This window comes from Triticum urartu, chromosome 1A (genome assembly GCF_056163025.1).
Source record: "Triticum urartu cultivar PI428250 chromosome 1A, HENAU_Tu73, whole genome shotgun sequence".
NCBI classification, from domain to species: Eukaryota; Viridiplantae; Streptophyta; class Magnoliopsida; order Poales; family Poaceae; genus Triticum; species Triticum urartu.
In genome coordinates this window covers 59,405,039-59,476,065 of record NC_141873.1, presented here as the reverse complement: position 1 = coordinate 59,476,065, position 71,027 = coordinate 59,405,039, and the positions used below count along the sequence as shown (strand labels likewise).

The window sequence follows — 71,027 nt, the reverse complement described above, 5'->3', positions numbered from 1 at the left end:
AAATGCTAAGTCCCTGAAATCAGCATTAACGAATGCCCCACTTTGCAAGCTTGTGCTAGTCACCACACACATCACAAAAATACATGGGTTGCACCTCTGCATAGATGAAAAACATATAACAAAACTCATGAAGAGCTCAGGGGCATAACATGCACACAATAATCATGGCAAAAATGACAAATATCTAATTGGAGCAGCAGATCTGACAATTATCTCAAATAGCACTCTTACAACAGCATTTCGGGCATCAATATGAACTCAAATGAAAATGATACAATGAGATGAAATGATGTGCTCTTGGAGACGAACATTTTGATATGCTATATGCCCAAAACGGAGTTACGGATGAGGAGTTATGATGCGATGAACATAGCCAAAAATATTAAGGTTTCGGGCAAAAAGTCAACCCGATCCGGATCTGGATCGAGAGGGCACTGTAGCGGTGGCGCGTATTCCGAGGTTCGCCGGTGAGGCCGGCGCCGATGTCGTTCGTGTCGGCGTCGAGGAGGGAGGAGGAAGGCCGGGGCTCGCCGGGCGTGCGGCGGCGCGGCCGCGGCGTCGGGGGGCGAGGGCGCGGCGGGGGCGGCGACCGGAGCTCGCCGGAGTTGCTGCCGCGGGCTCTGGCGGCGAGGAGGTGCGGCGGCCGGCGAGCGGGAGCGCGGCGGCGCGAGGAGGCGGGTGGCGGCGCGCGGGAGGCGGGGCGCGGCCCGACTGGCCGAGTGGAGAGGGCCCGCCCTGGGCTGGGACGGGCCGCCGCCGGCGGTGGTGGCCGGGGCCACGTGGCGCGCGCCGATTGGCTGCGGGCGGCGGCGGACGTGTCCGGCCGCGCGGAGAGGGTGGATCTAGGGTTTGGACGAAGGGGATCCGCGAATTTCGGGAGGGTGGTGTATATATAGGCATAGAGGGAGCTAGGAGTGTCCAAATGAGGTGCGGTTTTCGGCCACGCGATCGTGATCGAACGCTCTAGAAGATGGAGAGGGTTTTGGTGGGTTTTGAGCCAACTTGGAGGGCTGTTGGGCTGCAACACACACACACACGAGGCCTTTTCGGTCCCTCGGTTAACCGTTGGAGTATCAAACGAAGTCCAAATGGTATGAAACTTGACAGGCGGTCTACCGGTAGTAAACCAAGGCTGCTTGGCAAGTCTCGGTACAATCCGGAAATGTTTAATCCTCACACATGAAACAAAGGTAGAAATGACCACCGGAGGAGAACGGAGCGCCGGAATGCAAAACGGACAACGGGGAAAAAGCTCGAATTCATGAGATGAACACGTATGCAAATGCAATGCACATGATGACATGATATGAGATGCATGACAACGATAACAACACACGGAGACAAAAAACCGAACCCGAGAAAATAAAATAACTTAAGGCCAGAAACGGCAAGAGTTGGAGTACAAATTAGGAAAATCATATCCGGGGTGTTACAACACTCCACCACTACGAAAGGATCTCGTCCCGAGATCTAGGACTGAAAGAACGCCGGGTATTCAGAACGGAGGTGATCCTCGCGTTCCCAGGTAGCCTCACGGTCGGAATGGTGTGACCACTTGACTTTGAGGAATTTGATTGACTTGTTGCGAGTCTTGCGTTCAGTCTCTTCAAGAATAGCAACGGGGTGCTCACGATAAGAGAGATCTTCTTGGAGCTCAATGTCTTCGAAGTTGATGGTGCGGTCCGGAATCTTGAAGCACTTTCGAAGCTGAGAGACATGGAACACGTCATGAACATTTGCAAAGTTTGAAGGAAGCTCGAGTTGATAGGCGAGATCGCCTGTCTTGCTGACGATCTTGAAAGGTCCCACGTATCTGGGGGCAAGCTTCCCTTTGATACCGAAGTGACGAGTACCTTTCATAGGAGAGACGCGGAGGTAAACATGATCTCCGATCTCGAAAGCCAAATCACGGTGCTTACTATCATAGTAGCTCTTCTGGCGGGATTGGGCTGCTTTGAGGTTATCTCGAATGACTTTACACATTTCTTCTGCCTCTGTGATTAAGTCATTTCCGAGAAGCTGACGTTCACCGGTTTCAGACCAGTTGAGAGGGGTACGACACTTCCTGCCATACAGAATTTCAAATGGGGCCTTGCCCGAACTTACTTGAAAACTGTTGTTGTAGGAGAATTCAGCATAAGGAAGACAGTCCTCCCACTTCATGCCGAAGGAGATCACATAAGCCCTGAGCATATCTTCAAGAATCTGGTTGACACGCTCCACTTGACCGCTAGTTTGAGGATGGAAAGTTGTGCTGAAGCGGATGTTGGTGCCCATGGCCTTCTAAAAAGAATCCCAAAACTTGGAGGTAAAGATGCTGCCACGGTCTGAAGAGATCACTTGAGGAATACCGTGCAGAGAGACAATCCGAGAGGTATAGAGTTCCGCCAATTGAGCTGCAGTGATAGACTCTTTGATAGGCAGAAAGTGAGCCACTTTAGTGAGTTTGTCGATGACAACGAATATAGCATCATTGCCACGTTTGGACTTTGGAAACCCAGTCACGAAGTCCATCTCAATGTGGTCAAACTTCCATTCTGGAATGGCAAGAGGTTGGAGGAGACCCGCTGGCCTTTGGTGTTCTGCCTTTACTCTTCTGCAGACATCACATTCATTCACGAATTGAGCAATCTCGCGCTTCATTCGAGTCCACCAATAAGCCTGCTTGAGGTCCTGATACATCTTCGTGCTCCCAGGGTGGATGCAGAGGAGAGAATTGTGAGCCTCATTCATGATCACTTTACGGAGGTCACCTTTGGGCACAACAATATGATCCTTGAAGAAGAGAGTATCCTTGTCGTCAAGGTGGTAGCACTTGTACTTGGGTTGACTCTTGGCAATCCCAATCTTCACCTTCTTCACCATAGCATCAAGAAGTTGGGCTTGGCGAATCTGGTCTTCCAAGGTAGGAGAGACTTGAAGGTTGGCGAGGAAACCTTGAGGAACAACTTGCAGATTAAGTTTACGGAAAGCTTCACAAAGCTCGGGTTGATAAGGCTTGAGAATCAGGCTGTTGCAATAAGCCTTCCTGCTCAAAGCGTCAGCAATCACATTGGCCTTGCCTGGAGTATACTCAATACTCGTATTATACTCTTAAATCATTTTGACCCATCGAGTCTGCCTGAGGTTGAGATTAGGCTGAGTGAAGATGTACTTGAGACTCTTGTGGTCAGTGAAAATGTCCACTTTTCTTCCCAATAAGAGATGTCTCCAAGTCAAAAGAGCATGCACAACTTCCCCAACTCGAGATCATGAGTGGGGTAGTTCTTCTCGTTGGGCTTCAACTGGCGAGAGGTATAAGCCACAACTTTCTTCTCTTGCATCAACACTGCGCCAAGACCTTGGAGAGAGGCATCACAAAAGACCTCGTACGGCTTGGATTCATCAGGAGGAGTCAGAACTGGAGCAGTGACCAATTTCTCTTTCAAAGTGTTGAAAGCAATGTCACACTCCGGAGACCAAACGTACTTGACGTGCTTCTGGAGAAGATTTGAGAGAGGCTTCGTGATCTTAGAAAAGTTCTCCACGAACCTTCGACAATAGCTTGCGAGACCGAGGAAGCTACGGAGTTGCTTCACGTTCTGAGGTGGTTCCCAATTCACAATTGCAGACACCTTCTCAGGATTCACCGCAATGCCCTTGGCAGAGATGATATGACCAAGATAAAGAACCTCATCAAGCCAAAATTTGCACTTGGAGAACTTGGCGTAGAACTTGTGTTCCCTGAGCTTATCGAGTACCAAACGCAAGTGCTTGGCATGATCCTCCTTCTTCTTCGAAAAGACCAGAATGTCGTCGAGATAGACCAAAATGAAGTCATTGGTGTAGGCGTTGAAGATGAAGTTCATCATACGAGAGAAAGTCGGAGGAGAGTTGACGAGGCCAAAAGACATGACAGTGCATTCATATGAACCATAGCTTGTCCTGAAAGCCATCTTGGGAATATCTTGCTCACGGATTCGAATCTGATGATAACCCATACGGAGATCAAGCTTGGAGAATACTTGGGCACCTTTGAGTTGTTCGAACAGCTTGTTGATGTTGGGAAGTGGGTATTTGTTCTTGATGGTCTTCTTGTTCAATGGACGGTAGTCAACACAAAGTCGGTCCGTTCCATCCTTCTTCACAAAAAGAACACCACAACCCCACGGAGAAGAACTAGGCCGGATGAGACCCATTCTCTCTTGAATATCGAGTTGCTTCTTCAGCTCCTTCAACTCTTAAGGTCCGAGCTTGTAAGGACTCTTGCAAACCGGTTCTGTGCCAGGCTCAAGATCGATGACGAATTCAACTGGCCGGTGCGGAGGCATTCCTGGAAGCTCTTCTGGAAAGACGTCTTGATACTCGCAAACGACTGGAATTTGCGAGATGGCATCCAGTTCATCCTTCTCATTGAGAGAAAACAGACGGATAGTATCATCACGAGCGGCAAAGACAATTACATCCTTAGACGAATGAGTCAATTGAATCTGCCTGGCAGCACAATCAAGATGCGCCTTGTGCTTAGAAAGCCAATCCATCCCGAGAATAAGATCAATATCCGAGTTACCAAGAACCACCGGAGAAGAAAGAAACTTGTAGTCGCCCAACGTGATAGTAACATCCGGGGCCATAGCGCTTGCATTCATGAATTTACCTGGAGAAACAACAGATAACTGACTAGGCAAATCTTGTAAAGGCAACTCATGCTTAGAAACAAATGGTGTCGAGATGAAACAATGCGATGCACCAGTGTCAAAAAGAACTTTAGCAGGAATATCGTTAACAGGAAGGTTACCCATGATGACATCTGACGAGTCCTCTGCCTGAGCTGCATTCATCAAGTTGACCTTGGCGGACTTGGTGTTATGCTTGACCATAGCTGTACTTACCGATCTCACAGGAGGAGGAGGAAGACGCCTCTGGTTGAAGCACTTGTTGGCATAGTGACCCTTCTGTTGGCACTTGTTGCACGTGACCTCTGAAAGCGGACGGTGATACGGAGCACTCGATCTTGGAGCTTGAGACGAAGTCTTTTTCCGAAAGCCGGGGTTGGGTGGGTGGGAAGATCCACTGCCACCTTTGCTCTTCTGCTGATACGGCTGACGAAATGGAGGAGGAGGAAGCCAATACTTCTGCTGCTTGGCCACGTGAGTAGAGGAAGAAGGAGTAGCATCTCTGACTCGCTTCTTGGAAGCATCACACCTCAGTTGAGTGGCCTCTTGCTTCAATGCCATGTTGTAGAACTCATCGTATCTCAAGGGCTCAAAGAGAACAAGAGCTAGCTGAATTTCTTCTCTGAGACCACCCCTGAACTGGTATATCATGCTCTTCTCGTCGGGGACGTCCTGCTTAGCAAAGCGGGCGAGCTTCTGAAACAACTTGTTGTAGTCATAGACAGACAAAAAGCCTTCCTTCAGGTTGCGGAATTCCTCACGCTTGCTTTCAACCACACTCTGAGGAATATGATGAGCTCTTAAATCTTGACGGAATTCATCCCAGGTAATCGCACGGCCTCCTCTGGAATCCTTGTACTGCTGGAACCATTTTGCAGCTTGATCTTTGAGTTGGAAGGATGCGAACTTGACAAAGTCCTCAGGCCTGACGTTACTGCACTCGAAATGCTTGCACAGATCCACGAGCCAATCGTCAGCATAAGTTGCCTCAACACAATTGCTGAAAGTCTTTGGCCCGTTAGCAAGGAACTGGTTGAATGTAGCAAAGTGATTCTGATTGTTGCCTTGGTTGCCTTGGTTCGCTTGATTGTGCTCTTGAAGAATTTGCATGATCAACTGTGTGTTTGCATTAGTTGCGGCCATCACAGCTTGCCATGCCTCCGGAGGAGGAGGAGGTGGTGGCGGATCCTGATTCTGATTCTGATTGGTGCTCTTAGCGGGAGCCATCCTGAAGAGGGTGACAAACGTTAGCACATTGATAGACAAGTATTGAAGCTGAATCCAATGGAATGAAAATTGCAACATATGGTCTTCACATCCGAACAAAATGAACGAATGCATTCCACTTGAAATGGTCACATATCCATAAATTGAGAAGCCACTTAGAATTTAGGTAGAGGAATAAATCAACAAGGTACGGATCAAGAACGAATACTCGGTAAGAAATGCCAATCTCAAACCAAATATCCGTGGAAGAAGAGCTAGAGCTACAAGAATTCCCACCTATGAAACTCCCGAACCTTTCCGGTTATGCAATCAGGTGTTGGGGATACAGGGGAAGCATAACATCTCACCCAAATCTAGCAAAAACTACATCCAGCTGTATCCATCCTTCAACACATAACCGAGAAAAACTTCGGAAACCATCTACCTCAACCTTCGAAAAGCATCCGTTATACAAGTTATGGCGATACTCCCGAACTCCCGCCCCAGTACTGGGTGGCGTCGAGGTTATCTCACCAACGAACTGCATAAAAGAGATTTTCGATGTCGGCGTACTAAACTCAGGTATTCCAGAACTGCAACGATAAAATTGTGACGACAACACCTCGGAGCTCAACTCCCCGGGACACTGCCACAACCCCTAAAGACAGGAGGCACCAAGAACAATGTTCTCGTCACAAAACCATCGGAACGATTCCAAGATACCCGCGTGATCCTAAATTTTTTTAGTGAAATTTGAGAAGAGAAGAGTCAAAACTCTACATCAGGATGCCTTACTAGAGCGATGAGGAGACTGGGGAGTAAAAAGAATTCCTAACTCTCCGATATATACTTCCTAAATGACTCAAAACATTTTTTCTAGACTCAACAACGGCCGCTAAAAACGATCAAGCAATGGGGGCTCCTAAGGTCGGGGAAGGCTCTGATTACCAACTTGTAACACCATCGATGCGGCTATAGCTCCCACGTGTCGAGGCACGACTTAGAGACATAACCGCATTGAAAGCAACGTCGCAAGTTAGGCAATCTTCACAACATCCCATGTAATATAGATAATAAAAGGGGAGATACATGGTTGGCTTACACTCGCCACGTCAATCAAAGAACATAAATAGCATTACAACATTCAAACACTCATGGACCGACTACGGCGCCAAAATAAAAGATAAACCCAACAAGCGACACGGTCCCGATCACCCCAACTGGGCACCACTACTGATCATCAGGGAAAGACACATAGTATCAGCGTGAGTCCTCGTCGAACTCCCACTTGAGCTCAAGCGCGTCATCTGGAACGGAGTCATCAGGCCCTGCATCTGGTTTGGAAGTAATCTGTGAGCCACAGGGACTCAGCAATCTCGCACCCTCGCGATCAAGACTATTTAAGCTTAATAGGAAAGGCAAGGTAATATATGTGGAGCTGCAGCAAGCGACTAGCATATATGGTGGCTAACCTGTTCGCAAAAGAGAGCGAGAAGAGAAGGCAAAGCACGAACGAGTAGCTAGAGGACAACCTGCGGCAAGCATTACTCCAACACCGTGTTCACTTCCCGGACTCCGCCGAGAAGAGACCATCACGGTAACTCACACGGTTGATTCATTTTAATTAAGTTAAGGTTCAAGTTATCTACAACCGGACATTAACAAATTCCCATATGCCCATAATCGCGGGCACGGCTTTCGAAAGTTCAAATCCCTGCAGGGGAGTCCCAACTTAGCCCATGACAAACTCTCATGGTCAACGAAGGAATAGACCTTCTCCCGAGACATTCCGATCAGATTCAGTATCCCGGTTCTACAAGACACTTCGACAAGTTAAAACAAATCCAGCAACACCGCACGAATGTGCCGACAAATCCCGATAGGAGCTGCACATATCTCATTCTCAGGGAACACTCAAATGAGCCAGACGTCGGGTAGGCCAGCCCAGAGTTGCCCCTGGTAGCCCCGGACATCGCTCGGTTGGACCAACACTCAGAGGAGCACTGGCCCGGGGGGGGGGGGTTAAATAAGATGACCCTCGGGCTCCGGAAACCCAAGGGGAAAATAGGCTAGGTGGCAAATGGTAAAACCAAGGTTGGGCATTGCTGGAAAAGCTTTAATCAAGGCGAACTATCAAGGGGTTCCCATTATCACCCAACCGCGTAAGGAACGCAAAAATCCGGGAAACATAACACCGACATGACAGAAACTAGGGCGGCAAGAGTGGAACAAAACACTAGGCGAGAGGCTGAGCCTTCCACCCTTTACCAAGTATATAGATGCATTAAGATAACAAGATAATATAATGATATCCCAACAAGTAAATAATGTTCCAACAAGGAACGGTCTCCAATCTTCACCTGCAACTAGCAACGCTATAAGAGGGGCTGAGCAAAGCGGTAACATAGCCAATCAACGGTTTGCTAGGACATGGTGGGTTAGAGGTTGAACATGGCAATTTGGGAGGCATGATAAGCAAGTGGTAGGCATCGTAGCATAGGCAATAGCAAAAGAGCGAGCATCTAGCAAAGCAAAGATAGTAGTGATTTCGATGGTATGATCATCTTGCCTGCAAAGTTGTCAGAGTTGACTGGATCCTCGAAAGCAAACTCAACGGGCTCCTTGTTAGCGAACTCGTCTCCCGGCTCTACCCAAACAAGACAAACAAGCAACAAGGACACAATCAACCACGTGCAAACTCAAACAACATGATGCGAAGATGGTATGCTATGCGGGATGCAATATGTGATGCATATGCAAGATTTGACAAAGAATGCATGAACCTGGCCTCAACTTGGGAATCCAAGTGTGCCACTGGAAAGGTGAGATGAAATCGCTTGAAAATGATATAAAGAACGCCGGAATCGGAGTTACGGTTTGGAAATGGCAAGCGATTCAAATATGACCACGTTCTGCGATTTACAGCAAGAAGCCATCTAAATGCAACAAGATGAACATGCTACAACACACAAACATGGCATAAAAATACATGGCAGGGATTCATTCATGATTCTTAACAAAAGACTAGCACTGAGCTACAGCCAATTCATCCATTAACAGGTTCAAACAAGCATGGCAAAAATGCATTTGGTAAACAGATTTCAGACTTAGTGAAACTAACACTTGTCTGGAATCTCAGATCAGGTAGCACATTTTGAAGCATGAAAACTATATGCTACAGGACCTGAACATGGCAAAGTAAAGCATGGCATGGAGCTACTCAAAGAGCTTAACAAAAGTTCCTTAGTGACCTTGAGCCAAAAGGGATCAGAAAATACATTTGCAAGCATTTGAACATGGCAAAAACATAATCAGTTCTCAGACTTAGTGAAAACTGGAGCATGCTGAAACAGATATCAAGTAGGCATGTTTACGAGCTCGATGCACTCACTACAGAGCAAGGCATGACAATCTAAGCATACACCCATCAAGAATACACATTATACAAGCTAGACATGGCAAGAACAATAACATAGCAAGCACGGATCAACTACAACATCCTCAGCAAAATTGCTAACTAGTAGACAATCTGCCCAGATTCACGAAATAGCAAAAGTAGAGCTCGATTTACTCAAGCTAGGGTGCTCCATAATTGCAAACAAAGACATGTATGGATAGAGCACTACAAGATTAACAAAAGATCCTTACTGATCATCCTCAAAAGAGGCACGGATCACTAGGAATCAACATGAACATATGGCATATTGAGATAAACAGCTCAAGGACTTAGTGGAAATGCTAAGTCCCTGAAATCAGCATTAACGAATGCCCCACTTTGCAAGCTTGTGCTAGTCACCACACACATCACAAAAATACATGGGTTGCACCTCTGGATAGATGGCAAAACATATAACAAAACTCATGAAGAGCTCAGGGGCATAACATGCACACGATAATCATGGTAAAAATGACAAATATCTAATTGGAGCAGCAGATCTGACAATTATCTCAAATAGTACTCTCCCAACAGCATTTCGGGCATCAATATAAACTCAAATGAAAATGATGCAATGATATGAAATGATGTGCTCTCGGAGGCGAACATTTTGATATGCTATATGCCCAAAACGGAGTTACGGATGCGGAGTTACGATGCGATGAACATAGCCAAAAATATTAGGGTTTCGGGCAAAAAGTCAACCCGATCCGGATCTGGATCTGGAGGGCACTGTAGCGGTGGCGCGTATTCCGAGGTTCACCGGGGAGGCCGGCGCCAGAGTCGTTCGTGCCGGCGTCGAGGAGGGAGGAGGAAGGTCGGGGCTCGCCGGGCGTGCGGCGGCGCGGCCGCGGCGTCGGGAGACGAGGGCGCGGCGGGGGCGGCGACCGGAGCTCGCGGGAGTTGCTGCCGCGGGCTCCGATGGCGAGGAGGTGCGGCGGCCTGCGAGCGGGAGCGCGGCGGCGCGAGGAGGCGGGTGGCGGCGCGCGGGAGGCGGGGCGCGACCCGGCTGGCCGAGTGGAGAGGGCCCGCCCTGTGCCGGGACGGGCCGGCGGCGGCGGTTGTGGCCGGGGCCACATGGCGCGCGCCGATTGGCTGCGGGCGGCGGCGGACGTGTCCGGCGGCCGGCGGACGTGTCCGGCCGCGCGGAGTGGGTGGATCTAGGGTTTGGACGAAGGGGATCCGCGAATTTCGGGAGGGTGGTGTATATATAGGCATAGAGGGAGCTAGGAGTGTCCAAATGAGGTGCGGTTTTCGGCCACGCGATCGTGATCGAACGCTCTAGATGATGGAGAGGGTTTTGGTGGGTTTTGAGCCAACTTGGAGGGCTGTTGGGCTGCAACACACATACGAGGCCTTTGCGGTCCCTCGGTTAACCATTGGAGTATCAAACGAAGTCCAAATGGTACGAAACTTGACAGGCGGTCTACCGGTAGTAAACCAAGGCCGCTTGGCAAGTCTCGGTCCAATCCGGAAATGTTTAATCCCCACACACGAAACAAAGCTAGAAATGACCACCGGAGGAGAACGGAGCGCCGGAATGAAAAACGAACAACGGGGAAAAAGCTCGAATGCATGAGATGAACACGTATGCAAATGCAATGCACATGATGACATGATATGAGATGCATGACAACGATAACAACACACGGAGACAAAAACCCGAAACCGAGAAAATAAAATAACTTAAGGCCAGAAACGGCAAGAGTTGGAGTACAAATTAGGAAAATCATATCTGGGGTGTTACAACAGTTTAATTCCAAACCAGATGCAGGGCCTGATGATTCCGTTCCAGATGACGCGCTTGAGCTCAAGTGGGAGTTCGATGAGGACTCACGCCGATACTACGTGTCTTTCCCTGATGATCAGTAGTGGTGCCCAGTTGGGGTGATCGGGACCGTGTTGCATGTTGGTTTTATCTTTCATTTTGGCGCCGTAGTCGGGCCATGAGTGTTTGATTGATGTAATGCTATTTATGTACTTTGATTGATGTGGCGAGTGTAAGCCAACTATGTATCTCCCCTTTTATTATCTATATTACATGGGATGTTGTGATGATTGCCTAACTTGCGACATTGCTTTCAATGCGGTTATGTCTCTAAGTCGTGCCTCGACACGTGGGAGATATAGCCGCATCAAGGGCGTTACAAGTTGGTAATCAGAGCCTTCCCCGACCTTAGGAGCCCCCATTGCTTGATCGTTTTTAGCGGCCGAGTTGAGTCTAGAAAAATGTTTTGAGTCATTTAGGAATTATATATCGGAGAGTTTAGGAATTCTTTTTAATCACCAGTCTCCTCATCGCTCTGGTAAGGCATCCTGACGTAGAGTTTTGACTCTTCTCTTCTCAAACTTCACTAAAAAAATTTAGGATCACGCGGGTATCTTGGAATCGTTCCGATGGTTTTGTGACAAGAACATTGTTCTTGGTGCCTCCTGTCTTTAGGGGTTGTGGCAGTGTCCCGGGGAGTTGAGCTCCGAGGTGTTGTCGTCACAATTTTATCATTGCAGTTCTGGAATACCTGAGTTTAGTACGCCGACATCGAAAATATCTTTTATGCGGTTCGTTGGTGAGATAACCTCGACGCCACCCAGTACTGGGGCGGGAGTTCGGGAGTATCGCCATAACTTGTATAACGAATGCTTTTCGAAGGTTGAGGTAGATGGTTTCCGAAGTTTTTCTCGGTTATGTGTTGAAGGATGGATACAGCTGGATGTAGGATTTGCTAGATTTGGGTGAGATATTATGCTTCCCCTGTATCCCCAACACCTGATTGCATAACCGGAAAGGTTCGGGAGTTTCATAGGTGGGAATTCTTGTAGCTCTAGTTCTTCTTCCACGGATATTTGGTTTGAGATTGGGATTTCTTACCAAGTATTCGTTCTTGATCCGTACCTTGTTGATTTATTCCTCTACCTAAATTCTAAGTGGCTTCTCAATTATGGATATGTGACCATTTCTAGTGGAATGCATTCGTTCATTTGGTTCGGATGTGAAGACTATATGTTGCAATTTTCATCCCGTTTGATTCAGCTTCATTTTATCTGTCAATGTGCTAATGGTTGTCACCCTCTTCAAGATGGCTCCCGCTAAGAGCACCAATCAGAATGAGAATCAAGATCCGCCACCACCTCCTCCTCCTCCGGTGGAATGGCAAGCTGTGATGGCCGCAACCAATGCAAACACACAGTTGATCATGCAAATTCTTCAAGAGCGCAATCAAGCGAACCAAGGCAACCAAGGCAACAATAAGAATCACTTTGCTACACTCAAACAGTTCCTTGCTAACGGGCCAAAGACTTTCAGCAATTGTGTTGAGGCAACTGATGCTGACGATTGGCTCGTGGATCTGTGCAAGCATTTCGAGTGCAGTAACGTCAGGCCTGAGGACTTCGTCAAGTTCGCTTCCTTCCAACTCAAAGACCAAGCTGCAGAATGGTTCCAGCATTACAAGGATTCTAGAGGAGGCCGTGTGATTACCTGGGATGAATTTCGTCAAGACTTCAAAGCTCATCATATTCCTCAGAGCGTGGTTGAAAGCAAGCGTGAGGAATTCCGCAACCTGAAGCAAGGCTCTTTGTCTGTCTATGACTATAACAAGTTGTTCCAGAAGCTCGGCCGCTTTGCTAAGCAGGACATCCCTGACGAGAAGAGCATGATATACCAGTTCAGGGGTGGTCTCAGAGAAGAAATTCAGCTAGCTCTTGTTCTCTTTGAGCCCTTGAGGTACGATGAGTTCTACAACATGGCATTGAAGCAAGAGGCTGCTCAACTAAGGTGTGATGCTTCCAAGAAGCGAGTCAGAGACACTACTCCTTCCTCTACTCAAGTGGCCAAGCAATAGAAGTATTGGCTTCCTCCTCCTCCGTTTCGTCAGCCGTATCAGAAGAGCAAAGGTGGCAGTGGATCTTCCCACCCACCCAACCCTGGCTTTCAGAACAAGACTTCATCTCAAGATCCAAGATCAAGTGCTCCGTATCACCGTCCGCTTTCAGAGGTCACATGCAACAAGTGCCAACAGAAGGGTCACTATGCCAACAAATGCTTCAATCAGAGGCGTCTTCCTCCTCCTCCTCCTGTGAGATCGGCAAGTACAGCTGTGGTCAAGCATAACCCCAAGTACGCCAAGGTCAATATGGTGAATGCAGCTCAGGCAGAGGACTCGTCAGATGTCATCATGGGTAACCTTCCTGTTAACGATATTCCTGCAAGAGTTCTTTTTGACACTGGTGCATCGCATTGTTTCATGTCGAGACCTTTTGCATCTAAGAATGATTTTGTTACTCAAGTGTTGTCGAAACCGTTGGCTATTGTCTCTCCGGCCCGTCAAATGACATCTCGAGTATGTGTTTCGGATGTTACAATCACTTTGGGTGACTATAAGTTCTTGTCTTCTCCAAACGTTCTTGGTGACTCGGACATTGATCTTATTCTCGGAATGGATTGGCTTTCTAAGCACAAGGCTCAGCTTGATTGTGCAGCCAGGCAGATTCAATTGACTCATTCATCTGAGGATGTAATTGTCTTTGCCGCTCAGGATAATACTATCCGTCTGTTTTCTCTCAATGAGAAGGGTGAACTGGATGCTATCTCGCAAATTTCAGTCATTTGTGAATATCAAGACGTCTTTCCAGAAGAGCTTTCAGGAATGCCTCCGCATCGGCAAGTTGAATTCGTCATCGATCTTGAGGCTGGCACGGAACCAGTGTGCAAGCGTCCTTACAAGCTCGGACCTGAAGAGTTGAAGGAGTTGAAGAAGCAACTCGATATTCAAGAGAGAATGGGTCTCATCCGACCTAGTTCTTCTCCGTGGGGTTGTGGTGTTCTTTTTGTGAAGAAAAAGGATGGAACGGACTGACTTTGTGTTGACTATCGTCCATTGAACAAGAAGACTATCAAGAACAAATACCCACTTCCCAACATCAACGAGCTGTTCGAACAACTCAAAGGTGCCCAAGTATTCTCCAAGCTTGATCTCCATATGGGTTATCACCAGATTCGAATCCGTGAGCAAGATATTCCCAAGACGGCTTTCAGGACAAGCTTTGGTTCATATGAATACACTGTCATGTCTTTTGGCCTCGTCAACGCTCCTCCGACTTTCTCTCGTATGATGAACTTCATCTTCAACGCCTACACCAATGACTTCGTTTTGGTCTATCTCGACGACATTCTGGTTTTCTCAAAGAACAAGGAAGATCATGCCAAGCACTTGCGTTTGGTACTCGATAAGCTCAGGGAACACAAGTTCTATGCCAAGTTCTCCAAGTGCGAATTTTGGCTCGATGAGGTTCTTTATCTTGGTCATATCATCTCTGCCAAGGGCATTGCGGTGAATCCTGAGAAGGTGTCGGCAATTGTGAATTGGGAACCACCTCAGAACGTGAAGCAACTCCGTAGCTTCCTCGGTCTCGCAAGCTACTGTCGAAGGTTCGTTGAAAACTTTTCTAAGATCATGAAGCCTCTCTCAAATCTTCTCCAGAAGCACGTCAAGTACGTTTGGTCTCTGGAGTGTGACATTGCTTTCAACACTTTGAAAGAGAAATTGGTCACCGCTCCAGTTCTGACTCCTCCTGATGAATCCAAACCGTACGAGGTCTTTTGCGATGCCTCTCTCCAAGGTCTTGGCGCAGTGTTGATGCAAGAGAAGAAAGTTATGGCTTATACCTCTCGCCAGTTGAAGCCCAACGAGAAGAACTACCCCACTCATGATCTCAAGTTGGCGGCAGTTGTGCATGCTCTTTTGACTTGGAGACATCTCTTATTGGGAAGAAAAGTGGACATTTTCATTGATCACAAGAGTCTTAAGTACATCTTCACTCAGCCTAATCTCAACCTCAGGCAGACTCGATGGGTCGAAATGATTCAAGAGTATAATCCGAGTATCGAGTATAGTCCAGGCAAGGCCAATGTGATTGCTGACACATTGAGCAGGAAGGCTTATTGCAACAGCCTGATTCTCAAGCCTTATCAACCCGAGCTTTGTGAAGCTTTCCGCAAACTTAATCTGCAAGTTGTTCCTCAAGGTTTCCTCGCCAACCTTCAAGTCTCTCCTACCTTGGAAGAACAGATTCGCCAAGCTCAGCTTCTTGATGCTATGGTGAAAAAGGTTAAGATTGGGATTGCCAAGAGTCAACCCAAGTACAAGTGCTACCGCCTTGATGACAAGGACACTCTCTTCTTCGAGGATCATATTATTGTGCCCAAAGGTGACCTTCGTAAAGTGATGATGAACGAGGCTCACAATTCTCTCCCCTCCATCCACCCTGGGAGCACGAAGATGTATCAGGACCTCAAGCAGGCTTATTGGTGGACTCGAATGAAGCGCGAGATTGCTCAGTTCGTGAATGAATGTGATGTCTGCAGAAGAGTGAAGGCAGAACACCAAAGGCCAGCTGGTCTCCTCCAACCTCTTGCCATTCCAGAATGGAAGTTTGACCACATTGAGATGGACTTCGTGACTGGGTTTCCAAAATCCAACCGTGGCAATGATGCCATATTCGTGGTCATCGACAAACTCACTAAAGTGGCTGACTTTCTGCCTATCAAAGAGTCAATCACTGCAGCTCAATTGGCAGAGCTGTATACCTCTCGCGTCTCTCTGCACGGTATTCCTCAAGTGATCTCTTCAGACCGTGGCAGCATCTTTACCTCCAAGTTTTGGGATTCTTTTCAGAGGGCCATGGGCACCAACATCCGCTTCAGTACAGCTTTCCATCCTCAAACTAGCGGTCAAGTCGAGCGTGTCAATCAGATTCTTGAAGATATGCTCAGGGCTTGTGTGATTTCCTTCGGCATGAAGTGGGAGGATTGTCTTCCTTATGCTGAATTCTCCTACAACAACAGTTTTCAAGCAAGTTCGGGCAAGGCCCCATTTGAAATTCTGTATGGCAGGAAGTGTCGTACCCCTCTCAACTGGTCTGAAACCAGTGAACGTCAACTTTTGGGAAATGACTTAATCACAGAGGCAGAGGAAATGTGCAAAGTCATTCGAGATAACCTCAAAGCAGCCCAATCTCGCCAGAAGAGCTACTATGATAGTAAGCACCGTGATTTGGCTTTCGAGATCGGAGATCATGTTTACCTCAGCGTCTCTCCTATGAAAGGTACTCGCCGTTTCGGTATCAAAGGGAAGCTTGCCCCCAGATACGTGGGACCTTTCAAGATCGTCAGCAAGAGAGGCGATCTCGCCTATCAACTCGAGCTTCCTTCAAACTTTGCAAATGTGCATGACGTGTTCCATGTCTCTCAGCTTCGAAAGTGCTTCAAGACTCCCGACTGCACCGTCAACTTCGAGGACATTGAGCTCCAAGAAGATCTCTCTTATCGTGAGCACCCCGTTGCTATTCTTGAAGAGACTGAACGCAAGACTCGCAACAAGTCAATCAAATTCCTCAAAGTCAAGTGGTCACACCATTCCGCCCGTGAAGCTACCTGGGAATGCGAGGATCACCTCCGTTCTGAGTACCCGGTGTTCTTTCAGTCCTAGATCTCGGGACGAGATCCTTTCGTAGTGGTGGAGTGTTGTAACACCCCGGATATGATTTTCCCAATATGTACTCCAACTCTTGCCGTTTCCGGTGTTAAGTTATTTTATTTTCTCGGGTTCGGGTTTCTGTCTCCGCGTGTTATTATCGTTTTCATGCATCTCATATCATGTCATCATGTGCATTGCATTTGCATACATGTTCATCTCATGCATTCGAGCATTTCCCCGTTGTCCGTTTTGCATTCCGGCGCTCCGTTCTCCTCCAGTGGTCATTTCTACCTTTCTTTCATGTGTGGGGATTAAACATTTCCGGATTGGACCGAGACTTGCCAAGCGGCCTTGGTTTACTACCGGTAGACCGCCTGTCAAGTTTCGTACCATTTGGACTTCGTTTGATGCTCCAACGGTTAACCGAGGGACCGAAAAGGCCTCGTGTGTGTTGCAGCCCAACACCCCTCCAAGTTGGCCCAAAACCCACCAAAAACCTCTCCATCATCTAGAGCGTTCGATCACGATCGCGTGGCCGAAAACCGCACCTCATTTGGACACTCCTAGCTCCCGATATGCCTATAAATACACCCCCCCTCCGAAATTCCCGTTTCCCCTTCCCCGAAACCCTAGATCCGCCACCTCGCGCCGCGCCGGACACGTCCGTGCCGGCCGGACATCGTCCGCCGCCCGCCCGGACATATCGCAGGGCGCCACGTGGCCCGTGCGCCCACATCGCCGCCTCCACTCGCTGCCGGCCCGCTCGGCCCGGGGAGGGCCCCCGCGGCCCAGTCACCGACCCCGCCGCTCGGTCTTCGTGTGCCGCCGCCCGGCGCCTCTTCCCCGACCCCAGCCGCCGCCGGCCACCTCCGCCACCGTGCCTCCATTGCCGGGCCGCACCGCGCCCTCCGCCGCCCAAGGCTACCTCCGCCGCACGCCGGCTCCCTTCACTGCTCCGCCCCGCCACCGGTCACGACTCCGACGACCGGAGCCCGGCCGGATCCGGCCGTGCCCAACAGTCCGGCGACGCCCCGCTTCCCTCCGGCGGCTACAGTACACTCTGGTGATCTCCTTGGTTCGCGTGCAACCGGATCTGGATCTGGACGAGACGGTTGACTTTCGTCTCAAACCCTAGATATTTTTCCCCTGTTCATCGCATCGTAACTGTGCATCCATAGCTTCGTTTTGGGCATATAGCATATCAAAATGTTCGTCTCAGAGAGCACATCATTTCATCTCATTGCATCATCTTCATTTGAGTTCATATTGATGCCCAAAATGCTGTTAGAAGAGTGCTATTTGAGATAATTGTCAGATCTGCTGCTCCAATTAGATATTTGTCATTTTTTGCCATGATTATTGTGTGCATGATATGCCCCTGAGCTCTACATGAGTTTTGTTATATGTTTTGCCATCTATCCAGAGGTGCAACCCATGTATTTTTGTGATGTGTGTGGTGACTAGCACAAGCTTGCAAAGTGGATCATTCGTTAATGCTGATTTCAGGGACTTAGCAATTCCACTAAGTCCTTGACCTGTTTATCTCAATATGCCATATGTTCATGTTGTTTCCTAGTGATCTGTGCCTCTTTTGAGGATGATCAGTAAGGATGTTTTGTTAATCTTGTAGTGCTCTATCCATCCATGTCTTTGTTTGCAATTATGGAGCACCCTAGCTTGAGTCAATCGAGCTCTACTTTTGTCATTTCGTGAATCTGGGCAGATTGTCTACTTGTTAGCAATTTTGCCAAGGATGTTGTAGTTGATCTGTGCATGCTATGCTATTGTTCTTGCCATGTCTAGCTTATATTTTGTGTATTCTTGATGGATGTATGCTTAGATTGTCATGACATGCTGTGTAGTGAGTGCATCAAGCTCGTAAACATGCCTACTTGGTATCTGTTTTTTCATGCTCCAGTTTTCACCAAGTCTGATAACTGATTATGTTTTTGCCATGTTTGCAAATGTATTTTCTGATCCCTTTTGGCTCAAGGTCACTAAGGGACTTTTGTTAAGCTCTTTGAGTAGCTCCATGCCATGCTTTACTTTGCCATGTTCAGGTCCTGTAGCATATGGTTTTCATGCCCCAAAGTGTGCTACCTGATCTGAAATTCCAGACAAGTGTTAATTTCACTAAGTCTGAAATCTGTTTACCAAATGCATTTTTGCCATGCTTGTTTGAACCTGTTAATGGATGAATTGGCCGTAGCTCAGTGTTCCTCTTTTGTTAAGCATCATGAATGGATCCATTTCATGTATTTTGATGCCATGTTTGGGTGCTGTAGAATGTTCATCTTGTTGCATCTAGTTGGCTACTTGCTGTAAATCGCAGAACGTGGCCATATTTGAATTGCTTGCCATTCCCAAACCGTAACTCCGATTCCGGCGTTCTTTATATCGTTTTCAAGCAATTTCATCTCATATTTCCAGTGGAACACTTGGTTTTTCAAGTTGAGGCCAGGTTCATGCATTCCTTGCCAAATCTTGCATATGCATCACATATCGCATCCCGCATAGCATACCATGTTTGCATCATATTGCTTGAGCTTTGCACGTGGTTGATTGTGTCCTTGTTGCTTGTTTTTCTTGTTTGGGTAGAGCCGGGAGACGAGTTCGCTAACGAGGAGCCCGTTGAGTTTGCTTTTGAGGATCCAGTCAAATCTGACAACTTTGCAGGCAAGATGATCATACCCTCGAAATCACTACTATCTTTGCTTTGCTAGATGCTCGCTCTTTTGCTATGCCTATGCTACGATGCCTACCACTTGCTTATCATGCCCCCCAAATTGCCATGTCAAACCTCTAACCCACCATGTCCTAGCAAACTGTTGATTGGCTATGTTACCACTTTGCTCAGCCCCTCTTATAGCGTTGCTAGTTGCAGGTGAAGATTGGAGACCGTTCCTTGTTGGAACATTATTTACTTGTTGGGATATCATTATATTATCTTGTAATCTTAATGGATCTATATACTTGGTAAAGGGTGGAAGACTCGGCCTCTCGCCTAGTGTTTTGTTCCACTCTTGCCGCCCTAGTTTCCGTCATATCGGTGTTATGTTCCCGGATTTTGCGTTCCTTACGCGGTTGGGTTATAATGGGAACCCCTTGATAGTTCGCCTTGATTAAAGCTTTTCCAGCAATGCCCAACCTTGGTTTTACCATTTGCCACCTAGCCTCTTTTCCCTTGGGTTTCCGGAGCCCGAGGGTCATCTTATTTAAACCCCCCCGGGCCAGTGCTCCTCTGAGTGTTGGTCCAACCTAGAGCCCCTTGCAGCGCCACCTCGGGGAAACTCGAGGGCTGGTTTTAGTTGTACGGATTGCTTATCCGATTGTGCCCTGAGAACGAGATATGTGCAGCTCCTATCGGGATTTGTCGGCACATTCGGGCGGTGTTGCTGGATTTGTTTTAACTTGTCGAAGTGTCTTGTAGAACCGGGATACCGAGTCTGATCGGAATGTCTCGGGAGGAGGTCTATTCCTTCGTTGACCGTGAGAGCTTGTCATGGGCTAAGTTGGGACTCCCCTGCAGGGATTTGAACTTTCGAAAGCCGTGCCCGCGGTTATGGGCAGATGGGAATTTGTTAATGTCCGGTTGTAGACAACTTGAACCTTAACTTAATTAAAATGAATCAACAGTGTGAGTTACCGTGATGGTCTCTTCTCGGCGGAGTCCGGGAAGTGAACACGGTGTTGGAGTAATGCTTGCCGCAGGATGTTCTCTAGTTACTCGTTCGCGCTTTGCCTCCTCTTCTCGCCCTCTTTTGCGAACAGGATAGCCACCATATATGCTAGTCGCTTGCTGCAGCTCCACATATATTATACCTTGCCTTACCTATAAGCTTAAATAGTCTTGATCGTGAGGGTGCGAGATTGCTGAGTCCCTGTGGCTCACAGTTTACTTCCAAACCAGATGCAGGGCCTGATGATTCCGTTCCAGATGACGCGCTTGAGCTCAAGTGGGAGTTCGACGAGGACTCACACCGATACTACGTGTCTTTCCCTGATGATCAGTAGTGGTGCCCAGTTAGGGTGATCGGGACCGTGTCGCATGTTGGGTTTATCTTTCATTTTGGCGCCTAGTCGGGCCATGAGTGTTTGATTGATGTAATGCTATTTATGTACTTTGATTGACGTGGCGAGTGTAAGCCAACTATGTATCTCCCCTTTTATTATCTATATTACATGGGATGTTGTGATGATTGCCTAACTTGCGACATTGCTTTCAATGCGGTTATGCCTCTAAGTCGTGCCTCGACACATGGGAGATATAGCCGCATCGAGGGCGTTACATGAGCGGCCACATCTGAAGCACAGACCATCATTGGGATCAGGAGCAGAAGCTTGGGATGGTACAACCGGAAGGGGCTGCCTCTGTGGTGGAGGAGGCAGACGAGGTGCGGCATAGGTCTGTCTTGGTGCAGGTGCAGCTGGACGATACATGCTGTGGGGAATCCATATCCGACGCTTCTATGTTGACGGGCCCGAAGATGAGCCAGCGTCACGGCTGCGCCTAAGGGATCCCTGGTGTTCCTGAAGACCAGTCTCAACCTGAATAGCCTTGTTCACCAAGGTGGCAAAGTCGGCAAAGTTATGAGCAAGCAGTGCCAGCTTAATATCAGGGTGAAGTCCATCATGGAACTTTTCTTGCCTACGAGCATCAGTTGCAATGTCTTCTTCAGCATAACGAGACAAGTCTAGAAATTCCCGCTGATAAGCATCTACAGTATTGTTGCCTTGGGTGAGGTTGCGGAAATCTTGCTTCTTCCTGTCCATGATTCCCTGAGGAATGAAGCGGGCACGAAAGGCAGCTTGGAAATCCGGCCATGTGATGACCGTTCCAGCAGGTAGGGTACGCCTGTGGCTGTCCCACCATTGAGCAGCGGGACCCTTGAGGAAGAAGGATGCGAAGGTGACATAGTTGGCAGGGGCAACACTAGCAGATTCCATTTCATATGTGATGTCGCGGAGCCAGTCATCAGCATCAAGGGGTTGAGTTGAGCTACGGTAAATAGTTGGGTTGAGACGCATGAAGTCCTGCATAGTTCCTGGGGTTGGCTGTTGATTCATGTTTGGACGAGGAAACTGAGCCATCATTCCTTCCATGAACTGGCAGTTCAGCTCAAATTGTTGCATCATTCCAGCAAAGAATTCGGGCGGTGGTGGATCGTTGGCACCACGGCCACGACCAGCGGGTCTAACCATCCTGCTAACAAGTAACAGGGGGTAGTTCATCATTGAGCATTTGTAAAAACAAGGATCATTCATGATGAAACATGCATAATGAACGAGGTACGATGGATACCACTTCGTTGTCATCACAACAGTGCGTGTACTATCCAGAATACTATTCTAAGGAAAAACTATGGCTTATCCAGCTTTGGGGTGAATGTGGTCGCGTGATCCTAATGTTAGAGTTAGTAAAACCATTCTAACCCGAATAGAAGAGAGATCAGAGTCCCAGAGTATAGATGAGGAATAAAAGATCCTAATACCACCCATATGGCGACGTGGGGCCGTAAGACACACAACCATGTTAGTAAGAGTTTTTGTAGTGACTAGACTCGACTTCGGCCAAGGAGTTGGAAAGGGGGCTACCTACAGGCAGTCGGCTCTGATACCAACTTGTGATGCCCTCGATTCAATCGTACACTAATCATACACGCAAATGTGTACGATCAAGATCAAGGACTCACGGGAAGATATCACAACACAAGTCTAGACACAAAATAAAATAATACAAGCTTTACATTACAAGCCAGGGGCCTCGAGGGCTCGAATACATAAGCTCGAACACAAGAGTCAGCGGAAGCAACAATATCTGAGTACAGACATGAGTTAAACAAGATTGCCTTAAGAAGGCTAGCACAAAAGCAACAATGATCAAAAAGGCAAGGCCTCATGCCTGGGAGCCTCCTAACTACTCCAAGTCGTCAGCGGTCGTCACGTAGTAGTAGGCACCCTCGGGGTAGCAGTAGTCATCAGTGGTGTCGTCTGGCTCCTGGGATCCGTCATCTGGTCGCAACAATCGGGTATGGGGGAAAAAGAAGTAGCAAAGAAATCGTGAGTACTCATCCAAAGTACTCGCAAGACTTACATCAGATCTAAACTAAGTACGCATCTGTATCAAAGGAATGGGTTGTATCTGTGGACTAAACTACGGAATGCCAGAAGGGAAGGGGAAAGCCTAGCCTATCGAAGACTAGCATCTTCTGGGAACCACCATCTTGCAGCAACAGGAGGGAGTAGAGTAGCATAAAGTAAAGTAGCAGTAGTGTTATCAACCTCAGCCAGAGATCCTTTCTCAACTGCCTGCGAGAAAGCAATCCCAGAGCCATACTATCCAGTTATCATCTCATATCCAAGTCTCATCTCCATGTCTCATCTCAAGTATCCAGTTCTAGTTGTATCGATCGGGATACAACTCCAAGTGTCCGTTACCGTAGGACAGGCTATCGATAGATGTTTTCTTCCCTGCAGGGGTGCACCAACTAACCCACCACGCTCGATTAACTCCGCCCGAACACACTTTCCTGGGTCATGCCCGACCTTGGCCAAACAATACACCGCAACCCGACCTAGGCTTAATAGAGAGGCCAACACGCCGGACTAAACCTATGCCCCCAGGGGTCATGGGCCATCTCCCCAGGAACTCCTGCACGTTGCGAACGCGGCCGGTGAGCAGACCTAGCTACCTCCTTCAACAAGGCAGGAGCTTACGCAGTCCAACCCGGCGCGCGCCGCTCAGTTGCTAACGTCTATTAAGCTTCGGTTGATGTATACGACGCAGAACGCCCATACAATGCCCACGTGATGGTTAGTGCTATCAGGCCAGAGGCCCCTCGGATCAAATATCCAAACCGTAGTGGATTAGGAGCACGCGGTAACAAGCAGAGACTCACGAAAGATGTGACCCCGTTGCCCCGTCTCGAGGACTTGCGGCAAGGGCTAGGAATGCCCAGCCACGGCTCGTAATTATCTCGCGGGCACCTTCTAGGTCCGCCCGACTCCACATCACTCTCAATTAAGCTTGCGCGGGTACCCCTCAGGGTCGACCCGTCTTTCCAAGTAACAGTGGTAAAGTACAAGTATCCGTGTGTCCAAACATCAAGGGGAAACCCGAGGAAGCACCCCCGATGAATTCCACTAGATGTAATCATCAAGGTGAACGTAAGAGGAATCACCCCTGAGGTTCACACTTGAGGTGTTGCACGACAGAGTCGTAACGGAAGTGGTTAAGGAGGAAATCACCCTCGATGACCACGACCGAATGACTACACTACAGGGTTAACATCAGAAGTGCTGAAGAGGTTTCACCCTCGGCACTCGATAGTAACCCAGTAGTGTCGAGCAACTAAGGGGAAAGTGATGTGCGGTGTCGGGGCCTGGTCTTCGATCACGTTGATCGAGTCATCGAACATAAAGCGAGGCAACTGGGACAAGGTGGGAGTCACTGATGGATCACTAACCAACCTATACTAAGCAGTTTAGGATAAGCAGGTAAGGTATGAAAGCAGGTAACAAAACAGGCTATGTATCAGAGTAGGATCATACATAAAGCAGTAGCAGTTCTAATGCAAGCATGAGAGGAAAGAAATGGGCGATATCAGAATGCTCAAGGAGGGTTTGCTTGCCTGGTTGCCCAGACAAGAAGGAGGGGTCGTCGGTGACGTAGTCGATCACAACAACATCATCGGCCTCGGGGTCTACCGGAGAGAAGAGGGGGAAGAAACAGTAAATACAGAGCAAACAATGCATCACAAGGCATAACATGACGAAAGGCAGAGCTAGGGTTGTCCTAACGAAGTACTACACGTTGCAGACTGAGGGGATAAACATCCAAGGATGAATTCCCGGCGTTAGACGAATTCCGGACAGATGAAAGAGAGGGGACGGTTCCATGTTCAGCATGCTGGGGGCATGTGACAAGTGAATGGACCGCGCATTCGGATTCGTGGGATTTTTCTGAGCAACTTTCATATAGAAAACATTTTCATCCGAGCTACGGTTTAATTACTATGAATTTCTAAAGTTTAAAGCATATTCCGAAATTATTTATAAAGACAGAAAAGGAAATTATGACGTCATCACGGCATCATTACTGCATCAGCAGTCAACACACTAGCTGACCAGTCAAGGGGCCCACAGGGGACCCACTGACAGTGACTGCACGATGCCCAGTCAGCCGTTGACTGGGTCAACAAGGCTAGTCGGGCCACTGGGCAGTGACCTAAGGGGGTGGCCTCGGTCGGCCACGTCGGCACCGGCGCCGGTGGAGCCGCGGCGAGCGCTCCTGTGGCGGAGATGCGCTGGATCTCGCCGGAATCCGGCTCCGGGCGGCCGTTCGGGGCGTGGCCGGTTGTTTTCGAACGGCCACTTCGCCGCGGGCCTGATGGTGGCGACAAAACGAGCGGAGGGGGCCGGCAAGGACGCCGGCGATGAGCCATGGCGGCAGCCGCGTTCGGACCAGGCAAAGGCGCGGCTATGAGGTGTTTGTGAGCGCGTTTAGAAGGGGGACGGGCCCTGCAGCGCACCGCGAACACGCAAGGGCGGCTGGGAGGGGCAGCGGCGGCTTGGGAGCGTGGGGCGGGTAGCAACGGCGGCAACCAGAGCGCGGCAAAGGCGGCAGGGGTTCATCCTTCAGACAAAACGAGGCGGGAGCGGGTCAGGGCGCGAGCTAGGGGTGGCGCTCGGCGCTATGGGAGCTCAGGAGCGCGCCCACCGCACGCGTTGGAGCTGGAGAGCTCGAGCGGCTCGCATAGCGCGGCCATATCTATGGCCGGAGCACGAGGGCGGGTCCGGCTAGCTAGATAGCACGCGAGGACACGGGGAGAGAGGGGAGTCTGTGGGGAGCTCACCGGGCCCTGCAGGTGTGCAAACGTGGGCTCGGGGGAGGCTCGGCGGAGCGAATCGACGGCGGTGAGCTCGGGCGTGCGAAGGTCGAAGACGACCTCGAGGCCGGCGGGGCAGGGGCTCCGTGCGCGGGGAGGTTGCCGCAATCGGCGTAGGCGGGGACGAGGAAGCTCCCGGACACGGGCGGATGGAGGACGGCGGCCGGTGGCCACGGGCACGGCGAGGCCGCGGCGATGGCTTCGCTCGGGCGGCGCGGTGCGGTGAATCTTAGGAGGGGATGGGAGAGGGCAAAGTGAGTGGGAGTGGCAGGGGGAGGACTCGAGGAGCCGGAGGGGGAGGCGGCCTTATCCCCTCGCCGAGGCGTCGCCGGCGAGGTGGCTCGGTGGTGACGGGCGCTCTGCCTCGCCCGGTCAGAGGAACAGGAGGGAGGCGCGCTTCGGGGAGCCGGGCCGGCCAGGCTGGGTGAGGTGGGCCGGCCAACTGGGGTGGGCTGAAGCCCAAGGGGAGGCCAGGGGCCCTCTCTCTCCCCTCTGCTTTCCTTTTTCTTTTCCTTTTTTTTGCTTTCTGTTTTAGTTATTTTAGGCCACCTACACATTTTGCAAAAATGTTGGTTCACCACCAATATTACCAGAAGAATACTTTCCACATGATGAACATTTTAGTTTTCATGTTTGAGCATTTTGAATTTCACACAAACTTTGAATTTGAATTCAACTAGAATTCTTTGAGAGAGGAAACAAAGATGATCAAGCACTTGTTTAGCAAAATGATTAGCTTAACCCCAATGGTTACTGTAGCATCATTACACCGGGGTGTTACATGGCCCCCCTAACGTATTTCTTCCGCCTATATATCTCCATATACCCTAAAAACGTCCGGGAGCACAATAGATCGGGAGTTCCGCCGCCAGAAGCCTCCGTAGCCACCGAAAGCCAATCTAGACCCGTTCCGGCACCCTGTCGGAGGGGGTAATCCTTCTCCGGTGGCCATCTTCATCATCCCGGTACTCTCCATGACGAGGAGGGAGTAGTTCTCCCTCGGGGCTGAGGGTATGCACCAGTAGCTATGTGTTTGATCTCTCTCTCGTGTTCTTGATTTGGCACGATCTTGATGTATCGCGAGCTTTGCTATTATAGTTGGATCTTATGTTTCTCCTCCCCCTCTACTCTCTTGTAATGAATTGAGTTTCCCCTTTGAAGTTATCTTATCGGATTGAGTCTTTAAAGATTTGAGAACACTTGATGTATGTCTTGCCGTGCGTATCTGTGGTGATAATGGAATACCACGTGATTCACTTGATGTATGTTTTGATGATCAACTTGCGGATTCCGCCCATGAACCTATGCATAGGGGTTGGCACACGTTTTCGTCGTGATTCTCCGGTAGGAACTTTGGGGCACTCTTTGAGGTCCTTTGTGTTGGTTGAATAGATGAATCTGAGATTGTGTGATGCATATCGTATAATCATACCCACGGATACTTGAGGTGACATTGGAGTATCTAGGTGACATTAGGGTTTTGGTTGATTTGTGTCTTAAGGTGTTATTCTAGTACGAACTCTAGGGCTGTTTGTGACACTTATAGGAATAGCCCAACGGATTGATTGGAAAGAATAACTTTGAGGTGGTTTCGTACCCACCATAATCTCTTCGTTCGTTCTCCGCTATCAGTGAGTTTGGAGTGACTCTTTGTTGCATGTTGAGGGATAGTTATGTGATCCAATTATGATATTATTGTTGAGAGGACTTGCACTAGTGAAAGTATGAACCCTAGGCCTTGTTTCAAGGCATTGCAATACCGTTTACGCTCACTTTTATCTTTAGTTACCTTGCTGTTTTGATATTTTCAGATTACAAAAACATTTATCTACCATTCATATTGCACTTGTATCACCATCTCTTCGCCGAACTAGTGCACCTATACAATTTACCATTGTATTGGGTGTGTTGGGGACACAAGAGACTCTTTGTTATTTGGTTGCAGGGTTGCTTCAGAGAGACGATCTTCATCCTACGCCTCCTACGGATTGATAAACCTTAGGTCATCCACTTGAGGGAAATTTGCTACTGTCCTACAAACCTCTGCACTTGGAGGCCCAACAACATCTACAAAAAGAAGGTTGTGTAGTAGACATCAATGTCACAATTAAACTTGCCAATAGATATACTATTTCACCAATGGGAATTGTTAGAGATGTTGAAGTCTTGTGTGGGAAAACTAAATATCCTGCTGATTTTCTTGTTCTTGGTTCCCCACAAGATAGCTTTTGTCCCATTATATTTGGTAGACCTTTCCTGAACACTGTTAATGCTACCATAGATTGCAAAAGGGATGTTGTTACTATCGGTTTTAGATGATATGACTCATGAATTTAACTTTTCTAAATTTACTAGACAACACCGTGAAGAAGAATTACCTAGTAAGGATGAAATTATTGGTCTTGCCTCTATTGTCGTACCTCCTAGTGATCCTTTAGAACAATATTTGTAGACCATGAAAATGATATGTTTATGAATGAAAGAAGGGAAATAGACGAAGTATTGTTTAAACAGGAACCTATTCTGAAAAACAATTTGCCTGTTGAAATCCTAGGGGATCCTCCTCCACCCAAGGGTGATCCCGTGTTTGAGCTTAAACAGTTACCTGATACTCTTAAATATGCTTATCTTGATGAGAAAAAGATATATCCTGTTATTATTAGTGCTAACCTTTCAGAGCATGAGGAAGAGAGATTATTGAAAACTCTGAAGAAGCACCATGCTGCTATTGGGTATACTCTTGATGATCTTAAGGGCATTAGTCCCACTCTATGTCAACATAAAATTAATTTGGAAGAAGATGCTAAACCAGTTCGTGACCATCAACGACAGCTCAATCCTAAAATGAAAGAAGTGGTAAGAAAGGAAATACTAAAGCTCCTTGAGGCAGGTATAATTTATCCCGTTGCTGATAGTCAGTGGGTAAGTCCTGTCCATTGTGTCCCTAAGAAGGGAGGTATTATTGTTGTTCCTAATGATAAAGATGAATTGATTCCTCAAAGAATTATTACAGGTTATAGGATGGTAATTGATTTCCGCAAATTAAATAAGGCAACTAAAAAGGATTATTACCCCTTAGCTTTTATTGACCAAATGCTAGAAAAATTATCCAAACATACACATTTTTGCTTTCTAGATGGTTATTCTCGTTTCTCTCAAATACCCGTGTCAGCCAAAGATCAATTGAAGACTACTTTTACTTGCCCTTTTGGTAGTTTTGCTTATAGACGTATGCCTTTTGGTTTATGTAATGCACCTGCTACCTTTCAAAGATGCATGATGGCTATATTCTCTGACTTTTGTGAAAAGATTTGTGAGGTTTTCATGGACGATTTCTCTGTCTACGGATCTTTTTTTGATGATTGCTTGAGCAACCTTGATCGAGTTTTGCAGAGATGTGAAGAAACTAATCTTGTCTTGAATTGGGAAAAGTGCCACTTTATGGTTAATGAAGGTATTTTCTTGGGGCATAAAGTTTCTGAAAGAGGTATTAAAGTTGAGAAATCCAAGGTTGATGCTATTGAAAAGATGCCATGTCCCAAGGACATCAAAGGTATAAGAAGTTTCCTTGGTCACGCCGGTTTTTATAGGAGGTTCATTAAGGACTTCTCGAAAATTTCTCGGCCTCTGACTAATTTATTACAAAAAAGATATACCATTTGTTTTTGATGATGATTGTGTAGAAGCATTTGAAATACTTAAGAAAGCATTGATTTATGCACCTATTGTTCAGCCACCTGATTGGAATTTACCCTTTGAAATTATTTGTGATGCTAGTGATTATGCTGTAGGTGCTGTTCTAGGACAAAGAGTTGATAAGAAATTAAATTTTATTCAATATGGTAGTAAAACCCTAGACAATGCTCAAAAAAATTATGCTACTACTGAAAAAGAATTCTTAGTGGTTGTATTTGCTTGTGATAAGTTCAGACCTTATATTGTTGATTCTAAAGTAACTATTCACACTGATCATGCTGCTATTAAATATCTTATGGAAAAGAAAGATGTTAAACCTAGACTTATTAGATGGGTTCTCTTGCTACAAGAATTTGATTTGCATACTGTTGATAGAAAGGGAGCTGAGAACCCCGTTGCAGACAACTTGTCTAGGTTAGAAAATGTGCTTGATGACCCACTTCCTATTGATGATAGCTTTCCTGATGAGCAATTAAATGTTGTAAATGCTTCTCATACTGCTCCATGGTATGTTGATTATGCTAATTACATTGTTGCTAAGTTTATACCACCTAGTTTCACATACTAGCAAAAGAAAAAGTTCTTTTATGATTTGAGGCATTACTTTTGGGATGACCCACATCTTTATAAAGGAGTAGATGGTGTTATTAGACGTTGTGTACCTGAGCATGAACAGGAACATATCCTATGCAAGTGTCACTCCGAAGCTTATGAAGGACACCATGCTGGAGATAGAACTGCACATAAGGTATTGCAATCTGGTTTTTATTGGCCTACTCTCTTTAAGGACGCCCGTAAGTTTGTCCTATCTTGTGATGAATGTCAAAGAATTGGTAATATTAGTAGACATCAAGAAATGCCCATGAACTATTCACTCGTTATTGAACCATTTGATGTTTGGGGCTTTGACTATATGGGACCCTTTCCTTCCTCTAATGGTTATACACATATTCTAGTTGCTGTTGATTACGTTACTAAGTGGGTAGAAGCTATTCCAACTAGTAGTGCTGATCATAACACTTCTATTAAAATGCTTAAAGAAGTTATTTTTTCAAGGTTTGGAATCCCTAGATATTTAATGACTGATGGTGGATCACATTTCATTCATGGTGCTTTCCGTAAAATGCTTGCTAAATATGATGTTAATCATAGAATTGCATCCCCTTATCACCCTCAGTCTAGTGGTCAAGTAGAATTGAGTAATAGAGAACTCAAATTAATTTTGCAAAAAACTGTTAATAGGTCTAGAAAGAATTGGTCCAAGAAACTTAATGATGCATTATGGGCCTATAGAATTGCATATAAAAATCCTATGGGTATGTCTCCGTATCAAATGGTTTATGGAAAAGCATGTCACTTACCTCTCGAACTAGAACACAAGGCATATTGGGCTATTAAAGAGCTTAATTATGGTTTTAAACTTGCCGGCGAGAAGTGGTTATTTGATATTAGCTCACTCGATGAATGGAGAACCCAAGCCTACGAAAATGCCAAGTTGTTTAAAGAAAAAGTTAAAAAATGGCATGATAAAAGGATACAAAAGCGTGAGTTTAATGTAGGTGATTATGTATTTCTATACAACTCTCGTTTAAGATTTTTTGCAGGAAAACTTATCTCTAAATGGGAAGGTCCTTACGTTATCGAGGAGGTCTATCGTTCCGGTGCCATAAAAATCAACAACTTCGAAGGCACAAATCCGAAGGTGGTGAACGGTCAAAGAATCAAACATTCTATCTCATGTAATCTCATAAATGTTGAAACCAATATTATTGAAACTGTAACCCCGAAGGAATACATAAGGGACACTTTTCGGAACGTTTCAGACTCCGAAAAGGAATAGGTATGTGGTACGGTAAGTAAACCGACTCCAAAACAGTTTTTAAGGCAATATTTCTCCGTTTTAGAATATTTAGAAAAATAGAAAAATAAGAAGCAGTCCGGGAAGGACACGAGGACTCCACGAGGGTGGAGGGCGCGCCCTACCCCCCTGGGCGCCCCCCTACCTCGTGGGCACCTCGTGTGCTCTCCGGACTCCGTTTTCGTACACAACATGTATTTTGGTCGGTAACAATTCATTATATAATCTCCCAGGGGTTTTGACCACCGTATCACGCAATTATCCTCTTCTTATGTTTCGAGCTGTTGCTGCTACAGATTAGAGCAGGATGTCTTCGCAAGAGTCAGTCGGGGAGAGCCGGGTGTCTCATCCGGCACCGAGATCAACGACAAACAACCACGTTAACCCCTTTGGGCCAACAACGGAGGACGAGATGGAGGCTGATTTGAAGAGGATAGATGCCATGGAAGAGGATCAAGAGTCACTTTCCGCCTTCAAGCTGGATTCACAACGGGAGAACTGCAGAGCTCGGCTATTCCAAACTCGGTTATCCTTCCAATGTTAGATTTCTTTCTTATGAGAATATGAAAAAGAGTGTCACTGGTTCTCCCGCGGCTATGCAGCACCCTTGGGTGCAGGGAGCTTTGACTATTACAGGAAAACTCCGAAAGGAAATAATGGACCTCAAGCAGCAAGTCAACAAGCTTGAGGAGGAGAATCGTATCTTGAGGGGCATTATCGCCAAGAACATCACATCACCATCCCCGAAAAGAGAGACATAATCGCATGGGTATGGGCACTCCCCTTGGCAACTGCCGAGCTTGGGGGAGTGCACCGGTATCGTATCACCATCATTTTTATCTTTACCGTTTTTCTTAATTCGATCCTTTTGATAATATCTTGATCTAGTAGAATAAAAGCTTTTATGGCATGATCTAGTTTTGAGTTTTGCTTTATGATCCCTCTATGTAATCGAGTCCGTGAGCTATATATAGTAAAGATTAGTATTGAGTTAAGGGCTTGATTATTTTGCCATGATCCTAAGTGAATAAAAGAAAAGAGAAAGAATAAAAAGAAACAAAGAGATCATGTGAATCTTATGGAGAGTAATAAGCTCACATAGAAAAGGTATGATGAATAAAAATTGTTGAGGGTTGACAAACATAGTTTTGGTCATCGTTGCAATTAATAGAAAGTAATAAAGAAAGATAGGTCTTCACATATAAATATACTATCTTGGATATCTTTTATGATTGTGAGCACTCATAAAAATATGACATGCTAAAGAGTTGACATTGGACAAGGAAGACAACGTAATGGGTTATGTTTTCTTACATCCGAGATAAATTATATTGTCTTGGATCCCCCAACATGTTGAGCTTGCCTTTCCCCCTCATACTAGCCAAATTCATTGCACCAAGGAGAAATACTACTTGTGCTTCCAAATACCCTTAAACCAGTTTTGCCATAAGAGTCCACCATACCTACCTATGAATTGAGTAAGATCCTCCAAGTAAGTTGTCATCGGTGCAAGCAATAAAAATTGCTCTCTAAATATGTATAACTTATTAGTGTAGGAGAAAATAAGCTTTATACGACCGTGTTATATGAAAGAAATAAAAGAAACAGATTGCATAATAAAAGTCCATATCACAAGTGGCAATATAAAGTGGCGTTATTTCGCACTAAGATTGTAAAAACTGTAAAAAAATATAATAAATAAATTAGATAACGATAATTTTAACGGCATTGCCAAAACATTAATTAAAATAATAGAAACAACTAGATTTATTATTACAGCAAATAGCATTTAGTCATGCAAAACAAATTCTTCTCCAAACCTTCATATATTTTATAGACCCTTGTCTCATTTATTTCACATAAAGTAAATGCCAACTAATGGCCAGCCAAGCAAATTACAGGTACAGCCCACAAGAGACACAAGTGAAGGCATGCATGCATGCATGCCAGATGTAATGTGTCTTCAAACCGACATAGCTATTCACCCCACTATAAATAGGAGCCATCCCTTTCACTGGACCATTCTACTACCTCACACACACATACGCTGGAGTACCCCACCACTTGCCTTTTCACCTTCTGCCACACTGTTGTCCTTCACTGCGGTGAAGATCTTTGGGTTGCATGCGCCACTAGGTACTAATCAAGTACCTTGTTATGTTAGCCCTTCTTGCTTGATTTCTTATCTATCTCCACCTCGGTTTGAATCAGTCCATGAGCATCTATTCACCTTGATCTCTTTACCTTACTGTAAAAAAACAAAATGTTTGCGTAAACATCCAAGTTAATCAAAACTAATTAGATCAATTGCAAAAGCCTGTAAAAGTGTCTGTGAATGACATCCGTGGCTTGTACTAGATATAACATGCCAAGAATCAAATCCTAGGTACTAGTAACTTGCTAAGACATGTATGTATGTATCCAAAAGATTAACCTTCCTGTGTATACTACCTTGTCCTAATTATTAATCCCTGCCAATCTGTAGCAAACACTGACAGATTGATGTTTATAATCTACTCACAAGTAATTATTTTTGGAGTTTCACTGCCACTGTTTACTTCTATATGGTGTTCAAGGATGAGTAGCACTAGTTAGGAATAGCATTTAGATCTAATTAGTAGCAATACCATGACCACACCATAGATTAAATCTTGATTAATTTCTTGGCCTTGAGATAAACAAAGAGAAAGAAGGCAATATGGCTGAGTGGGGAATAGTAGGGCCTGGGATAAAATGAACAACATATGCACACCCACGTTCTCATATAGCAGGCACTTGTTGTGAAATTTGGAGCACTTCATGGAGAAGGAATCAGGATTAGCACTTACCAGTAGTAGTAGTAGGATGTGGCTAGTCCACACCGTTAGCAGCAGAGCCATGGCGACCGAGCAGCGCCGGTGAAGCCGCACGCGCCCGACGCCCGTGGCTGCACGCCTCGTGCGTGTGGCTGCGCTGGGGGAGGATGTAGGCATGGAGACGTCGTTGCCGCTGCAGCCGGTGGCAAGCCCACCGGACCTGGATCAAGCGGCGCTAGGATTGAGTGGTGGCGGCGATTTTGGCGGCGGCGGATCAAATAAATGGGGGATATGGTAGAGGGAGTCGAGGGGATTTCGTGGGTGTCCGCGGTGTCGCCGGAGATGGCCGGAAGTGGCAGATCGAGCCGGCGGCGGCCTGCTCTGTAGTTAGGGAGAGAGAGATGAGTTGGTTCTGTTCGGCTGAGCATACCAGTGACAGTGAGAGAGAGGAAGAGAGCTGGGGAAGATGACTAGTTGGATAAAAAAATGATATTTCTGCCGGGGTTGGGTTCAACCAGCTAAACACGTTTTTCCTTTTGAGCTTGCTTGCTTGCTCTTTGTGATGTGCACGTGCGTACTACTTCTTGATGTGCTGTATGCATTTTGCTTCTAATTACACACTAGCACGTACCATTACCTCTTTAATTAAAATGGATTGCATCGTATGGAAGTGTTGCTTGATGCTTGGATCTTGATTAGGGAAAATATAAACTTCTTTGCCAAATAATTATCAGGAGTCGATCTCAAACCCATAGGACCCACTACTGGTGGTTCTGAGTTGGTCGGAGCGCTACCCGGCAAGTCGTCATCTCCTTGACCATGTCTTGATAAATGTTTTCCGGGCTATGGGTCATTTCTAAAATTTTGCATACGAATTAAAAATAATTTTTTTTCATAAATGAAATGAGATTTGGATCATGTGGATCCACTAATTTGGCAATTGGACCAGATCAGGTGAAGTATCTGTATTAAGTAGTTGTGACCCGGGCAGGGCTACATTATAAATAAATATTTGGTGGGTAGGGGAGCTTATGTTGGTCAAGGCAATCTGGGTAGGGTTGGCTTGGATGGCGGGCTCCTCTACATAGGGTATCACATTAGGACACAACCAACTGGCGCTTACTTCAAAAGCGGCGCAAATCATACTGACCATAGACCTGGAATGGGACGTGCTGAACCGACTGCCCATGCCAAGTAGCTGCCTCTGCATGGGTGAGAAGGTGGCTGTAGCTGGGTAGGTACAGTCGCCCTAGGGCGGGACCGCCGGTCAAGGGTCTCGACCCGCGGGCCTTTAGTAAGGCAAGGTGGAAAAGCAGAGGTAGTGTACGGGCTGGTTAAAGGTTCTGGTTCCTTGGTCTAGTCGTGTGCATGGGTAGCGCATGGACGACTTGTACCAAGTGATGCTATGGGCAAAGCAGTACACCTCTGATCAGAGTAAATGTGATATCACTCCCAGCTTCCGGGATTGGAAGTGCGTCGTGTGGGTTTTCCTCTAACACAGAATGTAAGATCCCACGTCGCTCTGTCGCCAGTAGTTTTTATGAATTAAAAAAATGGTTTTCAACAAAATGGAGTAAGGGAAAATATTTTTACCTACATAGTATTTTGAGATAATGGCTCGGTGGTGGTAGCCATGGCCGATAAAGTTTTTCCTCTTAAAAAAACTCATGCATCCACTTTTCCCGGCGACTTGCGGAGTACGTATTTTATACGTACTCAGCTGCACTTATGTTGTTTTTTAGAGCAAGTGAGTTATGAGAACTCCGAGGCGATAGAGAATGGTACTTATGATGAGTATGGTCATCTTGACGACTTCGGTTATTCTGAATTGGAGTATGATTATGAGGAAGTCGACAATCAAGGCTATGAAGAGTAGATGCCCTCCATGGTTGGTCTAAAAGGCTCGTACTATAGGCGGGTGACGATCTATCGTCATGGCCGCTTAGGCTTAGTCGACACTTGAGGTGTCTATGTAATAAAAGCTTGCCTACTCATGGCAGCTGCTCCGCCTTGTACATGATACTGTTCTCCTTAACTGATCCTGGCGCAACTCTGAAGTGACGGCTTCCGTTACGCCTGACTCTGTTGGACGTAACGGGGCGTCACAAAGATTTTGTGCATCCAACCATAAAAGCGCATGACGACCTCCGCTTCCCACTACGAAGGGCTTATCTTTTACTTTCACTTCCTACCTTGCATAAGAGTCATGGTGATCTTCACCCTTCCTTTTAACACTTTATCCTTTGGCAAGCACTGTATGTTGGAAAGATCCTGGTATATATGGCTAATTGGATATGAGTTTTCATGAACTATTATTGTTGACATTACCCTAGAGGTAAAATGTTGGGAGGTAAAACTATAAGCCCCTATTTTTCTCTGTGTCCGATTAAAACTCCATACCCATAAGTATTGCGTGAGCGTCAGCAATTGTGAAAGACTATATGATAGTTGAGTATGTGGACTTCCTGAAAAGCTCTTATACATTGACTCTTTTCTATGTTATGATAAATTGCAATTACTCCAATGACTGAGATTATAGTTTGTTAGTTTTCAATGAAGTTTACTATTCATACTTGAAATTGTGATTGAATTATTACTCTAGTATAAAAAATTATATGACAAGAATTATGTAAGTTGTTGTTTTAAGAATGATCATGATGCCCTCATGTCCGTATTTTATTTTTATCGACACCCCTGTCTCCAAACATGTGGACATATTTTTCGATTTCGGCTTTCGTTTGAGGACAAGCGAGGTCTAAGCTTGGGGGAGTTGATACGTCCATTTTGCATCATGCTTTTATATCGATATTTATTGCATTATGGGCTGTTATTACACATTATGTCACAATACTTATGCCTATTCTCTCTTATTTTATAAGGTTTACATGAAGAGGGAGAATGCCGGCAGCTGGAATTTTGGGCTGGAAAAGGAGCAAATATTAGAGACCTATTCTGCACAGCTCCAAAAGTCCTGAAACTCCACGGAAGATGTTTCCAGAATATATAAAAAATACTCAGCGGAAGAGACTCACCAGGGGGGCCACACCCTGCCCACGAGGGTGGGGGGTGCGCCCTACCCTCCTGGGCGCGCCCCCTACCTCATGGGCCCACTGGTGGCCATCTTCTGCTATATGAAGTCTTTCGATGGGACAAAAATAACAAGCCATCTTCTCGGACGAAACTCCGCCGCCACGAGGCGGAACCTTGGCGGAACCAATCTAGGGCTCTGGCGGAGCTGTTCTGCTGGAGAAACTTCCCTTCCGGAAGGGAAAATCATCGCCATCGTCATCACCAACACTCCTCTCATCGGGAGAGGGCAATCTCCATCAACATCTTCATCAGCACCATCCCCTCTCAAAACCCTAGTTCATCTCTTGTATCCAATTCTTATCTTCAAGTCCGGGATTGGTGCTAGTAGGTTGCTAGTAGTGTTAATCACTCCTTGTAGTTGATGCTAGTTGGTTTATTTGGTGGAAGATCATATGTTCAGATCCTATATGCATATTCATACCCCTCTGATTATGAACATGTTTATGCTTTGTGAGTAGTTACGTTTGTTCCTGAGGACATGGGAGAAGTCTTGCTATTAGTAGTCATGTGAATTTGGTATTCGTTCGATATTTTGATGAGATGTATGTTGTCTCTCCTCTAGTGGTGTTATGTGAACGTCGACTACATAAAACTTCACCATTATTTGGGCCTGGAGGAAGGCATTGGGAAGTAATAAGTAGATGATTGGTTGCTAGAGTGGCAGAAGCTTAAACCCTAGTTTATGCGTTGCTTCGTAAGGGGCTGATTTGGATCCATATGTTTCATGCTATGGTTAGGTTTACCTTAATACTTTTGTTGTAGTTGCGGATGCTTGCAACAGAGGTTAATCATAAGTGGGATGCTTGTCCAAGTAAGGGCAGTACCCAAGCACAGGTCCACCCAAATACCAAATTATCAAAGTACCGAACGTGAATCATATGAGCGTGATGAAAATTAGCTTGACGATATTCCCATGTGTCCTCGGGAGCGCTTTTCTCTATATAAGAGTTTGTCCAGGCTTGTCCTTTGCTATAAAAAGGATTGGGCCACCTTGCTGCACTTTATTTACTTTTGTTACTTGTTGCTCGATACACATTATCCTATCACAAAACTATCTGTTACCACTTATTTCAGTACTTGCAGAGAATACCTTGCTGGAAACCGCTTATCATTTCCTTCTGCTCCTCGTTGCGTTCGACACTCTTACTTATCAAAAGGACTACGATAGATCCCCTATACTTGTGGGTCATCACCCCTGAAGCCTCGGCCTCGGGAGCCGCATGCCGCACCTCATCAATGACTGGCGCCTCAGGAGAGGTGTCGCAAGCTCCCGAGGACGACGCCCCTGGATCACTGCTCGGCACGTGCTCCTCAGCACCTGAGCAGCCGGCCCCCGTCGCGGCTCGCTCCCCCGCACCATCACCTGGGGCGAGCTCGTCACCGACGGCGAAGAATGGGACCATGATGACGGGATTCTCGCGTGGTCCCCCCAAGCCAATTGGGCGCAGCCCCCACTCATCAAAGGAAGGCATGGTCGCGACGAAGGTAACCTTGTTCTCATTGCGGTACGGCGTGCAGCTCTTCCTAGGCATCTCATCCGGCAGAGGGACATCGGATAGCACCGTGAGCACAGTTTGCCGAGCAGCAAGAGTAAGCCCCTCCTCCTAAAACCTCATGTTGTCCCGACTGCTGAGCAAGTCCCACATCGGGTGAGAATGACGCCGAAGCGGGGCAACTCGACGCCTGACGAACTCCCTCACCACCATGTGCACAGTCACACCAAGGTCCTTTAACCACCGCAGCCTGGCCCAGACGGGGGCAAGGCAGGGGCTTGTGAGCCTCTGGTGACCCCAGCCGGAGTTTGGAATGGAAGGCCCCACCGGAGCCTGGAGCAGAGGGTTGAGCACGCCGGCATCAACAAACACCCATCGCGTGCGGAATTTGCTCGCGGATGAAGGAAGCTCGAAGTCGATCCCCATGATTGCCGTCGCTGCCACGGCCTGAAAGCCCTGAGCTCTACCGGGCACCAATGAGATGTAGCAAGAAGAAGTGGCGGAGGAGCGCCACGGAGGGGGTAATGCCCACCATGGCCTCACACGCGAAGGCAAATACAGCAAGAAGGGTCACAGATTGAGGGTTGAGATGAAGCATATGGATCTGATAGTGCTCGAGCACCACGTTGAAGAAGGCGGAGAAGGGAGGAAGCAGGCCAGCCCAGAGGGCGTCAATGAAGATCGGGATCTCGGTGACTGCCCGAGCCATGCTGGAGCGAGACGCAGGCCATGCCGGCGTCTCTCCCCACTCATTGAAGCTGGAGGCGAGCATGGGACGCACCTTGCCCATGGCCTCGTCGTTGAGCACCCGAGGCCGGCTGAGCGCCGGCTCGAAGGATGGAGGCGCAGTTGGCGAGGACATAGGTTTCTTCCCCTTGTCGGCTTGTTTCGGCGCCATGGAGGCAAAGCGGGCGGAACACTGGTTGGACTGGGAAGGCGGAACAGGGCGTCGAGGAAGCAGGGAGATTGGAAGATTGGAAAGCCAGGCGCGGAGGGGGAGGAATAACTATGCAAGAAGCGGGGCCGCATAGCCAGGCGGATTCAAAGGCAACGTGGGGAAGCGGAGACGCCCACGTCCAATCAACCGCCACGCGTCAACCGAGGCCACAGGCTTCTGGGGCCCACGGCGCTTCGAGCTTGACCCTTGGCTTCGCCGCGAAGCCAAGCCCGCGCGCACCTTGGGCCCGGGGGCTACTGTCGGCGTTCTGGGAACGGGGGTCCCCAGACTTGCCTACCTGCGGCCCGCGGTGTGGCTGAGCCAGCAGGCCGTACGGCCCATCTTCACCAACAAAGCGCTCCAAGACCCTCGCGAGGGACCAAGCCTCGCGAGACGGACGACGCAAGACCTCCTCTGGAGTGGCTTAGCTAGGCAGGCTCATGAGGAGCGGAGATATCAAGGTGAGGCAAACCTCACGAGGCTCTCGTGACGTGAGCCGTGACGATCGACACCAGGCGGGCGCCAGCGCGCACAACGTCCTTGTTTCCTCTTTGGTGCAAAGGGGGCAAGCGCAGCTGCGGAGTACCGATGCATCAGGCAAAGGTTGCCATTTCGGTGCAACAAGACCAAGACCAAGGACTGCAAGATGGAGGTCATCGTGGAGCCCAGAACAGCGTCACCACCAGAACTTTGTGCAGGCGAAGACTACTTTTGTCAGGATAGCTTGTACTAGCTGTCCCCCATCAAATTAGCCCGCCATTGTTGGCTCCCTTCCCGCTCGATATTTGGGAAGAGGACCAGGGCCTCTATAAATAGGACTAGCCACCATAGTAGAGGGGACGATCTCATCTCATCTTGAGAGAGACCACTCCCCACACACAAGCTCACTGAGCTCAAGAACGCCTCAACCTCAGGAGGCCATTCTTCCCTTGTATTGTTCATCATCAGCCCGAGAGGCAATCCACCACCACCACACTGGAGTAGGGTATTACACCACAACGGTGGCCCGAACCAGTATAAACCTTGTGTCCATCTGTGTTGTGAGTTCGTCGAGTTCGTCCGCTAGATCCTAGCAAGCTAGAGTGTAGATCGATTGAAGGGAAAGACTTCGCGTGCACCCCAGTGTTCGAACCTTAAGGGTTGCCGGGACCCCATACCCCGACACGGTTTGACCGGTAAAGATCTTCATAGAATATGTAGAAACCAATATGAGCATCCAGGTTCCGCTATTGGTTATTGACCAGAGATGAGTCTCGGTCATGTCTACATAGTTCTCGAACCCGTAGGGTCCGCACGCTTAACGTTCGATGATGATTGGTATTATGAGTTTATGTGATTTGATGTACCGAAGGTTGTTTGGAGTCCCAGATGTGATCATGAACATGACGAGGAGTCTCAAAATGGTCGAGACATGAAGATTGATATATTGGAAGGCTATGTTTGGACATTGGAAAGGTTTCGGATTAGTTCGGGCATTTTTCGGAGTACCGGAGGGTTACCAGACCCCCCCGGGGGCTTAATGGGCCTACATGGGCTTTAGTGGAAGAGAAGAGGAGGCGGCCAAGAGGTGGGGCGTGCCCGCCCCAAGCCCAATCCGGATTGGGAGGCCCCCCCTTTCCTTTCTCTTCCTCTTCCCTTCCTTCCCCCTCCTAGTTGGACTAGGAAAGGGGGGAACCTACTCCTAGTAGGAGTAGGATTCACCCCTTGGGGCGCGCCATAGGAGGCCGGCCGGCACCCTCCTCCGCTCCTTTATATACGGGGGAGGGGGGCACCCCATAGACACACAAGTTGATAATTGTTTTAGCCATGTGAGGTGCCCTCTCCACAGAAACACACCTCGATCATATTGTCGTAGTGCTTAGGCGAAGCCCTGCGTCGGTAACTTCATCATCGCCGTTGTGCTGGCGAAACTCTCCCTCGACCTCAGCTAGATCTAGAGTTCGAGGGACGTCACCGAGCTAAACGTGTGCAGATTGCGGACATGTCGTGCGTTCGATACTTGATTGGTTGGATCGCGAAGACGTTCGACTACATCAACCGCGTTACTTAAATGCTTCCGCTTTCGGTCTACGAGGGTACGTAGACACACTCTCCCCTCTTGTTGCTATGCATCTTCTAGATAGATCTTACGTGATCATAGGATTTTTTTGAAATACTACATTTCTCAAATAAAGTTGAGACACTTATTTTGAGACGGAGGGAGGGAGTACTATGCTAGCAGATCACTAAAATATACTTTCGAAAATTATAAGTTTTTACTCCTAAAACACAATCGTTTAGACAAAATTTAGCGAGCAGCATGCCTTCTTAGTAAAAATAAGCGAGCCGTTCGACTCTTACCCGACCGCACCGCAGTCGTTGGAACCCGCACTGCCGGCCATTTGCCACCTAGGTGATCGAGAAAATGAAACCTCCCATCACCCCACACCTCCAGTGACCCTCGCTGACATCGGAATCCTGCGTTTCAGACTAGGCGGAATTTCATCGTGACGGTGCCTATAGTCACATCCTCCTCCTTCACGGTGTTGTTGCTCCTAGCGCGGGCAAGGGCCATGTTCAGGGTCCCAGCTTCCGTCGGCGTCGGTGCCACCGGCCGAGCCACCCTTGTCCTCACCATTGACTTCCCGGGTTGGTCGAGCTCATCCACGATGGCACCGCCAACCGCCTCGCCAAGCGAGCTGGTCAACCTAGTGTGATCAACGAGCGCCAAGATGCAACCCTACTGGAGCTAAAACTGGCGTCAACCGGGAAGAGCACGTGCACGCTGCAGGCGTCGTCTAGGGTGAGCTCCACCTTGCGGGACATGGCTCAATATTTTGACACTTTCACATGAGTATTTATTTGGTTGTTTGAAGGGTTTTTATGGTTCTCACCCTTTTTAATGATAATCTGTGAAGAACAAATAGACCTTATTTTCCTACTTGATGTGTATGACCAAACACTTTTCGAAGGAAGTCAGCCAATACCCTTGTCATTGAAGCAATTTGGAGCAACTTCCCTTTTAAGTAAACTGTCATTTGGCGCACCAGAGAAGAAGACAACATCTTGTATGAGCATGACGTACAAGCGATTGTACAAGCCATCATCGCTCCCCTTATCTATCCAAATAACTTTTGTGAAAAGGAGAGGACGATCAGAGGCCATTTAGTCGGTTATTCAGAGATTGAGATCGATGATCATTCATACTATTGTGATACTTTGCGATATTATCGATATGATTCCTCCCCGTTTAATCTACGTGCATGTTTATTGGTTATTGCCCTATCACGCATAAGTAATTCCACATAGGCGTGAGAGATGTGGGGAATAAGTGAGATTCATTTGTGCCCATTCTTTATGTCCTTATTTGTGAAACTACTCCTATGATTGATTATTTAGTTGTATATATGTAGTGAGCACAATGTGTGTTGTCCAATTTAAGGGCTCAGACAACATGATCCAAAGACCTAAACAAATTTTTTGAGAGGTAAACTAAACTTTGTTACTCAATTGTAAGGTTTATAGAAATCACAAAAGGGCCATGAGGTATGCCCATCCACATGTGGCAACCCGCATCTAAAGAAGACAAAATTTTGGCTAAGTTGTGAGCTTCATAGTTCATGGCTCAACCTTCAAATATAAACTAGCAGCTAGTGAATTCTCTTGCCCGAGTAATGACTTCTCTAATAACCGTGTCATATCTTCCATCGGTTCCATTTGTTATCTCCGAAACAACTAGTTTGCAATCAAATGCATTAAAAACTTGATCCAAAGATAATTCAAGTGCAAGGGCAAGTGCTTCTAGAGTAAAAGGATTTATAATGTCGGAAAAGACCGACACAGGTAACACATATCGTTCAAGCCAGCCTCCCCTCCTCTTTCTACTGGGTCATGGCCATGAGCGCTTGGTATTATATGTCACTTGTGCGTCACTTTGTGGGAGCAACTAATTAAGGGGTGCCACTTCGGGGGAACCCAGCGGACACTTTTGGTGGGCTAGGAGTGCCTTAATTAGTTGCTCCCTCAAAGCGACGCGCAAGTTTCCAGCCGCCGCCATGTGTCGCATGCTGGGTGCACCTCGTAGGAGCATGCCTTTTTCTCTTTTCTGCACACATTTTTTGGGTTTTGACTCCCAGCCCACCAAAAGTGCCTGTTGGGTTCCCCCGAAGCGGTACCCTTAATAGTTGTTTCCTCAAAGTGGACACAAGCTCCCAGCCGCCAGCATGTGTCGTGCGCTGGGCGCATCCTACAGGAGCATGACTTTTTCTCTTTTCTGCACACATTTTGGGGGGTTTTGAATTATGCTTGGTTTTTCTATGTTGTTGTTGGAAAAAAATGGTAAGCTAAAAGGAAAAACACAGTTGTTCTTGCGAGGCACAACTGTGCTTCCTGAGAAGAAAAAAAAGAAGTACGCTTCCTAAAAAATGAGAAAAGCATAACCTATGCTTCCACATTGAGCACAATTGTGCTTCTCGAAAAAGGAAAAATCACAACTTGCGCTTCTATGAGATGCACAGATACACTTCCTGAAAAGCGAAAAGTGCGGTTGTGTTTCCAAAAGATTGAAAAAGCACAACTCTGCTTCTAGGTTTTGTTTTTTTTCCGGTTTTGGTTTCCCCCCTTTTTGTCTTTTTATTTTTTGTTTTTATTTCGGTTTCTGACTTTTTCGATTCCTTTTTTTTTGTAAAAAAAACTTCATCGAAACCTATTACCATGGGATCTAGTTTTAAAGTCTCGATGCGCGAAATTCAACGGCTCGTAATTTGGACACACAGTTCAAGAGATAATTTTTTTGAAAAAATAAATCTATGAAAAAAGGAAAAGCTTCGAGGTTACGACAATTGGCATGCACGCAGTACGTCACTTGTTCCCAGCAGAGAATGTAAGAGGGACTTTTGCAAGGGGTATCCTTAATCAGTGACTTTGGTGCTTTGCTGTCTGGAGCCTGCATATTGTTTAGTTTAGATGTGCCCGTTGCACTGTTCAGCTCGATTGACCTTCTATTTCGAGTTGTTCTATGGCTGGCCCGATTTCTCAACCCTCCGAACCGATGATAATCCATCAAGACTGTGAGGGGCACCTTAAGTGAATAGGTTGTCTTTAAAAGATTGGCACGATGAGAGCGATTGCGGTGTCCCTTTTTCTTTACCTTTTTAAATCTCCGGCGGGTGGCTTACGATCGACAGAAATACGGCCGATATGATTTTTGGCGTATTTTTTTTTTGCTGGTCGTTTTGTGTCATGTTGTCTTTCCGTTGAATACTACGTAGACCCCCTCTGATTACGTCTTTTACTTTTAGACAATCTCCTCCTAATTACGTAATTCCCGAAGGGCGCCTTCAACTATTCTACACCAGCTGGGCTCTCTCAGCGCTGGACAGCGCACGCCGCGCAGCTCGCCTTCTCCCTCCGCTAAAACCCTAGCCCGACGCCACGCAGCAACCTTCTAGAACCTTCTCCACGATGGCGTTCCTCCGAGCCCTCCGGCGAGCCCTCCCGCCGCTCTACTCGCCGGCGGCGCCTCTTTCCCGGCGCGCACCAGGTCCTCCTCCGCTCCCTTCCCGTCCTCTCCGGCTCCTGGATCCGATCGGGTTCCGGCCGTTCTCCGCCGCGGCCGCCACCGCCACCGCCGTCGCGCGGGCGCCGGAAATGGGGGCCAGCCTCTTCAGAGGGCTCACGGAGACCAGGTTCCCCAAGCGGCGCCCGGGGTTCGTGTCCCGGCGTAAGAGGGCCAGCCTACGACCCAAAGGTGCGGTGATCTGTGCCATTGCGCGTTCCTTAGTAGTCTAAAGATGGCGACGATCTGCACAATTCGTTTTGGATTATCACCATTTTAATTGTGCGTCGCTGCTGTGCCGATTTATGTGATTCATTCGAACTGCCTGCGCCGCGCTTGCAGTTTCAGTCTGGTTAACACTGCTGATGCTGCTGTTATTGGTTGGCAGGTCCGCACTACTGGGTGAGGTGCACGCCGGGGGAGCCTATCCCTTCGAGCCAGCCGAATAAGGGCAGCGTCCAAGGGAGGAAGGAGAAGAAGCGGATCAAGCAGCGCAAGGACTTCATCATGGTGTGCATTTGTTCAGTTCCCTGCAATGCTTGTTTTAATTGTGTGATGGGTGTATGCAAGGTTATCAAAATCTGTATGTGTCTCTGGAGTGGAAAAAATAACAGACTGATGAAATACTGAGAACGTAGGTAGTTTTAACAGACTGATGAAATCCTGAGAACATAGGTAGTTTTAACCAGGGGGGGGGGGGGGGGGGTTGAAATCCTGAGAATAGAAGTAATTTTTTCATGCTACTGAGCAGTGCTAAATATCATGTTAGAATTGGAACTAGCTAATCATAGTTTAGATGAGTAGTCGAGTGCGCATTTTAAAAGTATTGTGCTAATACAAACACCTACATTTTTTCTAACCCACTGTTCTTTATTCTTTCTTGCTTTTTTCCTTTTTATGTTCTTCTCATGGGCTTGAAGCTATAAGTTTGAAGTGCGTCAATACTTAATATCATGCAGCTTACTTTCGTGCTTCATATAGATTCAAAAACTTGTCTTGTTATAATGTAGTTCTATACCAAACTTTTGTTATGCTGTTCACTTATGCTCTGTCCATATGTCTAATAATTACCCAGACCTGAATTTTATATCTATAATTATTTCTTACATTCATTCATCTTGGTTCGGCAGGCTGAGAAGAGGAAGCGCAAAGCACAGTATTCTGTTGCTGTGAAGAGGAAGGAGGCAGAACGGACAGAAAGAAAGATGGCTGCAGTGGCAAGAGACCGGGCATGGGTGGAAAGGTTGGCAGAGCTAAAGCAGATAGAGGCAGAAAAGAAAGCTGCAATGGCTTGAGGAGCTCCTCTGGAAATGGCAAGGCGTCTAACTCGTTTCTGCTGCTCCGTTTCGTCCCTATTTTCTTTTCCAGATAGCTTGAATATGTTATGTGCTACAGTTGTCAACAATGGCACAACCCTTCTGGGTGAAACTTTGGCTGTACCCCTCCCCTCAGCAGCCATCCCAAAGTGGCGGATTTTGTTTTGATATGATGTTCTCAAATTTGTCTTCATTGTAATGAGATATCGGTTCTGTGTTGTATTTAGAATAAACCAAATGATCTTAGTTGTGTGCTGGTAATCAGAAATGACAAACGAGTGCAACCTTCTGTCACATTTATGGTAGAGAAGTTCGTATGGAGTCAGTATTGGAACTACTGTGATTGTATTGATCTACTGCTCATGTTCCTTGCCTCCCTTTGCATTCCACCCCCTCAGTTCTGATGTCCTGGAAGAGCAGTTTATGTTGTGTTGCAGAATATTGCATAAATGTCACAGTTTTAGAGAAGCATCTATGAATTAGATGCAGATCGTTCTTCCATAGCTTCCAACCTTCCATTGCTTCCTTGTTTTTTTGTCAGACATTTTCTCCATCCCTGCTATTCCAGGTGGCCCGTTTTCCTGTCCTGGGCACTATGACCCCAATTCTGCAGATTTAGTTGCCTGGCAATTGTGCTTCCAAACATGCAAATTGCAGTGGATGCACAATGATCCCTGTTGTTGCAGGGTACCTCCCCTACTGGAAGAATGCTCCTTGAAGGAATAACTGCTGCTGTTATAATCCCCATATAATGAGAGTCCATGAATCTTCAACAGGGTACTCAGATGACCTGTTCTAGTGGAATTTGATGACACTCAACTAAAATCACCGAATGGCTTCATTGCGGGTTGAGATTAAGAGTTTGGTTAGCGCTGAGTCTCCTCCGGGCTCTTACTTCTCGGAATCATTCCCCACTTGGAGGCTACCTGGGTTGCAAGGAGGTGAGTTCATTCAGCCTGTCTCTTTGCTTGTGTTGTGTTCCAGAATTTGCATTGAATCAGCATCTTGTTAGACAGTCATAGCTGACACGTGACACTAGTTGCTTTGCTTCCTAGAGACAGATTGTCCCAAACCTCAGAACACCTGCAATCCAGTAATCACTTAGCACCTTTTGAGATTCCGTCTAGTATTATTCTTATCGGCGAAGTTGCTGCACCGTCTATCGGGCATCAAGTTTTATGTGAAAAAGGTCGATGAGAATATATTCTATTCTGACCAATGCTAATCATACATGGTCACTGCACATTTCTTGTGAAACAGTTATTTCATTCTTATCAGTTGTTTGTCTTATCGTTACATTATTCTGCCTTGTATTAGAAGCGCCTTCTGAACTACTGCTGAGCTGTAAAGTCTTTCCTTACCAAACAACCACATCAAAAATACCATGGTCCATGGGTGCTGAAGTTGGAGAGCCTGTCTTAGGTTTAGCCTCAGTTTAGGGGTAATCATATCAGAAGGTAGACAGGCCAGAACATGACAACTATAGAAGTCAGACCAACAGTACATGTGCTGATATAGTCATATAGCTGACTCTCTGTGGATTTTACTCCATAGACATGCCATCACTTCTCTTTCAAACTCACCAACTAGATATGTACTAAAAGAAATGTAATACACTTTGGCTACCATAGTGGAGAAAGGTTAATGGGAATATATGCTGTTGTAACCAATACTGATTGTAGGTGATCACTGCACTTTTTTGTGATAAAATTATTTGATTTTTCTCATTTGTTTGTTATCTCATTATTATATTTTTTCCTTGAGTTAGAACTTAGTTCTTTCTAAAATATCGCTGAGCTGTATCCACTATCTTTAAGTGCTTTCAAATCACTTCAAAATACGACGGTCCATGCCATGAGTGCTAAAGATGGAGAGCCTGTCTTAGATTTAGCCGCAGTCTATGGGTCTACTGATATCATATCAGAAGGTAGGCATGACCAAAACATGGGAAATAGAAGTCACACCAACAGTACATGTGCTGATATGGTCATATATATATAGCTGACTGGATTTCCCACCATAGACAAGAAATCTCTTCTCTTCTGAATTCTCTAACTAAATATGCTTCAAATGCAAAGCATTCTACCAATACTGGATAAACTACACATGCCTTCCACTTCACCATCTTGTACTTTCCTCATACTGAATATCTACAGAAGATTAATTATTGGTCACTACCAGAGTGCTACTGAACCAACCCCTTGGCCATTTACCATCAAGAAAATATTATACATGAGTTGAGTTCCGATAGCTAGCCTAGTACATCTGTTCCCTCCTATCGCGGAACCATCGCCACCTGTAGCAAAAACCATAAAGCAGTGTTAGAAAAATCACAGGAAATAGATGGCCACAAACTGAAATTGCGTTATATTGGCAGTGTCATCATTACTTTTTTTATGTGTGCAAAGATTTTTTAATGAAGAGGCAGGTAAGCATGATTATGCAGTTGTGAAAACAGAATAGAAGGAACCCCCCCCCCCCCCCCCCCCCCCCCTTTGCTGAATAAGCACTATTCAGAAATAAACTAATCCATTTTTTTGCTTTAATCATGAGACTGTGGAAATGCATTTTGGGGGCTGAAACCAAACATCTGAAGAGAAAACAAATGCCAGTGAAAAGCAGCAATCAAACAGAAATGGTGTGACAATTTTATTTTGTTTTTTATTTTTGGCTGAAAGTACCAGTAGTAGTCCCAGCGTGGATTGATCTTGGACATGCGGTTTACCCCGTATGGGTACTCGGAGACGGAGCGGCGGGCGTTTCTGAAGGCGCAGCACCCGCAGGCGCAGATGCAGATGAGGAAGACGAGCACGATGACATTTAGCACGGAGATCTTGTGCCAGTCCTGGCGCACCTGCTCCATCACGCCGGCCTTGCACGAGTTACACTGGTAGCACAGGATGTTTGGGGCATTATTCCACTGGTAGCAGTCCTCGTCCTGCGCTCCGACCGGCATCCCCCCGCTGTATGTGCATGATGTTGGTGGCTTGCAGCATCCAGACTGCATGATAGTGCATAGTTCCATTAGTAATTTTAGCAGCAAAGCTATTAGTTAGAACTACAACTTGCACTAAAGTAGCAGAGGTGCAGGAGCACTGAAGATGCTCTGGGCTAGAGATTTAGTAGACCTAGTTTGTTTAGTTTATCTGAAAATGGGTTCAAACTTTGTCCTGGGGTCACACTCTTTACTGGGTTTTGAATCTTGGTAGTCAATAAATTTGATGTTTTTGTCCAAACAGACAATGAACATAAACCTGTGCTTGAGATATTTAAATTTACATAGATGCAACTGCTGAACTGGATCAATAAATTATCTAGCTATTTTTTATGTTACCATTTCTTTGACAATCTGTTATGTTTGTGCCCGCTATAGTTCAGATTATCAATTCTGCTGTACTACAACTACAAGTGCTGAAAGCAGTGGTGACAAATAGCAAGAGGAGCAAACATGGAAGAAAATGGACCGGTGGCTGAACTGCAAACCTGTATTGGCGTGAGATCATGCTGGAGGTAATCCATGGGAGTCCAGTTGGCGATCTTGGGGCAGGCCTTGGACCCGACGACGCAGGCCAGTGCGGGCTTCCAGTACTTGATGTCCTGCATATGCTTCTGGAGCCACGAGGAGTAGTCCGAGATGTGGTACTCCCTGTACGGCCTCCCCTGCACCTGCGTGCCGCCGCCCCCCGCCGTGACGGCGAACCCGAACATGGTGAGCCCGAGCAGCATGCCGATGAGGAGTATCACGGCGAAGAGGTAGAGCCACAGCGCCCATGCGACGTGGAAGCAGGCGCCCACGAAGCCCGCGAGGGAGATGAGGAGCACGATGAAGCCGATGATGAGCAGCGGCGTCTGCAGCATGGACGAGCACGTCGTCGTGGAGCCCTTGGCCAGCCAGAGCCCCGCCCCGATGACCGGGATGGAGGCCAGGAGCGTGGCCAGGTTGAGGTAGCCGATCATCATGTTGCTGAAACGCTGAGGGTAGTACATGCCGTTCATCTTGCTCCTGCTCCTGCTCCTGCTCCTGCTCAGGTTCTTCCTGCTCCTTCTCCTGCTCCTGCTCTGTTCTTATGTGCACTGCTGCTGGGCTTTGGTTTGGTTTATATGATACGGCTGGCTACGGTGTTCTTGGCTCTTGTTGTTGCCCTTAATTTGATTTGGCTTGTCTCACTCACTCTCACTCTCTCTTCTACTGATTGGGATGGTGGTAGTGTGTCCTGGAGCGGCCTGGTGCAAAGCAAGCCTTGCCTTTCTTCTTGCCTTGGAGGAACTACTTTTGCATCCTGGTGACTGTGCGTGTATGTGTGTGTCCCTGCAATGCGGCGTACTTGTGGGTATTCTAATGCTGGCTTTGGCTTTGCCTTTGTGGAGGCCGTTCTTTAATAATGCCGTGGTGGTTTTGGGAAATCTGAGGCGCCTACCCTCGCCTTTATTTACTTTGTTTCGGTTCGAACTTTCGCTTTTTTCGCGCTACGTGTTTGATTTCAACCCGTCGCCGTGTTTTCCGCCTTAGCAGTCTATTTCTGTCTTTCTTGCAAAAATACCATTTTACAGTAAAATAGTAGGAAGCACTGCCATTTTCAGTTTTTTCACATTCATCAAAGCTCAGCCAGTCCACAGGATAAGAATTGAAGAGCATCATGCCTTATAATACCAATAAACAAGGATATATATATATTTGAGAGAAGCATATATCTGTCTGTTTTCTTATTTGCTGGAATAAGAATAAAACCTCCCACAGATTTCCATGTTTGGCATCGATTCTCCATTGCCAAAAAGCATCGGAATTATGGCGCGGCATCGTCCTCGATGCGCGGGTGCCTTAGCCGCTGCCCGGATGCTTAATCATGAAGCAAAAACACATAAACACAGGAGATAGGTCCGGGCATCCGGATTCCGGCTTTCTGGACGACCATGGCCCTTCCTTTCTTTCTCCTTCTCCTTACATCAGAGTGCACGAAGCAGGCCTGCTTTGCTTTATAGCCATATTGTAGTACGACACAACCAGTATCACTTTGCATGCAAGTAGAAAAGATGGAAGGAGGGCCCTAAGCCAGTCGTCTTGCTGCCCGGATCAGTGGCAAATGGAAAGTGCATCGTATGCATAATGCATCCACTTTTCATCCTTTGCTCACCACCTTTCTTTCTCTCTTTCTTTCTCTTTGATGATTTGTGTATTCTCTTTGGGCAGGATAAGCTCATCAGGATGCCGGCGGCCAATCAGCTTAAAGCAGCGGATGCGATGATTTGCTCTAATGACAAATGTGGCGCCGCTAACCACATATACTTTTGAACTTTGAAGAATTTCCCTTTTTCTTTTTCACTGCCCCGAGACCCGAGTGATGGCGGATCGGCTTCTCTGGGATGTGAAAGGACGTTTGCGGTGACGGAAAGCGCGCACCGGAGACGCGTCGGGATCCGGAACCCCTGGGTGGCTCGAGGTAGAGCCATGCTATCAGCGTTTGATTTGATTATGAGATGTTTAAAGGAATGATGATCGTTGATATACTGACAACCGGTTTCCTTTGTCACTGGATAGGGTCACATGTTCATAGGTTACCTGAGTGAGTGATCGTGCTGTTGCTTGGACAGGAAACAGATGGTGCATCTAGTGGATGCGCTTTTTTTGTTTTGAACAGTCACATGTGGCTGCGGTAGAAAGGCCACTAAAGTCTCTCACAAATGGTTGATTCTCCTGTGATACATATATTGCACCAGAGTCCTGCACTCCCAAGTGCACAAGCCAGGCATCCTGCATTCTTTTTCTTCATCTCCTTCCTCAGCTTGTTCTGTACGACTGTACATAAATAAATTCCACGCTTACGTTGCGTGATAAACTAACACGGGGGTCATTAAATTTTTGACGAAACAACAGGGTAGTGCTGTATTTCATTCATGAAGAAGAGAGAGCAATGACAAGGGTTCACAAGGCAAAACAAGGGGAAAACCTGGCGCTGGGTACCAGTATAAACAGCCAGCTAATACTTTTTGCTCAGAAAAAGAACGAGTCGGTCGGCAGATCTTTTTAAAAGATCCGCCGCCCCACGGGCCGTCCGGTCTAGGTTGCCCAGTATAGTCCAGCGTACAATGCCTCTTTGCAACAAGAGTATTGTTTCAAAAAATAATGGTGACTATTGCAAAAGAACATTGTTTCAGAAACACATCGCTGGTATTGCAACAAGAGATTTGTTTCATGAACACATCGCTGACCATTGCAACAAGAGCTTTGTTTCAGAAACATTGGTGACGTTGCAAAGCAGCTCGGCATATGACCCCGCTTTGCGACAAGATCTTTCTTTCAAAAACATGATTGACTATTGCAATGAGAGCTTTGTTTCAGAAACATTGGCAATGTTGCAGAGCTTGTAAACACGCTGCGCATGGGCTGGGACGGATCCAGCGGGGAGGGCTCCTCCGACATCGCTCACGCCAATGGAGAGGTCGTGCGCTCGCCGCGCGCCGCTGGAACGACAACTGAACTGCACGGATCTCAAGAACTGTCGCTAACGGCGGTGGGTGGCTCGGCGATCCCAATCTAGATGCAAGGGCGGGAGAGTTGTGAGCGGCAGGGCGGCCGGCTGCCTGGTGTGAGCGACGGTGACGGCCGGCTTCCAACGCCCTCGCCTGATCTGTAGCAGGAAAAAGAGATGGAAGAGAAAGAGATTCGCGGGAAAGAAGACGATGCAGTTGCCTAGTTGCAGGAAACAGACGCAAATGTGGGGATGCTCTTGACCGTCTGATCAACATTCGATCCAACAGACACGGAGTCGGTGGACGTGCGTAGCTTTTCCCAAAAAGAAAGTGTAATGGGCCTAATGGCCTGGGCTGGCGGTATAGCCCGTTAGTCTTAGGGTTAATTAGAGATAAGGGTCGCTTTCTTAGGGGTTAAGTAAGCCTTGCTTGGGAGTCAAGTAAACCTCTCTATATAAAGAGAGGAGATGTATCAATCTAATGAAGCAAGAATTAAGAAGGAAATCCCTTCCATCTTGCCCGGCCGTGGGCAAAAGGCCCCCGGCGGGCCCTCTCGCGCCCTCCTTCTAGCAGCGCCGTAACAATTTGGTATCAGCTAGCTTCGGTTCGATCATGTCTTCACCGCTGCCCAACCCGTCTCTTCCGTTGCCGGTCACGACCGTTGCCCCGCTCCTGCCCGCGCCGGGATCCTCCGTCGCGCCCGCCCCCGTCGTCCTCACCCCGGAGGTGTCCGGGGCGCTGCGGGACCTAACACATGCGGCCCAGGAGATCCACCTGTTCTTGGCCGGGTCCTATGGGGCGCACCCGGCTGCGTCGCCCATCACCGCCACCGCGCCGCCGTGGCTGCCGTGGCAGCCGCCGCACCAAGCAGCCCCCGCCACGCTCGCCGGGCTGCTGCAGCTGCCATCCATTGCCCCGTCCTGGCTGTCGTGGCAGCCGCCGCACCAGGCGGCCTCCGCCGCGCTCATCGGGCTGCTGCAGCAGCCGCTGCAACTGCCATCCACCGCCACCACCGCCCCGTCCTAGCTGCCGTGGCAGCCGCCGCACCAGGAGGCCTCCGCCGGGCTCATCGGGCCGCTGCAGCAGTTGCCATCCACCGCCCCGCCCTGGCTGCAGTGGTAGCCACCGCTCCAGGCGACCTCCGCCGCGCCCGGCGCTCCGCCGCAGCAGCCGCTGCAACTGCAGCAGCCATCACCGGTCAGCTCCGGCCCCGCATCGACCGCGCCGACGGGTGTCCCGATCCACCAGATCAAGTTCCTGCCGTCACCATCACCGCTTCCCCAGGGCGTCCCCATCCAGCAGATCAAGCTTCCGCCGTCGCCGTCACCGCTTCCAGCTTGTATCACTACCCGCGACGTGTCGGCGACGGTGAGGCTGCAGGCTGCTGCACGCGGCCTCCTAGCGCGTCGGCGTGTGCGGGAGTTGCGTGGTCTGCAGCTGCCACTCCTCCCAGTTGCGCTTCGCTGCGCAAAGGACCTCGATCTCGTCGACTGCGTCGGGGATCTTGGGCATGCTGTTTTCCCCACGGACAACGCCCTCAAAGTCTGCGATATCGGCGGTTGGGGAGGCGCACCCGTCCTCGCCATTGTCCATCGACAACCCTCCACTCTTCTATGTGCGGTGCCGACCAACAGCCGTCCGGCGGGGAGAAGGCATGGTGTCACCGACAAGAGCGCACCTCGTAGCACCACTGCATTCCGCCGCCGGCCGCCGCGAGGACGCCTCTGCTGGTCGCTCTTGCGACCACTTCCAGGTGGCCATACACATGCACTCCTTTTGTCCAGATGATGTCCATGGGATCCAGGTGGCTGTACACGTGCACGTCCGACGTGCGGATGGTATCCACTTTTTGTTAAGAGGTCCAAAATAAATCATCCCGGTCCATTTCAGGTTGAGAGTAATAAAACAAGCCGAGATGTAAAAGGCTTGTTTTTAGGTGTTAGGTTTGTGTTGCCTCGAGTCATGGTTATAAGTTGGTTAGGCTGCAGCTTGAGGACAAGCTGCATGTCCAGGTGGGGTGTAGTGTTAGAGTACGTAATGGGCCTAATGGCCTGGGCTGGCGGTATAGCCCGTTAGTCTTAGGGTTAATTAGAGATAAGGGTCACTTTCTTAGGGGTCAAGTAAGCCTTGCTTGGGAGTCAAGTAAATCTCTCTATATAAAGAGAGGAGATGTATCAATCTAATGAAGCAAGAATTAAGAAGGAAATCCCTTCCATCTTACCTGGCCGTGGGCAAAAGGCCCCCGGCCGGCCCTCTCGCGCCCTTCTTCTAGCAGCGCCATAACAGAAAGATAACCCGGTGCTGGGTACTGGTATAAACGGCCAGCTAAAAAATAGGTAGATAGATAGATGTATCAAAGGGGGCTTGAATATCCGGTCGAGTTGGCTGATCCCGGCCACAGAGGCGAGCTAAATTATCTTTGGTCAAGCACTTTCCTCTGACAGCCAACCACGGCAGCATCTTTGTTCGAGGACCAGCCTTCACCAACCGAATCAAGCTCTTGTCGTCGCTACGCAGCGTTCCTTCAAACTGACAGAGGTGAGGCTCGAGCCTCATCTTGCAGGCCACCGGTGAAAATGAGCTGAGCATAGGAGGAATTATGCTCAAATTTCAATAGGCACAGGTGAGGGCCAGGGGGGAGCAAGGTGAGGATGGCACTGTTGAGAGTGGCGAGAGTAGACGTCGGCTCCCTCTTGGCAGACCCCCATCATCTCGCTGAATCCTTGAGCCCGATGCACACAACCCAAGGCGTGCCCATCTGACCAGAGTGAGCCCTTGCTGATGAGGATGGCACTCTTGCCATTGTTGATCAATGCTGCAATAAACAAACAATGCGAGTTATTGTTTCCACAATTCTTTACTTACTGGCAAAGGAAGTTAAAAGGAAGGATGGTAACTGCAACGGATTCTCTCTGCAGGGTCGTCAAACACGGATATATGCTGCCAAATGGATACACTGGATTAAGACACCGTGATCTATCAGCGTAAAAAGGATGGGGCCAAGGACAATAGAACTCAAATGAAACAAAAAACAGGGGAAAGAGATGACAAGATCAGAAGAACAGCAGCCTTACTCTCAGACGAAAAGATGAAACTCTCAGAAAAATGCACTGTACTTGTTTGATTGTCTTCTAAAATGCGCTCAATGGTGCGTGAATTCATCCTGGGCTCTGGAATGGGCAATCACCTTGTCAAATGCAACGAATGAATGATGGAAACAGAATTTGAGCTCGGGAGCAAATATGAAATTTCATGAAGCCGCTACCTTGTATTTTTGCAATATCTTATTCTTATGATTTAAGATGTACTCCCATGGTTTCTGAATAATCTGGTAATAAAGAGATGGATCTGGTCATAAAGAGATGGCCAGGTACAATTATCACATACTCCCTCCGTTCCTAAATATTTGTCTTTCTAGAGATTTCAACAAGTGACTACATACGGAGCAAAATGAGTGAATCTACGTTCTAAAATATGTCTATATACATCCGTATGTGGTAGTCCATTTGAAATCTCTAAAAAGACAAATATTTAGGAAGAAGGGAGTATAAGCTAAAAACATGTTAAGTCAGCGAACATAAAAATCTTGCAGTAGGTAAGCAGGACCAAATTTGGCAATAATTCCTAAACAAAAGTTGAGATTGCATGATACGATTTTGTAAGATCTTAAAGATATAATCAGCTGCAACCCATAATCCCCCCCCCCCCCCCCCCCCCTAAAACTAATCATTTAATGTATCCATTGCCTCCATCAAAGCATCCATGATGTTGTAAAAAAGGGTGCAAACCGTAGTGTCAACAACAAGCCCTGATTCATCAACAGATGTTTTCTTGACAAATCAACCTTGACAGATGAAGAAATAAAAGATTTAAAGGTTCCGTCCTGCACAGATTGGGAAAACGAAGTCAGGTCAGGATTGTCACAATCATAAATGTACGTGATGGCATTGGACTCAGAAAATCAGGTACTGACCCTGAAAGGTTGTGGTGAGATACATCCCTGGAAATGCAAAGTAACATGAAGCACTTACAAACAGATGTTTAAGTATGATAGAACAAATTCCAATGCGTTGCACCCATGAACTTTTGGATTGAGATATTTAGTAATTCAAGCTTAAAAAACAGAAGGAACTGAACCCAAGATTAGGCATTCATGCCATGTTCGAATAAGTCACACACGTATTGTTTAACAATAAATAAAAAATCAACTGATAAAATGATAATTTTAATTTTTTATAAGATAGCTTTGAGGTCCTGTGGTAATTTGTTACTGTAGACTGTAGTTTAGAAAGAGACAGCATTGAGCTGTCAATGGTCATACATGTCCAAAAATGCAAACACTGTTAATTCACCTCGATTAACTCAGGAATGAAATCCGCCGTGATGTGCATATGCTCCCAAATATTAGTAATCTTTTCACCATTAGCAAATGCGTCATGGACCAGACCGCCATTGTGGAGGTGGCCTGCGGATCAGGGACAATGACCATAGGATGCACACCTAACAGCTAAGCACCGACAAGAACACCACGGTGGCACCGTCACCCAGCTCAATATTGGCAGGCACACAGAAGAGACTTGTCTACATCGTTGAGAGGGAGATGTGAACCATGACAAGGCTTATCTGCCAAGTCCAGCGCATCAACTGATTCCATCGAAAAATTGGTACTTTGCAGGGAGCAATTGTAGTTGTTCCCGATATTTCCCATTCCCTGAAAAGAGAGACAACAACAACGAACTAGTTGAAGCTTCAAGTGAGATGCTCTTCTCATCAACTTTAGACATATATTTTCCGGCCTTGACTATCTCCCCCTTTTCCAATAAAGTTCTGATGACATCATTTACAAGACGAGAGCTAGGAGCACAACCACTCTTCTCCATTGATGAGAACATACTGTCAGCTTCCTCCACTGCTCCTTCTTTTAGAAGATTTTGTACCATTACTCCGTAAGTGGAAGCATTAGGCACCAACCCGCTGGCTGGTAATGCAGCAAATAAATCATTAGCTTCTTCTCTTCTTTCAACCTTGTACAATGCATTAATGATGGTATTGAGTGTTGTGATATTGAACTTCACATTCATTGCACGTAATTTCTGGAATAGGATGATCGCTTCATCTGCGCAATTATTTCTACAAAGTCCTCCAAGAATTATATTGTATGTAGAAATGCTCACCATTATTCCACTTTCGATCATCTCATCGAAGATTTTCTTCGCATCAGCAGTTCTCCCAGCACGAAATAATCCATTCAGTATGGTTTCATATGTAACAGTTGTAGGTTTAACTTTCTTATGCAACATTTGTCTGAACAGAATCAACCCATCATCGATCCTTCCACGTTTACAATATCTACTGACAAGTGTGCTATACGTAATGACATTAGGCTCAATGCCAGCTGATACCATGGCATCAAGTACTCCACATGCTTTGTCCATCTCGCCGACTAAGCAATATCCGTCAATCAGCGTACTAAACATACTGATATCAGGTTTCTCACCTATGTCTATAACCAAGTCAAAGATATGGTGTGCATCTATAACCCTTCCTTCATTGCATAGACTGTCCATTATTGAACTGAAGAGTGCAGTGTTTGGACGAGCAATACTTTTATTCCTCATTTCAGAAATCAACTCCTTCGCTTTCACCAAATCACCATGTGTACATAAGAACTGAACTAGGGAGTGATAAACAACTGTGTCCGGCTGTACTCCCGTACCAACAACCATCTGACTGAACTTATCCATGGCATCAGTCAGCTTACCCATTCTCCAATGTGCAGATATTAGAGTTGAATAGGTGACTACATCCGGACTCAGTCCTTGTCCCCGCATTTCAGTAAGTATAAGCATAGCTTCATCTATCAGCCCTCGTTTAGCATATGCACCAATTAATATGTTGAAAACTTTGCAGTTGGCTACAATGCCGCCGCCTTTCATTGAATTGAAGAGACTCATCATATCAGCAAAGCTTCCTTCATTGGCATACCCATGAAGAAGAATAGTGTAGGAGACAATATTAGGCTTGCTGCCCTTTCCAGCCATGGAAAAGAAAACTTCTGCAGCTTCTTTGGTTCTTCCATGCTTGCAGAGGGAGTCCATGAACGAGTTCCAAGTGACAGTATCTGGTATAAGACCACGGCTTGTCATTTCTCTGAACATTTTACGCACCTGTTTCCACCGGCCCAAAGTGGAATATCCATGGATCATGCTAGTATATGTCACCTCATCCGGTCGAACACCATCATCAACCATCTGCCAAAGGAACAACTCTGCCTTGTACATTGCTCCAGCTTTGCACAATGCATCGATAATCGAGCTATACGTCACCACATCAGGCACAACCCCTTGCCGCATCATTTCATCGAACAGATTGCATGCCTTGTCTACTTTGCCTTCCTTCAAGAAGCCGTGGATGACCGTGCTATATGCCACCATGTCGGGGGAGCAGGCACCTCCTTCCTTCGACGCCATCTGGAGCAGTAGGTCGAGCGCCTGCAAGCTCCTGCCATCTTCACACAAGCTCTTCAGAACGGTGTTGTATGAGAAGGCATCAGGCACACAGCCGAGGTCGGACATCCTATGAAGCAGCATATTGACAGCCTCGTCACTATGTTTTGCGCAGCAGAGGCACTTGATGACGGTGTTGGCGGCGATCTGGTTTGCCTTCAGGCCCGCCCTGAGGATGCGCCCAAAGTAGGCGAGCCCTAGGTCCGGACGACCCATACGGCAGCAGCAGTTCATGAGGATGCCGTAGGTGAAGATGGTTGGCGGCGCAACCCGCATGCCGGCTTCTTCTCGGCAGACACGGTTGAAGAGGGTGAGGGCGAGGGAGGGGCCGTCTCTGCAGGCCTCAGAGGGCATGGCACGGCCGAGGGCGGCAAGGAATCCGTCAAGGGAGCGCTCGGGAACCGGAGTGGCCTGCCGAAACAATTCGTCGAACAGGTGGTGTGCGTCTTGCGGGCTGAGCGTTCCGCCGCGGACGCGCTCCGTGGCCGCGGCAAAGGCGGCGTGGGGAGACCAGGTTGGTGAGGGCGGCGAGGTGCAGTTGGAGAAGGAGGAGAGGCGGCGGCGGAGGCAGACGCGGGACATGGGCATAGTGGAGCAATGGCGGAGGTGGATGCTGGACATCAGCGTGATGAAGAGGAGGAGCTGCGGAGGCGCAAGCCGGACGTCGGCTAGGTAGAGAAGGAGGAGGAGGAGGGTGAGCGGCGGCGGCGGATGCGGATGCGGGACACTCCGGCGGGGAGGCGCGCAAGTATATGTACATCTTTTTTTTTTGGTCGATTTTACTGCTTATTAATGATATCATACAGTATGAAATTTTTTGGGAGCGTAGCATACAGTATGAAAGTTTTTGGGAGCGTATCATCTGGCTTGGATACACAAACCGACGTCAAAGAGGATGCAAACGGGAGCAGAAGGGAGAGGTTGTCGGCATCGGTACAACAGGATCTCAGGTTACAAAAAGATGGTATCCAAGCCCTTAGCGTCCACTCTAGCTCAAACCGGCGCTTCATCCTTGATCTTGTTGATGAGGTTTTCAGTCAATGAGCGAAGACTGCAGCGTTGCGGTGCTTCCAAATGAGCCACACAGTTAAGCTGATGATATGCTAGATGCCTTTGCACATGCTGGTAGGAGACGATGAAGCAATTTCAGACCACCATTCGAAGAAACTCGTTGTGCCGTTCGAAGGTGGTAAAGGGAGATGACACCAAGATAGAACTTTGTGCCAAGTGATCCACGAGAACATACACTCGTAAATTAGATAGCCAATGGTCTCGAACTCCTGAGAGCACATGACACAAGCAGGGACATGCGAGAGGCCATGACGCGCGCGGCGGTCAGCAGTCCAATAATGGTTGAGGGACGCGAGCCATAGGAAGAATTTGTTTTGTTGAGGGGTGACCAACTCTTCCATACCAGCCACCAAGCCGGCAACGCGGTCGAACCATGAAAGAGTGCCATGTAGCAGGATTGGGCGGAGTACTGGCCGTTCGGTTACCACTTCCAAACGATTTTGTTAGGAGCATAAGTGAGCATGCCATGGCAAATGCGCTGAGAAAGGTCCACGTACTCGATCGTAGCCTCTGGACCGAGAGTGTCATGGATGTCGTCGATCCAACTTCGATTCGCAAGCCCATCGCAACCGATAGTGTGGCGATGCGGGATGAGGTTGATTAGGCGAGGAGCGAAACTGGAGATGGACTGGCTGCCCAACCAGTGATCGCACCAGAAGCAACAAGTCTTGTCGTCGCTAATGGTCCATATCGTGGACATGCAGAAGAATTTGCTAGTCTCATCGTTGGAGGGAAGTTGAAGGTGACGCCAGGGGTGGTTAGGGTCAGTGGCGGCCTTGATCCATAACCTGCTGGTGTGCAGAGAGAGATGCCCGTGCGATGCAGAATGCGCACGATAAGGCCGCCAAACTCCAACGGGTGGCACACATGCGGCCAGCTTACTAGGTAGCTGCTGGATTTTGTGTCCTTCTAGTTGTGCCACAGGAAGTCGAGCTACAGTGAATTGCACACCCCATTGTTCTTATGGTTCTCCTTGAATCTAATCCCGAACCACGGTGCGGCAGAGCAACGACAATAGAGTTATTGGCATATCGGATGATCGGGGCAAAGGGAGACCATCATCAAGGGGCGTCACAGGCAATCAACTGTTGTCGTCACGAGGGGTTAAATGTAGGAGCACGTCGACGACCAAAATGAACTGGCAGAGCGACATCGGGCACCTTTCCTGCTAATCAATTTAGGGAAAATGGAATCCTTGCAATTACTAACTAGAGCTTTAATGTCTTTTCCTCGAAGTGAACCTTGCCGATAATGGGTCCCACATGAGAGTATCAAAACCGACACTCTCGCATAGGTCAAGAAACAACATGTTGTGTGTTATCATGAGCTCTTTGCCTCTAAAATTCTATCATTTTTCAACATTTTGTGGAGTCAGAGCGTTGGTGCTGTGGATGGAGAAAAAGGAGCATGAGACGGGTGGAGGAGTGGGAAGAAGGGGCAGTCGGTGGTGGCTTCCTTATGGAGGAGTAGGCCGATGGAGAAGAAGAAAGGAGGCTGACGTGGCTCGCTATCGGAGCTTGACACGGTGTGGCACACCTATGGCTAGTGGCGGAGCTTGAGCCAAAAACATGGAGGGGCATGGGCTTAGGAGGGGGGAGGGGGGGGGGCAAGAGTAATTGTTTACGACTGATTTTTAGTAGAAAGTAGGGCTTAATACGAAGGGATATAGGTTTGTTTTCATGTGAGCTAGGGGGGCCATGGCCCAGGTTGACCCCATGAAGCTCCGCCACTGCTTATGGCTGTGGCTACTATTAGCGAAGCACGGCACGGTGCTACCGTGATTTGGGACTTCGATCCTTCTTATCTATTAAAACACTTGTTAATGTATTTATTTTTAAAAATTGAATGTCAAAAAATCTTCAGATTTTTCTTTAAAATTATTTGCAGTTATTTTGTTTCTGCACAACTGTGAGAGTCGTTGTCATGTGAGTTAGGAGGGCCATGGCCCAGGTTGACCCCATGAAGCTCCGTCACTGCTTATGGCTGTGGCTACTACTAGCGAAGCACGGCACGCTGCTACCGTGATTTGGGACTTCGATCCTTCTTATCTATTAAAACACTTGTTAATGTATTTGCAGTTATTTTGTTTCTGCACAACTGTGAGAGTTGTTGTCCCGCATGTAGCATGTAGGATAGCAAGCACACTAGGCAGCAACCCATATAGCGCTATGTGCGTATTGTACTCACATTTTTCCCTCGGTTTGTTTTCAGCCGACATTTAATTTTATTTTGGTTGGTCTTTCATTAAATACCCATAGAGCACTATGTATATTGCGTTGGCGATTTCTTTCTGCTCGCTTTTCAATAATTTTTTTATTTTCTATTAGAATACTTTCTATTATTTTATATTTTTTAGTTACGAATATTGTTCATAATTTTTTTTAAACATTCGTGGGTTTAATCTATCTTCATAAATTTTAAAAAAATTCATGAATGAAGAAAACAATTCATTAATTCTAAAAAAATGTAAAAAATTTGATCATGAGTTTTAAAATTGTTCATGAAGTTTTGTAAATACTGCCTCCGATCCATATTAATTTACGCTGCTTTAGAACAACTATGTACTAAAGTTGTGCTAAAGCGGTATCAATTAATTTAAATCGGAGGGAGTAGTACACTTAAAGAAAAATCATGGATTTGTTTTCCCCTCGCACAAGGTTAGGGTTTCTCTCCTCTCGGGCGACGCCGTCGCCCCTGAGTATCCCATCCCGATCGATCTCCCTCCCCGAGTGCGGCTCTCTCGATCGGCCAAACCTCGCTCCTCCCTGCCCCTCGGTAGCGATGGAGCTTCCCGCGGACGCCCTGTCAGGCACCAGCGCTGGCGGCGGCTCTCACGGTACACCGGACCTTGGAGATTTCATGGAACAACTCAACCTGGAAGATGAAGACTTTGATGATCTGGTGATAGATGAGGCTGATCCGGAGATCAATGAGAGCGTGAGATGGCTCGCGCTGGCTAGGGTTCATACCGATAAAACCTTCAGCCAAGCGGCCTTCTACAAGGATATGCGGGCGGCTTGGAACCCCGCGCAGCCGGTAAGGTTTCGCCCGGTTGGGCCGAAGCTCTTTGTTGTACAAGCATCTTGCTTGGGAGACCGGGAACGTATGCTGCATCAAGGGCCTTGGCTATTCAGGAATTTACTCATGTTGATGGTTTCATATGATGGTTTCACAAAGGCAGAGGAAGTTCCCATGGTGTTTATGCCAATTTGGCTACAGATTCACAAGATTCCAGAGGGTTTCTGCAGGAAGAACATTGTGGAAAATTTGCTGAAAAACTCTGGCGAGATTCTGGAGATGAGACTGAACGGGAATACCCGTGGTGACTACATTAGGGTTAGGGTTCGGCATGACGTTCGCCGGCCTCTCACTAAGTTTGTCATTATTGTCAGGGGGAAATAACGCCAAGTCTACTTGGTGCGTTACGAGAAACTGGCACGCTTCTGCAGTGTGTGTGGGCTCATTGGTCATGATTGCAAAGAGTGCGGGTCAGGGGTGCATGAGGAGAAGGACAAGAAGTATGGGTCTTGGATCTATGCTGATGGACTAAATAAACCGCCGTCCAACGACAGTTATGGCCGGGGAAGGAGTCAAAAGCAATAGACGCCTCAATCTCATCAGTAGAAGTCGCCGGGAAAGACAGTGGTCGACCCGGATATGCTAGATACGGCTACAAGCCCTGCCAAGGAAGGACACATGTCCAAGCAAGGAGATCCAGCAGCTCGCAAGAGATTCTCCATGGAGGATGTTGGACCAGATGCCAATGCGTTGGTAGGGCCGAGAGGTGTGCTAGCACTTACCCAGGGAAATGGTGAGGATGGTGCACAAGCCTCGCCTACCAGCAGTGGTAGCAGTAAGAGGGCTCGTGTTGACTCAAGCGGTATGTCAGGTGATAGATCGGCGGCCTCCTTCGAGGAGGACCGCCGGATGCAATGAATATCCTAGCTTGGAACTGCCGGGGGGGGGGGACCGTCGGACAGTTCGTGAGGTTTTGGCCCTCTCTAAAGCCAATTCCCCGGGGCTTATATTCTTATCTGAAACCAGACAAGCCTCAAATAAAATGGAGCGACTCAAGTGGAGATTACAGATGAAGGGTTTTGTGGGGGTGTCGAGCCAGGGTCTGAGTGGAGGCCTTGCCCTTTACTGGGACGAAAGCTTGCAAGTTACAGTTCTGGACTCGTGTGCACAGTATATAGACGTGCGGATAGTGGACGCAGCAAATGACAAATCATGGAGGACAACTTTTGTGTACGGGGAGCCGAGAGTGGAGAATCGACACCGTATGTGGAGCTCGCTATCTAACCTAAGGGCATTTTCTGCTGAGCCTTGGTTAGTATGCGGCGATTTCAACGAAGCTATGTGGCAACATGAGCACTTTTCTCGGTCACAGCGATCTGAAAATCAAATGCAAGCGTTCCGTGATTGCCTGCTAGCATGTGAAATTTTGGATCTTGGATTCAGTGGCGTTCCGTTTACATATGATAATAGCCAACAAGGTGGGAGGTGTTGGGGAACGTAGCAGAAATTCAAAATTTTCTACGCATCACCAAGATCAATCTATGGAGTAATCTAGCAACGAGGGAAGGAGAGTGCATATACATACCCTTGTAGATCGCTAAGCGGAAGCGTTCAAGTGAACGGGGTTGATGGAGTCGTACTCGTCGTGATCCAAATCACCGATGATCCTAGTGCCGAACGGACGGCACCTCCGTGTTCAACACACGTACAGCCCGGTGACGTCTCCTACGCCTTGATCCAGCAAGGGGAGAAGGAGAGGTTGGGGAAGACTCCATCCAGCAGCAGCACGACGGCGTGGTGGTGGTGGAGGAGCGCGGGACTCCAGCAGGGCTTCGCCAAGCACTACGAGAGACGAGGAGGGAGAGGGGTAGGGCTGCGCCAACAGGGAGATTGAATCGCGTCTTGGGCTGCCCCTTTGCCTCCACTATATATAGGGGGAGAGGGAGGGCTGCGCCCCCACCTAGGGTTCCCACCCCAAGGGGTGCGGCAGCCCTATATCCCATCTAGGGTGGCGGCCACAAGGGGGAGATGGGGAGGCGCACCTGGGGTGGGCCTTAGGGCCCATCTGCCCTAGGGTTTGCCCCCTCCCCTCTTGGAGGCGCCTTGGGCTTTGGTGGGAGGCGCCCCAGCCCACCTAGGGGCTGGTCCCTTCCCACTATAGGCCCATGTATGCCTCCGGGGCCCGTGGCCCCTCCCGGTGGACCCCCGGACCCCTCCGGTGGTCCCGGTACACTATCGCTGATGCCCGAAACACTTCCGGTGGCCAAAACCATACTTCCTATATATCAATCTTTACCTCCGGAACTCCTCGTGATGTCCGGGATCTCATCCGGGACTCCGAACAACATTCGGTAACCGCGTACATACTTTCCCTATAACCCCAACGTCATCGAACCTTAAGTGTGTAGACCCTACGGGCTCGGGAGTCATGCAGACATGGTCGAGATAACTCTCCGGTCAATAACCAACAGCGGGATCTGGATACCCATGTTGGCTCCCACATGCTCCACGATGATCTCATCGGATGAACCACGATGTCAAGGATTCAATCAATCCCGTATACAATTCCCTTTGTCTAGCGGTACGATACTTGCCCGAGATTCGATCGTCGGTATCCCGATACCTTGTTCAACCTCGTTACCAGCAAGTCTCTTTACTTGTTCCGTAACACATCATCCCGTGATCAACTCCTTGATCACATTGTGCACATTATGATGATGTCCTATCGAGTGGGCCCAGAGATACCTCTCCGTTTACACGGAGTGACAAATCCCAGTCTCGATTCGTGCCAACCCAACAGACACTTTCGGAGATACCTGTAGTGTACCTTTATAGCCACCCAGTTATGTTGTGACGTTTGGCACACCCAAAGCACTCCTACGGTATCCGGGAGTTGCACAATCTCATGGTCTAAGGAAATGATACTTGACATTAGAAAAGCTTTAGCATACGAACTACACGATCTTTGTGCTAGGCTTAGGATTGGGTCTTGTCCATCACATCATTCTCCTAATGATGTGATCCCGTTATCAACGACATCCAATGTCCATGGTCAGGAAACCGTAACCATCTATTGATCAACGAGCTAGTCAACTAGAGGCTTACTAGGGACATGGTGTTGTCTATGTATCCACACATGTATCTGAGTTTCCTATCAATACAATTCTAGCATGGATAATAAACGATTATCATGAACAAGGAAATATAATAATAACCAATTTATTATTGCCTCTAGGGCATATTTCCAACAGTCTCCCACTTGCACTAGAGTCAATAATCTAGTTCACATCGCCATGTGATTAACACTCACAGGTCATATCGCCATGTGACCAACATCCAAAGAGTTTACTAGAGTCACTAATCTAGTTCACATCACTATGTGATTAATACTCAATGAGTTCTAGGTTTGATCATGTTATGCTTGTGAGAGAGGTCGTAGTTAATGGGTCTTGCCATATTCAGATCCCTATGTATTTCACAAAACTTTATGTTATAGATGCTGCTACCACGTTCCACTTGGAGCTATTCCAAATTGTTGCTCCATTATACATATCTGGTATCTCTTCTTAGAGCTATCCATATAGGTGTTAAGCTTGCATCGATGTAACTCTTTACGTCGAACTCTTTATCACCTCCATAACCGAGAAACATTTCCTTATTCCTCTAAGGATAATTTTGACCGCTATCTGGTGATCCAATCCAAGATCTCCTTTGTACCCTCTTGCCAGACATGTGGCAAGGCACACATCTGGTGCGGTACTCAGCATGGCATACCGTATAGAGCCTATGACAAGAGCATAGGGGACGACCTTCGTCCTTCCTCTTTCTTTTGCCGTGGTCAAGCTTTGAGTCTTACTCAACTTCACACCTTACAACTCAGGTAAGAACCCCTTCTTTGACTGATCTATTTTGAACTCCTTCAAAAACATGTCAAGGTGTGGTTCTTTGAAAGTATCATCAGGCGTCTTGATCTATTTCTATAGATCTTAATGCCCAATATGTAAGCAGCTATATCCAGGTCTTCCTTTGAAAAACACTCTTCAAACAACCGTTTATGCTTTCCAGAAATTCTACATTATTTCGGATCAACAATATGTCATCCACATATACTTATCAGAAATGTTGTAGTGCTCCCACTCACTTTCTTGTAAATACAAGTTTCTAGCAAACATTGTATAAACCTAAAAGCTTTGATCACTCCATCAAAGCATATATTCTGACTCCGAGATGCTTGCTCTAGTCCATAGAAGGATCACTGGAGCCAGCATTCCTTTTAGCATCCTTAGGATCGACAAAACTTTGATTGTATCACATACAACTCTTTCTTACGAAAACTGGTAAGAAAACTCGTTTTGACATCCATCTGTCAGATTTCATAATCGAAAAATACAGCTAATGCTAACATGATTTCGACGGACTTAAGCATCGCTACGGGTGAGAAATTCTCATCGTAGTCAACTCCTTGAACTTGTGAAAAAATTCTTTCCCACAAGTCGAGCTTCATAGACGGTAACATTACCGCCCACGTCTGTCTTCTTCTTAAAGATCCATTTATCTCAATGGCTTGCCGATCATCGGGCAAGTCCACCAAAGTCCATACTTTGTTCTGATACATGGATCCTATCTCGGATTTCATGGCTTCTAACCATTTGTCGGAATACGGGCCCACCATCGCTTCTCCATAGCTCGTAGGTTCATTGTTGTCTAACAACATGATATCCAAGACAGGATTACCGTACCACTCAGGAGTAGTACATATCCTTGTCGACCTACGGGGTTCGATAGCAAATTGATCCGAAGCTTCATGATCACTATCATTAACTTCCTATTCAACAGATGTAGGCTCCACAGAAAACATCTTTCTGTGTTGCATCACGCTCTGGTTGAAATAAAGGTTCGACAACCTCATCAAGTTCTATCTTCCTCCCACTCAATTCTTTCGAGAGAAACTCCTTCTCGAGAAAGGACCCATTCTTAGCGACAAACAATTTGCCCTCGGATCTGAGATAGAAGATATACCCAACTGTCACCTTTGGGTATCCTATGAAGATGTGTTTGTCCGCTTTGGGTTCGAGCTTCTCCGGCTGAAGCCTTAAGCATCACAGCCCCAAACATTAATAAACGACAACTTTGGTTTCTTGCCAAACCAATGTTCATACGATGTCATCTCAACGGATTTATATGGTGTCCTATCTAAAGTGAATGCAGCTGTCTCTAATGCATAACCTCAAAATAATAGCGGTAGATCGGTAAGAGACATCATAGATCGCACCATATCTCATAAGGTTTGGTTACGACGTCCGGACACACCATTACCTTGTGGTGTTCCAGGTGGCTTCAACTGCGAAACAATTCCACAATGTCTTAAGTGATTGCCAAACTCATAACTCAGAAAATCCCCTTTTTGATCAGATCGTAGGAACATGATCTTCTTTGTTATGATGATTCTTAACTTCACTCTGAAATCGCTTGAACTTTTCAAACGTTTCAGACTTGTGCTTCATTAGGTAGATATACCTATATCTACCCAAATCGTCAGTGAAGATGAGAAAATAGCGATATCCACTGCACGCTTCAATTCTCATTGGATCACACGCATCAGCATGCATGATTTCCAACAAGTCACTTACCCGTTTCATTGTACCTGAAAACGGGGTCTTAGTCATCCTGCCCATGAGGCATGGCTCACATGTGTCAAGTGATTCAAAATCAAGTGACTCCAAACATCCATCGACATGGAGTTTCTTCATGCATCTTACGCCAATATGACCTAAGCGGCAGTGCCACGAGAAAGTGGTACTATCATTATTAACTCTACATCTTTTGGCGTGAACATGTGTATTACCACGACCGAGATTCAATGAACCATTCACATAGGGTGCATGACCATGAAAGGTATCATGTAAACAGAATAACCATTATTCTCTAACTTAAATGAATGACCGTATTGCAATGAACATGATCTAATCATATTCATGCTCAACGTAGATACCTGATAACATTTATCTAGGTTCAATACTAATCCCGAAGGCAGATGGAGCGTGCGATGGTGATCTCATCAACTTTGGAAACACTTCCAACACACATCGTCACCTCGCCCTTAGCCAGTCTCCGCTTAGTCCGTAGCTTTTGTTTCAAGTCACCAACAATAGCAACTGAACCGGTATCCAATACCCAGGTGCTACCAGGAGTACTAGTGAGGTACACATTAATAACACATATATACTTTGAAGTTGCCAGCCTTCTTATCTACCATGCATCTGGGGTAATTCTGCTATCAGTGGCCGTTCCCCTTACAATAGAAGCACTTAGTCTCGGGTTTGGGTTCAACCTTGGGTTCCTTCACTGGAGCGGCAACTGTTTTGCCATCCATGAAGTTTCCCTTCTAGCCCTTGCCCTTCTTGAAACCAGTGGTCTTGTTAAACCATCAACACTTGATGCTCCTTCTTGATTTCTACCTTTTGCGGTCTTAAGCACCGCGAACAGCTCCGAGATCAACTCCATCCCTTGCATGTCATAGTTCATCACGAAGATCTAGTAGCTTAGTGATAGTGGCTAGAGAACTCTATCAATCACTATCTTATCTGGAAGTTTAACTCCCACTTAATGTAAGCAGACATTCTGAGCACATGCTCACTAGCTGAACTATTCTCCTCCATCTTGTCGGCAAAAGAACTTGTCAGAGGTCTCACACCTCTCAACACGGGCATGAGCCTGAAATCCCAATTTCAGCTCTTGGAACATCTCATATGTTCTATAGCGTTCAAAACGTCATTGGAATCCCGATTCTAAGCCATAAAGTATGGTGCACTAAACTATCAAGTAGTCATCAGGACGTGTCTATCAGGTGTTCACAACATCCACAGACGACGTTGTAGGGGTTTGCACATCGAGCGGTGCATCAAAGACGTAAGCCTTCTGTTTAGCAGTGAGGACACTCCTCGGACTACGGACCTAGTCCGCATCATTGCTTACAATATCTTTCAACTTAATCTTTCTCTAGGAACGTATTGAAACAGGGAGGTACAACATGAGCTATTTATCTACAACATATTTGCAAAGACAATTTAGACTATGTTCATGATAATTAAGTTCATCTAATCAAATTATTCAATGAACTCCCACTCAGATAGACATCCCTCTAGTCATCTAAGTGAAACATGATCCGAGTCAACTAGGCCGTGTCCGATCATCACGTGAGACGGACTAGTCAACATCAGTGAACATCTTCATGTTGATCGTATCTTCTATACGACTCATGCTCGACCTTTCGGTCTTCCGTGTTCCGAGGCCATGTCTGTACATGCTAGGCTCGTCAAGTCAACCTAAATGTATTGCGCGTGTAAATCTGGCTTACACCCATTGTATTCGAACGTTAGAATCTATCACACTCGATCATCATGTGGTGCTTTGAAACAACGAACCTTCGCAACGGTGCACAGTTAGGGGGAACACTTTTCTTGAAATTTTAGTGAGGGATCATATTATTTAAGCTACCATCGTTCTAAGCAAATAAGATGTAAAACATGATAAACTTCACATGCAATCAAATAGTGACATGATATGGCCAATATCATTTTGCT

General features: G+C 47.2%; 4 protein-coding genes and 1 long non-coding RNA gene across 7 annotated transcripts; 1 reads left to right on the top strand and 4 right to left on the bottom strand.

The window, feature by feature from the left end:
• Window positions 1-21,239: 21,239 nt before the first annotated feature.
• LOC147990007 (uncharacterized) lies at window positions 21,240-21,863 on the bottom strand. The gene has a single exon (XM_087536857.1). It carries the CDS (start codon window positions 21,861-21,863, stop codon window positions 21,240-21,242), a length of 624 nt encoding a protein of 207 aa, XP_087392983.1.
• Window positions 21,864-32,963: 11,100 nt separating this feature from the next.
• LOC147990006 (uncharacterized) lies at window positions 32,964-34,581 on the bottom strand. Its single transcript, XR_015618716.1, has 2 exons — window positions 34,043-34,581; window positions 32,964-33,462 (listed from the first exon to the last, which is right to left on the bottom strand). It is a non-coding gene; the product is annotated as an uncharacterized LOC147990006 (long non-coding RNA).
• Window positions 34,582-44,862: 10,281 nt separating this feature from the next.
• On the top strand, window positions 44,863-46,675 carry LOC125546254 (uncharacterized). Its single transcript, XM_048710468.2, has 3 exons — window positions 44,863-45,257; window positions 45,454-45,575; window positions 46,196-46,675. Exons 1-3 carry the CDS (start codon window positions 44,972-44,974, stop codon window positions 46,358-46,360), a joined length of 573 nt encoding a protein of 190 aa, XP_048566425.2. The 5' UTR covers window positions 44,863-44,971; the 3' UTR covers window positions 46,361-46,675.
• Window positions 46,676-48,328: 1,653 nt separating this feature from the next.
• TET6 (tetraspanin6) lies at window positions 48,329-50,708 on the bottom strand. Of its 2 annotated transcripts, none has more exons than XM_048710462.2 (3): window positions 49,865-50,708; window positions 49,107-49,382; window positions 48,329-48,677 (listed from the first exon to the last, which is right to left on the bottom strand). In XM_048710462.2, exons 1-3 carry the CDS (start codon window positions 50,375-50,377, stop codon window positions 48,657-48,659), a joined length of 810 nt encoding a protein of 269 aa, XP_048566419.1. In that variant the 5' UTR covers window positions 50,378-50,708; the 3' UTR covers window positions 48,329-48,656. The 2 variants fall into 2 exon arrangements, with proteins under 2 accessions (XP_048566419.1, XP_048566411.1); XM_048710454.2 differs by having other exon boundaries at window positions 49,063-49,382; window positions 49,865-50,706.
• Window positions 50,709-56,572: 5,864 nt separating this feature from the next.
• On the bottom strand, window positions 56,573-60,144 carry LOC125546243 (uncharacterized). 2 transcript variants are annotated; one of them, XM_087546867.1, is made up of 2 exons: window positions 56,823-60,144; window positions 56,573-56,732 (listed from the first exon to the last, which is right to left on the bottom strand). In XM_087546867.1, the coding sequence occupies exon 1, from the start codon at window positions 59,974-59,976 to the stop codon at window positions 57,490-57,492; it is 2,487 nt and encodes an 828-aa protein (XP_087402993.1). In that variant the 5' UTR covers window positions 59,977-60,144; the 3' UTR covers window positions 56,573-56,732; window positions 56,823-57,489. The 2 variants fall into 2 exon arrangements, with proteins under 2 accessions (XP_087402993.1, XP_087402996.1); XM_087546870.1 differs by lacking the exon at window positions 56,573-56,732 and having other exon boundaries at window positions 57,650-57,827; window positions 58,024-60,144.
• Between the last annotated feature and the right edge of the window lie 10,883 nt (window positions 60,145-71,027).

Bases quoted from the DNA above. Each gene is read 5' to 3' on its own strand.
- LOC147990007 (XM_087536857.1), bottom strand. From the start codon at position 21,863: ATGGCTCAGTTTCCTCGTCCAAACATGAATCAACAGCCAACCCCAGGA.
- LOC125546254 (XM_048710468.2), top strand. From the start codon at position 44,972: ATGGCGTTCCTCCGAGCCCTCCGGCGAGCCCTCCCGCCGCTCTACTCG. The intron at 45,258-45,453 runs GTGCGGTGATCT...ATTGGTTGGCAG, and splicing joins GGCCAGCCTACGACCCAAAG to GTCCGCACTACTGGGTGAGG. The intron at 45,576-46,195 runs GTGTGCATTTGT...TTGGTTCGGCAG, and splicing joins AGCGCAAGGACTTCATCATG to GCTGAGAAGAGGAAGCGCAA.
- TET6 (XM_048710454.2), bottom strand. From the start codon at position 50,377: ATGAACGGCATGTACTACCCTCAGCGTTTCAGCAACATGATGATCGGC. The intron at 49,383-49,864 runs GTTTGCAGTTCA...ACTATCATGCAG, and splicing joins ATGATCTCACGCCAATACAG to TCTGGATGCTGCAAGCCACC. The intron at 48,678-49,062 runs GTACTTTCAGCC...TTTTTGCTACAG, and splicing joins CCACGCTGGGACTACTACTG to GTGGCGATGGTTCCGCGATA.
- LOC125546243 (XM_087546867.1), bottom strand. From the start codon at position 59,976: ATGTCCAGCATCCACCTCCGCCATTGCTCCACTATGCCCATGTCCCGC.